General features: G+C 43.4%; 1 protein-coding gene across 1 annotated transcript; it reads left to right on the forward strand.

Moving 5' to 3' along the window:
• The first annotated feature begins 1,655 nt into the window (after positions 1 to 1,655).
• On the forward strand, positions 1,656 to 39,289 carry LOC110486205 (G protein-activated inward rectifier potassium channel 1). Its single transcript, XM_021557632.3, has 3 exons — positions 1,656 to 2,680; positions 30,084 to 30,300; positions 38,157 to 39,289. The coding sequence occupies exons 1-3, from the start codon at positions 2,012 to 2,014 to the stop codon at positions 38,801 to 38,803; spliced, it is 1,533 nt and encodes a 510-aa protein (XP_021413307.1). The 5' UTR covers positions 1,656 to 2,011; the 3' UTR covers positions 38,804 to 39,289.
• Positions 39,290 to 72,089: the final 32,800 nt, after the last annotated feature.

The following is a 72,089-nucleotide window of genomic DNA, read 5'->3' on the forward strand; positions in this document are numbered from 1 at the left end:
CTGCCCATATCATTGCATAGTGCAGAAAATACACAATTCAGGGGCTTTGCCTTAACAAAGTTTTCACTGTAGTGTCCAAAACATATTTCAAGCTCTCAGGCATTCCCTTGGCAGCAAGAGCCTCTCGGTGGAGGCTGCAGTGTACCCAGGTGGCGTTGGGAGCAACTGCTTGCACACACGTTACCATTCCACTATGTCTCCCTTTCTTGGCCTTGCACCATCAGTACAGATACCAACACATCTTGACCACCAAAGTCCATTTGTTGTCACAAAGCTGTCCAGTACTTAAAAAATATCCTGTTGTCCTGGTTTCCAGCGGTTTGCAGAAGAGGATGTCTTCCTTCATTGACCCCCCCATAAACGTAACGGACATATACCAGGAGCTGTGCCAGGCCCGCCACGTCTGTTGACTCATCCAGCTGTAACGCATAGAATTCACTTGCTTGTACGCGAAGCAGTAATTGTTTTAAAACATCTCCTGCCATGTCACTGATGCGTCATGAAACAGTGTAGTTTGATGAAGACATTGTCTGTATAGTTTTTTGGGCCTTTTCTCCCAGCATTGTCCCAGCCACATCCGCGGCAGCAGGAAGAATTAAGTCCTCCACAATAGTATGGGGCTTGCCTGTCCTAGCCACTCGGTAGCTCACCATATAAGACTCCACTAGACCCTTCTTATTAATGGTATCTGTTGATCTTATTCATGTTTTACTACTTGCCAGTCGTCTTAATTGTTGCTCAAAAAACTCCTGCGGCATATTTTAAAAATTGGCATGTTTTTGTTTCTAAATGTCTGCGTTAAAAAAAAAACAAAAAAAACAAACAAACATGTGAATCACATTTTATTCTGATGTAGCCTGACGGCATTGCGTACCCCAGTTTGTGAATATCTGGTTTATGTCATGGGTGTTTTTTACACTCAGTGTAGATAAAATGACATAACCATAACCGACAGATGGTTATGAAGTTCAATCAATGCAGAATCGGACTAACGGGAATTAACATTATAGCATACCTATGCAGGGGATTCAGCCATCTTCTACAGCTACAATACACTCTTTTGTGCTGGGCTGATTAGCAGCAAGTGCCAAGGTTGAACCTACCCACCGTTTTGAAGATGTCCTCTGGGACAGATCTGAAAACGGCGTGGAGTATGTTTGAATCAATAACAGCCTCTCGACAGGAAACTGGAGGAGAGCTACTCCATTAGCAAGGGGGTTGGATTTGGAGCTGTGTAGAAATAGAATGCACGGGAAAGTTGCTGCAAAGAAAATTGGAGTAAATTAATAAACACTGTTTTTATTTGACTGTTTTAATAGAGGATATCAAAGAAAAGTATAGGCTCACTAAATCACTGACAGCTGCGCTACTCTCATACGACTGTACGTGCGTTTTCTGTCCGCAAGGTGGCATTGTCTGACGGTTGAGAGCGGTTAGCGGAGGGCTGCATGGGGTGCAACCGTCCCGAGTTTCATTAGGCGACAGTAGCCTTGTCAAGTGGTTCTTTTTTGTAATGATCCTATCCGCAGGCCTACCTCTCCTCAAGGAATACTGTTTTTGAATGACATATTTTGTATTTATTTTAATATTTTAAAAAAATCTGCTGATAAATTATATTGAATAACCCCACCTCTCTCTCTTGCACACACACACACACACACACACACAGTCTCTCAGTGTGGGCATGTCTCTTCAGGAAACTGTCTACTCGGAGCGCACTCTCACTTGAGCGGAGGGACAGCGAGTGAACAACCATCACCTCCTTATGGCACATCAACCCATCATATATACATTTTTTGTGTGGAAAATGTTCAACTAAAGCCGGTGAGAGTAGGATAACAGCTTTTGTAAAGAGTGCACTGTTTTGGGGAGTATACACAGATCCTTGCGCAGCGCGTTATTGGCCATGGAGTCCTTTACGCACTGCAGATAACAAGTCTTTGAAAACAAAGAAAACAAAGTAATGGATCAAAACTGCAAGTGATTTTATCTCACACACTCTGGTAAAGTTATGGCCGCGCTACGGAGGAAATTTGGGGAGGACTATCAGGTAGTGAATACAAACCGTGACAACACCGCCTTTTCAGCACCTGTTAAAAAGAAACGCCAGCGGTTCGTAGAGAAGAATGGTCGTTGCAACGTGCAGCACGGGAATCTCGGCGGGGAGACCAGCCGATACATCTCCGACCTCTTCACCACCTTGGTGGACCTCAAGTGGCGATGGAACTTACTTATCTTTGTTCTGACCTATACAGTAGCATGGCTGGTCATGGCTTCTATGTGGTGGATCATCGCCTACATCAGAGGGGACATAAATCATGGCCACGACTCGTCCTACACCCCCTGCGTTGCCAACGTTTACAACTTCCCCTCTGCTTTCCTATTCTTCATAGAGACCGAGGCCACCATCGGCTACGGCTACCGCTACATAACGGAGAAATGTCCAGAGGGCATTATTCTCTTCTTGTTCCAGTCGCTGCTGGGGTCAATCGTGGACGCCTTTCTGATCGGCTGCATGTTCATTAAAATGTCCCAGCCTAAGAAGCGCGCAGAGACGCTTATGTTTAGCCAGGACTCGGTGATCTCACAGCGCGACGGCAAACTGTGTCTCATGTTCCGCGTGGGCAACCTGCGAAACAGCCATATGGTGTCCGCACAGATCAGGTGCAAACTCATAAAGGTAAGGTAAACAAGCATTAGATGCGCTCTGCACCACAGGAGTATTTAGGCAACTAATCATAAAAGGACCCACGGTGATAATTCTCTACTAAAAGCCTTCAGGGATAGTGGAAAATGAAACTCTCGAGCATAAAATGCCAAGATGTTGTGTGCTAATGTCATATTTAATGTGCGTAACTAATTGTCATGTATTATATCCGCATTCATTATTTCACATAAAAAGTATGTGCTTCTCCGTCACCCTGTCTGCATTTGGGGTCCTAAAATGCTGTGGCAAACAATCAATTAAACTTGAAAGTGGCGAACAGACAACACAAGAAAATGTAATACATGTAATCAAATTGAATAGAATTAACCTATATGAGTCTAGCTGCACTATGATAGCAGTTGCATATCAGATAGAAAATATATATATTTTCTAAGCTTAATTATAAGCAGGTCTTAGTCCACAGTGTGTGCCTTGTTAAACAAAAAAGGCTTAAAATTATATTAGCATAATCCTTAGTAGTGAGATTGTATTTTGGCTGAGTGGCAGATGTTTCCAAGACAGGGTCTGATAAGAGAGAGAGAGGGAGAGAGAGAGACAGAGGGGCTGAGAGAGAAAGACAGAGGGGGGCTGAGATAGAGGGCAGCTGGGAGGAGCAGAGAGCAACAGAGAGGAGTTGAGAGAGAGCGAGAGAGACCGAGAGGGGTTGAGAGAGAGAGAGAGCGAGAGAGCGAGACAGAGGGGCCCGAGAAAGAGAGAGAAAGAGAGGTGGAGCTGAGAGAGAGAGTTCTTTGGTGGCGCAGCCACGGCGTGTCCAAAATCAGTCACCCTTCAACCACTGACATTTAGAAGGTGGTGGTTTAACTGCGGGGCACGGTAGTGTATCAGTGAGCTGCTCTGACAGAGACCTGGGATCTCAGGCTGGGGTTTGACAGTTACAACTCCAGCCATGAAACACACAGAATCAAATCATCATCAGCCATGGAGCAGTATACATGCTGCTCACCCCGATCAAGCATGACGTCAGGTCAGAAGTGGCCCTGGACTTAAGACCCTGGAGTAATGGAATAAATCATATTTATAGTGCACGTGGATACATTTTTCATCTTCACTCTCATGTTGTAAGGTCTGGTTCACATCACAATGTGATGTTTGAGTAGGACTTTTGTCAGAGACACTCCGATATGAAACCAAAGAGAGGCAAAAACATTGGTTTCTGAGAATACACACACACACACACACACTCACACATACACACACACACACACCCAGTGAGGCGCTTTGAGCTTGTTTAAGTATGTGTTCCACCACCGTGAACACATCGGCACAGCACATTGAACATAGTGTGGGTCAACTTAACAACACATACTGTACATCCAGTGTGGCTGAGAGAGAGAGAGAGGAAGGGAGAACCCCACCCCTCAGTCATAGCCAGGCAGTCCCCAAAGAGAACAGCCTCCTAGGCACACAGTCAGAACAGCCACAATCGATAGCCCCAAGCAGGGTGTTTCTCTCGCTCAGCCTCCCAGGCAGACCATTTACAGCAGCTTGAGGGTTGCATCACACCGTTGACAGGGTGCCCGGTGCTCTAAATGGCTGGTCATTTACTAGAGGGCTAGTCTGTTGATTGATTTATCCTGTGCAATAATTGAATAAGGCTCAAGCACAGTCCCAGGCGCCTTCACAATATAAAGCTCCCCTACAGTGGGTGTATTTTGAGAGGAAAAAGGAGGACGGGAGAGAAAGAAAGTACCCACTGGGCACAGACGTCCATTCAGCGTCTGTGCCCAGTGGAATGACGTGGAAACAACTTTGATTCAACCAGTGTGTGCCCAGTGGGTAGGCTATGAGTGGCACTCACAGAGATTGCATCATGAAATATGTGAAGCGCAGGTAGGCACTTTGAGCACAAGTAAGACACTCACACTCACCTTTTCTCTCTGACTACAAAAGGAGGGGAAAAAAAGAGAATAAATATCATCCCCCTCCTCCTCTCCTGCTCTCTCTTTCTCTCTTTGAGGTACCATCCATACAACCCACACTGTGCTCTGGGGTCTTTAGTAATTGTTGCTCTGCTGTCAGGCTTCACAGCACAGCCCTGTGCTACTTTCACTTCAAAGACCCTTTGGCCAGCACAGAAAATGTACAAATAAGCCTCCTAGTTTTGGGAAAACACATCTGAAATCAAATTACTGTTAAAACAGTTGTAAAAGTTAACATGAATTATAGTCATGCAAAATAAATCATTACTTCACAGGAATCATGCCATTTTGGAAATGAATGTTTGTATTTTGTCAGTGCAGTACTAGTAGAGGGATGATGGTGGTGCTGTTGAATCATGCCCCTCTTCCACCTGTTCCCCCCAATCCCCACTGCTACTCACAAATCTGTACAGTTTTTAAAATAGTCCTCTCCACCTCCCATGTAGGTATTGACTTGCCATATGTTCATAAATATACACTGTAACATGACCTGGCATGTGTTAGAACCACTTAACACCAATCAAACAAAAAGAGCACATATCGGTTGGAGAAGTATTGCAGTATTGGCAGTATTGGCATGACACCTGTTTGGGTTTACAACATGGTGTAGTTAAGGCATCTGCTCCTTGTGACCATGTCTGTCAGTCACAGTCCACATCTCATTCTAGCCAGGACGGCTCACTTCAATCAAACTCACCAATCGCACAGCCAACCACAGAACCCACATCCAAAAAGCAGCGGCGCCAATTCTGCAGGCAGTAACCGTGAATATAGGCCTATGCAAATATTTCTTTCATAAGACATTTGCTGGATGATTTGACTGGCACTGTGAGCTGGCTGAGCCGAGCGACAGTCCAGTCCTTGTCGAATTCCGGCCTGATTGCTGGTAGCTAGGCTGCTTGTTTGTTGTTTGGGGGGGAAGTGTTGTGTTGGCTAGCTGGGTATAGCCTAGCTGGGTATAGCCTCGCGTAATGCAGCACCGCTGATGTGACGTGGCTGATTACTAGAGGGGAGCAGACAGCAGAAGGGCCCAGCTCCATCTCACAGGGCACAGAAACAGACTAATCAGAGCCGACAGCCATCCAAACCCAGAGCTGGTGTTGGCAGGGCCAGGCAGACTCAGTAAGCCTCCGAGCGCATCTTGCTGGAACGCTCCTCACTCTCACACCAAAATGTGAGAGAGGCGCAGCTGAATGGAGAAAGAGAAGAGGCTGTAGTAGACAATACAGAGAGAGCGAGAGAGAGAGAGAGAAAGAGAGAGAGAGAATGGGTGACAGGTATACAGATGAAGGATCTTCATTTGTAGTGTATTTGAGGTTTAAATAGGCTTTTGAAATTTCCACTTTGATGTTTCAGAATTTATTTTCCCTTACAAAGAAACCATCAACCCATACAAAAATGTCCATGAATTATAATCCACATTTTTGTTGTTGCTGCAGCATAATGTTTCTGTTGTAGCAAACTGTTTCAAGGTGGGATATGTGGTATAGGCTAGACAGGCAGGCAGCTACTAGCACTGGGATTGATTCCCATTTGACTTACGAGCCCCTAACCAACAACGCAGTAAAATACAAAAATTAAAAACCCAAATCAGAATAAGAAACAAAGTAACAAGTAATTAAAGAGCAGCAGTAAAATAACAATAGCGAGACTACATACAATGGGGTACTGGTACAGAGGTAACATGCTGGGGCACCGGTTAGTCGAGGTAATTGAGGTAATATGTATATGTAGGCAGAGTTATTAAAGTGACAATGCCCAGATGATAACAACAGAGAGTAAAAGTGGTGAAAAAGAGGGGGGAGGGGGGTGCAATGCAAATAGCCTGGGTAGCCATTTGATTAGATGTTCAGGAGTTTTATGGCTTGGGGGTAGAAGCTGTTCAGAAGCCTCTTGGACCAAGACTTGGCGCTCCGGTACCACTTGCCGCAGTAGCAGAGAGAACAGTCTATGATTAGGGTGGGTGGAGTCTTTGACAATTTTTAAGGCCTTCCTCTGGCACCGCCTAGTATAGAGGTCCTGGATAGCAGGAAGCTTTGCCCCAGTGGTGTACTGGGCCGTACGCACTACTCACTGTAGTGCCTTGTGGTCGGAGGCTGAGAAATTGCCATACCAGGCAGTGATGCAACCAGTCAGGATGCGCTCGATGGTGCAGCTGTAGAACCTTTTGAGGATCTGAGGGCCCATGCCAAATGTTTTCTCCTATTTTCTCCTGTCTCCTGAGGGGGAATAGGTTTCGTCGCGCCCTCTTCACAACTGTCTTGGTGTGCTTGGACCATGTTAGTTTGTTGGTGATGAGGAACTTGAAGCTCTGAACCTGCTCCACTACAGGCCCGTCGATGAGAATGGGGACGTGCTCAGTCTTCTTTTTCCTGTAGTCCGCAATCATCTCTTTTGTCTTGATCACGTTGAGGGAAAGGTTATTGTCCTGGCACAACACGGCCAGGTCTCTGACCTCCTCCCTATAGGCTGCCTCGTCGTTGTAGGTGATCAGGCCTACCACTGTTGTTTCATCGGCAAATGTAATGATGGTGTTGGAGTCGTGCCTGGCCGTGCAGTCATGAGTGAACAGGGGGTACAGGAGGGGACTGAGCACGCACCCCTGAGGGGTCCCTGTGTTCAGGATCAGGTGGCGGATGTGTTGTTACCTACCCTTACCACCTGGGGGCGGCCGTCAGGAAGTCCAGGATCCAGTTGCAGAGGCATGTATTTAGTCCCAGGGTCCTTAGCCTAGTGATGAGCTTTGAGGGCACTATGGTGTTGAACGCTGAGCTGTAGTCAATGTATAACATTCTCACATAGGTGTTACTTTTGTCCAGGTGGGAAAGGGCATTGTGGAGTGCAATAGAGCTTGCATCATCTGTGGATCTGTTGGTGCGGTTTCCAAATTTGAGTTGGTCTAGGGTTTCTGGGATAATGGTGAGCCATAAACAGCCTTTCAAAGCACTGCATGGCTACAGACGTGTTGGTGCTACAGGTCGGTAGTCATTTAGGCAGGTTACCTTAGTGTTCTTGGGCACAGTGACTATGGTGGTCTGCTTGAAACATGTTGGTATTACAGACTCAGACAAGGAGAGGTTGAAAATGTCAGTGAAGACTCTTGCCAGGACACTTGCCAGTACACGTTCTGGTAAACCGTCTGGCCCTGTGGCTTTGTGAATGTTGACCTGTTTAAAGGTCTTACTCACATCGGCTGTGGAGAGCGTGATCAGACAGTCTTCTGGAACAGCTGATGCTCTCATGCATGTTTCAGTGTTATTTACCTCAAAGCGAGCATAGAAGTAGTTTAGATCGACTGGTAGGCTTGTGTCACTGGGCAGCTCTCAGCTGTGATTCCCTTTGTAGTCTGTAATGGTTTGCAAGCCCTGCCACATCTGACGAGCGTCAGAGCCGGTGTAGTATGATTCGATCTTAGTCCTGTATTGGCACTTTGCCTGTTTGACGGTTCGTCGGAAAGCATAGCGGGATTTCTTATAAGCGTCCGGGTTAGAGTCCCGCTCCTTGAAAGCGGCAGCTCTAGCCTTTAGCTAAGTGCGGATGTTGCCTGTAATCCATAGCTTTTGGTTAGGGTATGTATGTACATGTATGTACAGTCACTGTGGGGACGACGTCATCGATGCACTTGTTGATGAAGCCAGTGACTGATATGGTGTACTCCTCAATGTCATCAGAGGAATCCCAGAACATATTCCAGTCTGTGCTAGCAAAACAGTCCTGTAGCTTAGCATCTGTTTCATCTGACCACTTTTTTATAAATCGAGTCACTGGTGCTTCCTGCTTTAATTTGTGCTTTTAAGTAGGAATCAGGAGGATAGAATTATGGTCAGGATTGCCAAATGAAGGGCGAGGGCTTTGTATGCGTCTCTGTGTGTGAAGTAAAGGTGGTTCAGAGTTTTTTCCCCCTATGGTTGTACATTTAACATGCTGATAGAAGTTTGGTAAGACCGATTTATGTTTCCCTGCATTAAAGTCTCCAGCCACTAGGAGCGCCGCCTTTGTTGAGCGTTTTCCTGTTTGCTTATGGCGAAATACAGCCCATTGAGTGCGGTCTTAATGCCAGCATCAGTCTGTGGTGGTATGTAGACAGCTACAAAAAATACAGATGAAAACTCTCTAGGTAGATAGTGTGGTCTACAGCTTATCATGAGATACTCTACCTCAGGCGAGCGAAACCTTGAGACTTCCTTAGATATCGTGCACCAGCTGTTATTTACAAAAATACATAGTCCGCCTCCCCTTGTCTTACCAGACGCCGCTGTTCTATCCTGGCGATAAAGCGTATAACCAGCCAGCTGTATGTTGGTAGGTAATGTTATCGTTCAGCCACGACTCCTTGAAGCATAAGATATTACAGTTTTGAATGCCCCGTTGGTAATTTTATTTTCCAAAGATTGTATGTTTGCTAGCAGAATGGAAGGCAGTGGGGGTTTATTTGATCGCCTACTAATTCTCAGAAGGCAGCCCACCCTCCAGACCCTTTTTCTCTGCCTTCTCTTCATGCAGTTTGTCTTTCACGTTGGGCTCGTCGGACTCGTTAAAGCAAAAAAAGGATTCTGCCAGTTCGTGGTGAGTAATCGCAGTTCTGATGTCCAGAAGTTATTTTTGGTCAGAAGAGACGGTAGCAGCAACATATGTACAAAATAAGTTACAAATAACGCAAAGAAATGAACAAAAAAACACAATTGGATAGGAACACTAAAAAGTCAGCCTTCTTCTCCAGCACCATCTAATAATACTTGTTAGCTTCTTCAGGGTTGCTGGGGCTCTGAAGAGTACATATTTATGTGGGTGCGCGCACACACACACACAGATACATACAACTATATCATCCGATCCAAGGTAGTGGAAGGGTTAACACTATCACCTGGCCTCTCATCCCACATTGTTATCCGAGGCAATAAAGGAAGCCACGCGTGAAGTGTATGTTTGAGGTGTGTGGCGGAGTGTGTTTTATTCCTTATATCACTGCCAGAGACCATGTGACCCGTGAGTGATATAGAAGTGGAATGTGGAACACGGAACGCAGATGGACACGGTGTGTCGGCGGAGATACACCGGAGACAAAAATAAAGCAAGAGCATTTGACCGTAAACCATGATGTTACTCAACAACTGTCGGTTACAGTACAGTGTATTCACAGAGCCACATTAGACTAGGCTCTTATTCCTGCTGCTCCAATATGAATCCCTCAGGTTTTAAATTGAACTTGTGGGTGGGCACTGGCAGCACTGTCACATTAAGCCCTATTTTGGCCATGGCAGTTGGAACCGGAGTCGTTTTCAACCGCTCCTGTGACAGTCTATGAGCATTACACTGCACATTAAAACACGGTTCAAGACAAGAGACAGAGAGAGCTAACTAAACCTCCAGTTTAGCATGACAGAACAGCCTATTTGAATTTCAGAGTGGATTCTTTTATTTCCAAGAAAACAGTGATTTCCGTTTCCCCTGCGTCTCCTCCTCGTGTGAAGCGCTTCCAACCAGCCTCTTTCATTTCCTCAGCAGCCAGTGAACTAGAGACCACTCCAGTACCTAATCAACACATGCACCGTCGCCTGCCTGCCGCTCGGCCTGCCCCTGATTAATGAGAGCTTTGGAGAGACCCAGGCATGGAGTGTGGAGATGACTCGGATGACCAGGCCTCTTTAGGCCCAATAAATGTCATGTAGTGCCTGTCCTCAGCCACGAGTCACTCACTGCAGAGATACGACTCAGAAGACATGGCTCCAAAGAGGAAAATTCTCTGGGCGGACAAAAAAAGGACTGAAAGGCTGTTTGAAATATTTATAAACGGGTGATTGTTTAAGAGTAGTTACTGGAAAAACACACACACGCACACACACACACACACACACATTTGTTTTTACTATCCTTTTCGGAACCAAACAATTGATTCCCATTCAAAATCCTATTTTCCCGAACTCTTACTCTTAACCTGACACTAACCTTAACCCCTTAACCTAACCCTAACTCCTAACCCTAATGCTAAACCTAACCTCTAACCCTAATTGTAAGCCTAATTGTTACCCAAACCCTAAACCTAAACACTACGCCTAAAATAGCCTTGTTCCTTGTGCGGACCGGCAAAATCAAATCAAACTAAACTAAATTGTATTTGTCACATGTGCCGAATACAACAGGTACAGTGAAATGCTTACTTACCAGCCCTTAACCAACAATGCAGTTTTAAGAAAATACCTAAAAAAGTGAGAAATAAAAGTAACAAATAATGAAAGAGCAGCAGTAAAATAACAATAGCGAGGCTATGTACAGGGGGTGCCGGTACAGAGTCAATGTGCGGGGGCACTGGTTAGTCGAGGTAATTGAGGTAATATGTACATGTAGCTAGTATTATTAAAGTGAATATGCATAGATAATAACTGAGAAGATGGGGGCAAAGTAAATAGTCTGGGTAGCCATTTGAATAGATGTTCAGGAATCTTATGGCTTGGGGGTAGAAGCTGTTTATAAGCCTCTTGGTCCTAGACTTGGCGCTCTGGTATCGCTTGCTGCGGTAGCAGAGAGAACAGTCTATGACTAGGGTGGCTGGAGTCATTGACAATTTTCAGGGCCTTCCTCTGACACCGCCTGGTGCTTCCTGCTTTCATGTTTAGCTTGTAAGCAGGAATCAGGAGGATAGAATTATGGTCAGATTTTCCAAATGGAGGGCGAGGGGAGAGCTTTGTACACGTCTCTGTGTGTGGAGTAAAGGTGGTCTATAGATTTTTTTGCCTCTGGTTGCACGTTTATCATGCTGATAGAAATGAGTTATAACTGATTTAAGTTTCCCTGCATTGGAGTCCCCGACCACTAGCAGCATCGCCTCTGGATAAGCGTTTTCCTGTTTGCTTACGGCTTTATACAGCTCATCTTAGTGCCAGAATCGGTCTGTGGTGGTATGTAAGACAGCTACGAAAAATACAGATGAAAACTCTCTAAATCAAATCAAATTGTATTGGTCACATACACATGGTTAGCAGATGCTAATGCGAGTGTAGCGAAATGCTTGCGATTCTAGTTCCGACCGTGCAGTAATATCTAACAAGTAATCAAACAATTTCCCAAGAACTAGCTTATACACACAAGTGTAAAGGAATTAATAAGAATATGTACACATAAATATATGGATGAGCGATGGCCGTGCGGCATAGGCAAGATGCAGTAGATGGTATAGAGTACAGTATATACATGTGAGAAGAGTAATGTAGGGTATGTAAACATTATATAAAGTGGCATTGTTTAAAGTGACTAGTTATACATTTATCACCTCCATAATAATATATTTTTTAAATTATTAAAGTGGCTAGAAATTTGAGTCAATGTTAGTGGTGGCTGTTTAACAGTCTGATGGCCAAGAGATAGAAGCTGTTTTTCAGTCTCTCGGTCTCAGCTTTGATGTACCTGTACTGACCTCACCTTCTGGACGATAACAGGGTGAACAGGCAGTGGCTCAGGTGGTTGTTGTCCTTGATGATCAATTTGGCCTTCCTGTGACATTGGGTGTTGTAGCTGTCCTGGAGGGCAGGTAGTTTGCCCCCAGTGATGCATTGTGCAGACCTCACTATCCTCTGGAGAGCCTAACAGTTGTGGGCGGAGCAGTTGCAGTACCAGGCGGTGATACAGCCCGACAGGATGCTCTCGATTGTGTATCTGTAAAGGTTTGTGAGTGTTTCCGGTGAAATGCCAAATTTCTTCAGCCTCCTGAGGTTGAAGAGGCACTGTTGCGCATTCTTCACCACGCTGTCTGTCTGGGTGGACCATTTCAGTTTGTCCATGATGTGTACGCAGAGGAACTTAAAACTTTCCACGTTCTCCACTACTGTTTCGTTGATGTGGATAAGGGGGTGCTCCCTCTGCTGTTTCCTGAAGTCCACAATCATCTCCTTTGTTTTGTTGACGTTGAGTGTGAGGTTATTTTCCTGACACCACACTCCGAGGGCCCTCACCTCCTCCCTGTAGGCCATCTCATCATTGTTGGTAATCAAGCCTACCACTGTAGTGTCATCTGCAAACTTGACGATTGAGTTGGAGGCGTGCATGGCCACACAGTCATTGGTGAACAGGGAGTACAGGAGAGGGCTGAGAATGCACCCTTGTGGGGCTCCAGTGTTGAGAATCAGCGGGGTGGAGATGTAGTTTCCTACCCTCACCACCTGGGGCCGGCCCATCAGAAAGTCCAGGACCCAGTTGCACAGGGCGGGGTCGAGACCCATGGTCTTGAGCTTAATGACGAGTTTGGAGGGTACTATGGTGTTGAATGCTGAGCTCTAGTCAATGAACAGCCTTCTTATATAGGTATTCCCCTTGTCCAGATGGGTTAGGGCTGTGTGCAGTGTGATTGCGATTGCGTCGTCTGTGAACCTATTGTGGTGTTAAGCAAGTTGGAGTGGGTATAGGGTGTCAGGAAGGGTGGAGGTGATATGATCCTTGAATAGTCTCTCAAAGCACTTCATGATGACGGAAGTGAGTGCTACGGGGCTATGGCGATGGTAGTTTAGCTCAGTTACCTTAGCTTTCTTGGGAACAGGAACAATGGTGGCTCTCTTGAAGCATGTGGTAACAGCAGACTGGGATAGGGATGGATTGAATATGTCCCTAAACACACCAGCCAGCTGGTCTGCGCATGCTCTGAGGACGCGGCTAGGGATGCCGTCTGGGCTGGCAGCCTTGAGAGGGTTAACACGTTTAAATGTTTTCCTCACGTTGGCTGCGGTGAAGGAGTGCCCACAGGTTTTGGTAGAGGGCCGTGTCAGTGGCACTGTATTTTCCACAAAGTGAGCAAAGAAGTTGTTTAGTTTGTCTGGGAGCAAGACGTCAGTGTCCGCGACAGGGCTGGTTTTCTTTTTATAATCTGTGATTGACTGTAGACCCTGCCACATCTGAGCCGTTGAATTGGTACTCTACTTTGTTTCTATACTGACGCTTAGCCTGTTTGATTGCCTTGCGGAGGGAATAGCTACACTGTTTGTATTCGGTCATGTTTCCGGTCGCCTTGCCATGATTTAAAGCAGTGGATCACGCTTTCAGTTTTGCGCGAAGGCTGCCATCAATCCACAGTTTCTGGTTGGGGAAGGTTTTAATAGTCACCGTGGGTACAACATCACCTTGCTAATAAACTCGCTCACCGAGTCAGCGTATACATCAATGTTATTGTCTGATGCTACCCGGAACATATCCCAGTCCATGTGATCGAAGCAATCTTGAAGCGTGGAATCCGATTGGTCAGACCAGGGTTGGATAGACCTGAGCACGGGCGTTTCCTTTTTTAGTTTCTGTCTATAGGCTGGGAGCAACAAAATGGAGTCGTGGTGAGATTTGCCAAAAGGAAGGCAAGGGAGGGCTTTGTATGCGTCGCGGAAGTTAGAGTAGCAATGATCCAGAATGCTTCCAGCCCGGGTCGCGCATTTGATATGCTGATAAAATTTAGGGAGCCTTGTTTTCAGATTAGCTTCGTTTAAATCCCCAGCTACAATAAATGCAGCCTCAGGATATATGGTTTCCAGTTTACATAGAGTCCAATGAAGTTCTTTCATGGCTTTCGAGGTGTCTGCATTGGGGGTGTATAGACGGCTGTGATTATAATCGAAGAGAATTCTCTTGGTAGGTAATGCGGTCGGCATTTGATTGTAAGGAATTCTAGGTCAGGTAAACAAAAGGACTTGAGGAATTCTAGGTCAGGTGAACAAAAGGACTTGAGGACTCTAGGTAGATAGTGTGGTCTACAGCTTATCATGAGATACTCTACCTCAGGCAAGCAAAACCTCAAGACTTCCTTAGATATCGTGCACCAGCTGTTGTTTACAAATATACATAGACCACCACCCCTTATCTTATCTTATCTTATCTTATACTGCCGATAGAGTGTATAACCCGGCAGCTGTATGTTATTAATGTCGTTGTTCAGCCACGACTCAGTGAAACATAAGATATTCGTTTTTAATGTCCCGCTGGTAGGATATATGTGCTTTTAGTTCATCCCATTTATTTTTTGTACATTGTAAATTCTTTGTACATTGTACATTGGCAAACAGTACCACCTGATCCTCACAAGGCACTCCGATCACCTTCCTCGAAATCTCTGTATTTTTCTCCTACGAATGACGGGGATGAGGGCCTTTTCACGTGTCTGGAGTAAATCCCTCTCGTCTGTCTCATTAAAGAAAGATGATTTATTCAATTCAAGGTGAGTAATCGCTGTTCTGATGTCCAGAAGCTCTTTTCGGTCATAAGAGACAGTAGCAGCAACATTATGTACAAAACAAGTTACAAACTATGCGAAAAAACAAACAAAATAGCACGGTTGGTTAAGAGAGATAAAACGGCAGCCATCCTCTCCGGCACCATTACTACACAAATGTGCCCAATTTTCCTTGTTTTACTATCCTTAAGAGGACTTCTGGTCCCCACAAGGATAGTAAAACAAAAAACAGACACACACACAGAAAAAAAACAGACACAAAAAACACACAAGTTAGCGTCTTTTTCATCATGAATCTTGTTCTGGAGGCTAGTTGCCACAAGCACAAAGTCATAACATCATATTTTAAACCTAACCGTAAATCTAACATTAACCACATTGTTTACCCTTATTCCTAACCTTAAATTATGACCAAAAAGCAAATGTTTGTTTTCATTCATTTTTACAATATAGCCAATTTTGTCTTTGCAGCTGGCCTATCTAAGGGGAAATAGCTCTGTTCTGCCTCCAGGACAAGACTCAAGACAAATGTTAACCTGCCAGACACATACACATCCCAGTTAGCACATTTGGTTCCTCAGAAGTTGTAGGAACAAACATTTTTGGTTTCCCATTGGTTCTAGGAATAAAGCCATACGTTTCACATTTTTAAAAATTTTCTCAGCATGGGAGTGAAAATGTTGCCATTTATGGAAACAGCATTTTTTGGTTGCAGGGAGGTTCTGAGAATGGTTTACTATGGCTCCCTGAAGGTTTTCCTCTGAGGTTTTATAGCGCTGTTCATTACATAAATAATCTCAAAGTGCTTATTAATGCTCTGAGAATGGAAATTCTAGGTTATTGGGAGCTTTTTGAATAACTTCCTTAAAACTTTCACTGAATGTTTCAATAAGACTGCTAGTTTATTTTTGTTTAACTACGTTAAACTCAAAGCACAGATAGGACACATGTAAATGATTTTCCTTGGGCATTAATCATGCAAACATGTTTTTTATTGTGACTCAGAATGGGTGAGATTCAAACCTAGAATCTTATCTTTTCAATCCATGGAATTAGTCCACTGCACCACCAGGATGGCGCTAGCATGCCATGTTCTTTTTACTCATAAAAGCTGTTCGTTTTAGTCTCTTTAAACAGACCACATTTCAAAGGAAACAAGCACTCGTTGAGATCAGGTGTGGCCAATTGGCAGGCACGGCCAACACACCTGTAAACACTTAACAAGGTAGAGGACATAAGAGAGTTTTGTTGATGCTGAGAACGGAATGTATATGTTTTTAAATAACATTCTTAGAACATTCTCTGAATGTTACTCAAGTTTTCTTGTGGTTTTTATGAGAATTTCCCTTAACATTCTCGAAACAATTTGAGAACATGACTTTAAATAGAACCACGAGGAAACATGTAGGAAACTGAAGTACTGAAATTCCCACAAAAAAAAGTTTTTCTTTAACGTTATCTGAACTATTTGAGTACATTTCCCATGTTAAACCAGTTGAAGAACATTGCTATAACATTTAAAAATTGAAATGAAATGTAACCATGTTTGAACTTTTTAGGAAACGTTCTATTAAAGTCATGAAATGCCAAGAAAATAATGTTCTATAAATGTTCTATAAATGTTCCAAGCCAAACAACTATCGTGCACCATTCCCAGAAAGTTGTGGGAAAGTTGTATGCAAAATAACCATACACTGTAGGACAACCAGGCCCTCACCAATCTCTAAGAAACATCTGGTTCTCAGAACGTTATGTATCAGACCAGCAGTTTGGTGCTGCATTCCCAAAAGCATCTAGAATTGATAAGTTAAAACGTCCTGTCTGTCTGGTTATGTCAGTGGGAAGGTTAGCGTGTTTGTTTGAACAGAGACAGAGATGTAGAGCGAAAGACTGTGCACCAACAGCTATCTCTGATTCTTCCGCTTCACTAAGAGTGTGGAGGAGAGTGCCACAGGCACAGGAAGATTTGCTTGTCAGCGTTTGCGATACAGTCATCCGTCTTTTTAATCTTAACCGACACAGACAGTAAAAAGCAGTAGTGCCCAGAACCAATTTGGTGCTAAACCACACACAGAAGAACAATAGCCAACACATGTCCAGTATTCACTGGGCTGTAAACACCTGATAGTAGACATGAACAATATCCCCTCTGAACACAGAGAGAGATGAGTTTATCATAACACAAACCACACCGTGCCGCTCATTGAGATTCAGTGTGTGGTAAGACAGTGGTGATATTTCCTAGCATCCCAGAGGATGTTTACTGATGCATCATTCCCTGTTTGGCACCTCAGAGGACTAGACCACAGGCCAATGTCATGGGGAGGTCAGTATCAGACCAGACAGTCTTACACAGAGCAATTTTACAGGAGAAATTAGGGTTAAGTGCCTTGCTAAAGGGCACATCAACTGATTTTTTATCTAATCGGCTCTGGGTTTCGAGCCAACGACCTCTTGGTTACTGATCAAACGCCCTTAATCGCTAGGCTACCTTTACAAACAGGATTGAGAAGCCTCCTCTATCTATATGGATGTATGATCTTTGTGGATCCTTGTATCTGTACAGGGTGAACTCTGAATTGCTCTTATGCAAAGGGAATTTACTTACATTGGTCTCATCCCACACACAAGCTCTTTGATGCTGTGACATCCTGTGGAGATTGGGATTTAGTGGTCAGATTACATGGTTAACTTGGTATCGTTTCATTGGCCAATGGTGCTTGGTTTTGGGTTGAGAAGATTACATCTTCAGATGTTATAAATGGAATTAAATGCCTTTCTTCTCTCTCTTATCCTCTATCCCGTCCATGGAGGAAGGATTGTATGATCAATTCTCATTCCCTAGATTTTTAGGTATCTGGCCTAATGGGCATCTCTTTGTTCATGCAGTACCAGTCAAAAGTTTGTACACACGTACTCATTCAAGGGTTTTTCTTTATTTGTACTATTATTCTACACTGTAGAATAATAGTGAAGACATCAAAATAAAGAAATAACACATCATGTAATAACCAAAAAATGGTTAAACAAATCTAAAATATATTTCATATTTGAGATTCTTCAAAGTAGCCACCCTTTGCCTTGATGATAGCTTTGAACACTCTTGGCATTCTCTCAACCAGCTTCACCTGGAATGATTTTCTAACAGTCTTGCAGGAGTTCCCACATATGCTGAGGACTTGTTGGCTGCTTTTCCTTCACTCTGCGGTCCAACTCATTTCAAACCATTTCAATTCAGTTGAGGTCGGATGATGTGGGTGCCAGGTCATCTGATGCAGCACTCCATCACTCTCATTCTTGTTCAAATAGCCCTTACACAGTCTGGAGGTGTGTTGGGTCATTGTCCTGTTGAAAAACAAATTATAGTCCCACTAAGCTCAAATCAGATGGGATAGCGTATCGCTGCAGAATGCTGTGGTAGCCATGCTGGTTAAGTGTGCCTCTCACACATGCAGAGATCCGTTCACCTACTCGGCGTCTCACAAAGACACAGCGGTTGGAACCAAAAATCACAAATTTGCACTCATCAGATGAAGGGACAGATTTCCACCAGTCTAATTACCATTGCTCGTGTTTCTTGGCCCAAGCAAGTCTCTTCTTCTTATTGCTGTCCTTTAGTAGTGGTTTCTTTGCAGAAATTTGACCACGAAGGCCTGATTCACACAGTCTCTTCTGAACAGTTGATGTTGAGTTGTGTCTGTTACTTACTTGAACTCTGTGAAGCATTCATTTGGGCTGCAATTTCTGAGGATGGTAACTCTAATGAACTTATCATCTGCAGCAGATGTCACTCTGGGTCTTCCTTTCCTGTGGCGGTCCTCATGAGAGCCAGTTTCATCATAGCGCTTGATGATTTTTTGCGACAGCACTTGAAGAAACTTTCAAAGTTCTTGAAATTTTCCCGGATTGACTGAGCACTTGTCTTAAAGTGATGATGGACTGTAATGATAGAAAGTAATGATGGATTGTCATTACTCTTGATTTATTTGAGCTGTTCTTGCCATAAGATGGACTTGCTCTTTTTCCAAATAGGGCTATATTCTGTATACCACCCCTACCTTGTCACAACACAACTGATTATCTCAAACGCATTAAGAAGGAAAGAAATTCCACAAATGTACTTTTAACAAGGCACACCTGTTAATTCAAATGCATTCCAGGTGACTACGTCTTGAAGCTGGTTGAGATAATGGCTAGAGTGTGCAAAGTTGTATATATATTTTGATTTGTTTAATAGTTTTTTGGTTACAGCATGAGTCCATATGTGTTACTTTATAGTTCTGATGTTTTCAGTATTATGCTACAATGTAGAAAATAGTAAAAATAAAGAAAAACCCTTGAATGAGTAGGTTTGTCCCAACTTGTGGATTATATTCATAACTTTGGAACTTCGGTAAATGGCGACTGGATCATTTGGAGATATATTGATTACTTTGACGGTCTGGTTCGGGTGAGCCAGGCCCAGCAAATCGCAATTAGATTTCCCCCACAAAAGGGATTTATTACAGACAGAAATACTCCTCAGCACCCCTCATCCCCTTCCTCAGACAGTCCTGCAGGTGAAGAAGCCTGATGTGTAGGTCCTGGGCTGGCATGTTACGCCCGTCGTTAAACGAAGACCAAGGTGCAGCGTGGTAGGCATTCATTTTCTTAAAATTTTTTCATGTTCCACCAAAAACAATAAACAACTCAACGAACGTAAAGCTAGGAGTGCGACACATGCAACACAAAAGACAAGATCCCACAACTGAAGGTGGGAAAAAGGGCTGCCTAAGTATGATCCCTAATAAGAGACAACGATAGACAGCTGCCTCTGATTGGGAACCATACTCAGCCAACAAAGAAATATAAACATAGATTTCCCACCCTAGTTACACCCTGACCTACCAAATTGAGAATAAGTACCCCCCCAAAGGTGCGGACTCCCGGCCGCAAACCTGAACCTATAGGGGAGGGTCCGGGTGGGCATCTACCGTCGGTGGCGGCTCCGGTTTGGGGACGTAGCCCCCGCTCCCTACGCTGATCCCTCCGCTTCTGTGGAACCGGACTGTGGATCGTCGCTGGAGACTCCGGACCGTGAATCGTTGCCGGAGGAACCGGACCGTAGATCATCGCCGGAGGCTCTGAAATGTGAACCACCGCTGGAGGCTCCGGACTGCAGATCGTCGCTGGAGGCTCTGGACTGCAGATCGTCGCTGGAGGCTCTGGACTGCAGATTGTTGCTGGAGGCTCTGGACTGCGGATCGTTGCTGGAGACTCCGGACTGCGGTCTGAACCCTAACTCCGCCAATCTCCCTGTGTGCACCCCCCCTGCCTCTCGTGCTTGCTTCGTTGAGCTATCTCCTCGTATCGTTGCCGTTCCTCTTTCGCTGCCTCAATCTCCTCCTTCGGACGGCGATACTTCCCGGCCCTTATCCAGGGTCCTGCTCCCTCCAGGATTTCCTCCCAGGTCCAGTCCTCATGACCACGCTGCTTGGTCCGTTGGAGTTGGGATCTACTGTTACGCCCGTCGTTAAATGAAGACCAATGTGCAGCGTGGTAGGCGTACATTTTCTTTAATTTTTTTTATGTTCCACCATAAACAATAAACAACTCAACGAACGTAAAGCTAGGAGTGCGACACATGCAACACAAAAGACAAGATCCCACAACTGAAGGTGGGAAAAAGGGCTGCCTAAGTATGATCCCTAATAAGAGACAACGATAGACAGCTGCCTCTGATTGGGAACCATACTCAGCCAACAAAGAAATATAAACATAGATTTCCCACCCTAGTTACACCCTGACCTACCAAATTGAGAATAAGTACCCCCCCAAAGGTGCGGACTCCCGGCCGCAAACCTGAACCTATAGGGGAGGGTCCGGGTGGGCATCTACCGTCGGTGGCGGCTCCGGTTTGGGGACGTAGCCCCCGCTCCCTACGCTGATCCCTCCGCTTCTGTGGAACCGGACTGTGGATCGTCGCTGGAGACTCCGGACCGTGAATCGTTGCCGGAGGAACCGGACCGTAGATCATCGCCGGAGGCTCTGAAATGTGAACCACCGCTGGAGGCTCCGGACTGCAGATCGTCGCTGGAGGCTCTGGACTGCAGATCGTCGCTGGAGGCTCTGGACTGCAGATTGTTGCTGGAGGCTCTGGACTGCGGATCGTTGCTGGAGACTCCGGACTGCGGTCTGAACCCTAAATCCGCCAATCTCCCTGTGTGCACCCCCCTGCCTCTCGTGCTTGCTTCGTTGAGCTATCTCCTCGTATCGTTGCCGTTCCTCTTTCGCTGCCTCAATCTCCTCCTTCGGACGGCGATACTTCCCGGCCCTTATCCAGGGTCCTGCTCCCTCCAGGATTTCCTCCCAGGTCCAGTCCTCATGACCACGCTGCTTGGTCCGTTGGAGTTGGGATCTACTGTTACGCCCGTCGTTAAATGAAGACCAATGTGCAGCGTGGTAGGCGTACATTTTCTTTAATTTTTTTTATGTTCCACCATAAACAATAAACAACTCAACGAACGTAAAGCTAGGAGTGCAACACAAAAGACAAGATCCCACAACTGAAGGTGGGAAAAAGGGCTGCCTAAGTATGATCCCCAATCAGAGACAACGATACACAGCTGCCTCCTATTGGGAACCATACTCGGCCAACAAAGAAATATAAATATAGATTTCCCACCCTAGTCACACCCTGACCTACCAAATAGTGAAAATGATCTCTAAGGTCATGGCGTGACATGGCGTGGTTACATGTGGTTTTTGGTTGTGAGGCCGGTTGGATGTACTGCCAAATTCTCTAAAACGATGTTGCTTATAGTAGAGCAATTAACATTGAATTCTCTGACAACAGCTCTGTTGGACATTCCTGCAGTCAGCATGCCAATTGGAAGCTCCCTCAAAACATGAGACACCGGAACATTTTATTACATATTTTATTTCAGCATGGGACCAACCCTTTACATGTTGAGTTTCTATTTTTGTTCAGTATATTATGAAAACGTAGCCTACGCACTGGATAAGGTGCAAGCCATAGACCTTTTTGAGTTATGGGAATCTCGTGTTCATGAGTTGGCTCGAAAGCTGATCAAGAAAGATAAGAATCATCTTAATATTATTTTGACAAGCGACTAAATACTTGATTACTGGCAAGCAATTGGCATGCATAAAAAAGCAGCCTAATTCTAGAAGTTAGTGAGCATTTGCTTAGCAAACTCCAAAATAGGAAATTGAAGTGAAATATAGGCATTTTAGAATTATTTTTTGACATGCGTAAAAAACGACTTAGAGTGAGAGCTGACGCATTTGAAGCCGCAATGGAAAGTGCTAGAAAAAGAGTGTCAAGACACTGGAGCATTCAGGCACTTGTGACGTTTCAGATACCGATAGTGGTGTTGGCTTTATAGACGACTGCTAAGAGTGCAGCCACACTCCAAAACGCACGTTATACTGCCGGCATATTCAAACTCCTAGCTGATGTCGCACTCCTCATAGACGAGCGAGTCCATTTAAGGCAGTAGCAGCTCATATTTCAGTCATTGGGACATTTACAAATAATGCAGACGCATAGTCTCATTTTGCGCAGGTTAACATGCAGTGAGGCCATCTCTCACTTAAACGATATTCGACCATTCCCACCATGGCGAGAACGGGTGAAGACTCAGTAAAACACATTCTTGAAATGCGAGATGAATGGCAATTACTTTTGCTCTCAACTCCAAGTGAAAAGCCAACTTGCTCGCTCTTCGGGGTCCATCTCTTGCAAACTGGACTATGTTCATGGCTTGTAGGCAGGGCACAACATAACCTTTTGAACGGCATACAGCACGACTGTGGAAACTTTTCTATTCATATAGACACCATTCTGTGTACCTCTGGCCCTTCCTTGGACACTGTGTTAACTAACCTCCAGATGAGCTTCAATGCCATACAACTCTCCTTCCGTGGTCTCCAACTGCTCTTAAATGCAAGTAAAACTAAATGCATGCTCTTCAACCGATTGCTGCCCGCACCTGCCCACCCGTCCAGCATCACTACTCTGGACGGTTCTGACTTAGAATATGTGGACTACACTACAAATACCTAGGTGTCTGGTTAGACTGTAAACTCTCCTTCCAGACATCAAACATCTCCAATCCAAAGTTAAATCTAGAATCGGCTTCCTATTCCGAAACAAAGCATCCATTCACTCATGCTGCCAAACATACCCTCGTAAAACTGACTATCCTACCGATCCTCGACTTTGGCGATGTCATTGACAAAATAGCCTCCAACACTCTACTCAACAAATTGGATGCAGTCTACCACAGTGCCATCCGTTTTGTCACCAAAGCCCCATATACTACCCACCACTGCGACCTGTATGCTCTCGTTGGCTGGCCCTCGCGTCATTCTCGTCGCCAAACCCACTGGCACCAGATCATCTACAAGTCTCTGCTAGGTAAAGCCCCGCCTTATCTCAGCTCACAGGTCACCATAGCAGCACCCACCCATAGCACACGCTCCAGCAGGTATATCTCTCTGGTCACCCTCAAAGCCAATTCTTCCTTCGGCCGCCTCTCCTTACAGTTCTCTGCTGCCAATGACTGGAACAAACTGCAAAAATCACTAAAGCTGGAAACTCTTACCTCCCTCACTAGCTTTAAGCACCAGCTGTCAGAGCATCTCACAGATCACTGCACCTGTACATAGCTCATATGTAAATAGCCCATCCAATCTACCTCATCCCCATACTGTATTTATTTATTTATCTTGCTCCTTTGCACCCCAGTATCTCTACTTGCACATTCATCTTCTGCACATTCTTCCATTCCAGTGTTTAATTGCAATATTGTAATTACTTTGCCACCACGGCCTATTTATTGCCTTACCTCTCTTATCCTACCTCATTTGCACATGCTGTATATAGATTCTTCTACTGTATTGTTGATTGTATGTTTGTTTATTCCATGTGCAACTCTGTGTTGTTGTATGTGTCGAACTGCTTTGCTTTATCTTGGCCAGGTCGCAATTGCAAATGAAAACTTGTTCTCAACTAGCCTACCTGGTTAAATAAAGGTGAAATTAAAAAATGTAAAAAAATATTCTGGCCATGAAACCCCCTCATGTGAAATCGCACACTACGGACAATGCTAACATGCAACTCACCTGAGTAAAGCATTAGATTGGGGGTGGGGGGTCCTGTAGATTCCAAGGAATTATTACATGGGCCACTAATATTTAATCTAGGACAGCATGTCCTAACCAGGCATGTTCTGTTGCATCTAACTATGTTATATATAAACAGCATACTAAACAGTGTACTCACTGCAAACAAACAGGACATGTAGTGAACATTTGTTGGGATCTGGGGAGGGATCCCCCCCAGGCATTTCAACCAAAGTATAGGATGGGTCATCTAGCATCGAAGTGTTGAAACCTTGGAATTGGGAATCCCCCTTTCTTTATGCGTCTTAAACTAGACACAGAGCAAATGTTTCAGACTTGAATAGCACTTCTCTGTAGCCTCCCTGGTGTTGCCCAAATCCCGTCCTCTCCTCATCAACCAGACAGGTCAAGCTACAGAGCTCAGACATTTTTCCTATTCATTGAAACTCTAATTTGTTAAGCGTTCCTTGTTTTAGAACATGAATAGTGCGTTTTAACCAACAACGTGATCATTGGACAGACCGCAGTGTCCGCAGTGTTTTTTTGTAATACGTGGGAGTTTATTATGGTGCGTTTGTCTTGGTTGCGCATAGGACAGGATTCAACTTTAGTCAATTACAAGGTATAGACATTCTCTCAATGTATGGTGTGAGCATGTAATTATAGAGCAAGTTATTCAGCAAACCCTCTTTTATAAATATCCTGACTTGTTTGTGAAACGGCTGCTGACTCTACCCCGACGCTTTAAACTCAAAATGCAGTTGCCTGGAGCTCAGATGCTCAGACTAACTGTCATTCTAACATAGCCGGGAGACTGCTACAATGTAGTCTCAAACATATGTTTAGAATATTTAACCCTTATAATCTGGTATGGTAGTCAGTTGTGTTAGATTTCTGAGGGGGATTTCTATTCATATGCGTATTGTGCATCTGGCCAAGTCCATCTGATATGTGACAATGGTGTGAGAGTTATGAGTTTGTCCCACCCCTCCGATAGCCAGTGGTTGGCTGGGTGGCTGTTTGTTAATAGGCTACACAGGATGGTCTAAGGTATTGATAGGAGTTTCCTGTGTTTACATTTGTCTGCGTGTTACAATGATGATTGACTCTTTCCCCTTACACAGTAAATATGACATGTCCGACTGATTAGATTTCAGATTTTAACTTTTTATGATTCAACCTGTTGATTCTTTTTCTATCATTTTAGCTAATCACTGACACAATAGAAAGCTGATTACTTGGATACATTTCTCAGCTTCGGCTCGACATCCCTTTTATGTGCACGATAAAAGGGAATCGCGTTCGGCTGGTTGGTTTTCCATAACATACTCAGCTCTCAATGTGAAACAGTGGATTTTATTGCATTTTTAATGGCAGATTATGATTATCCCACTTTTGAACAGACTCTGATAGAAGACCTTGGCTCAGGCAACTCTTTCACTTTGTTCCATATAGGCATACGTTTGTCTACATTATACAGTTGAAGTCAGAAGTTTTTCACAATTCCTGACATTTAATCCTAGTAAAAAATTCCCTGTTTTAGGTCAGTTAGGATCATCACTTTATTTTAAGAATGTTAAATGTCAGAATAATAGTAGAGAGAATGATTTATTTCAGCTTTTATTTATTTCATCATATTCCCAGTAGGTCAGAAATTTACATACACTCAATTAGTATTTGGTAGCATTGCCTTTAAATTGTTTAACTTGGGTCAAACGTTTCGGGTAGCCTTCCACAAGCTTCCCACAATAAGTTGGGTGAATTTTGGCCCATTACTCCTGACAGAGCTGATGTAACTGAGTCAGGTTTGTAGGCCTCCTTGCTCGCACACACTTTTTCAGTTCTGCCCACAAATGTTCTATAGGATTGAGGTCAGGGCTTTGTGATGGCCACTCCAATACCTTGACTTTGTTGTCCTTAAGCCATTTTGCCACAGCTTTGGAAGTATGCTTGGGGTCATTGTCCATTTGGAAAATCTATTTGCGACCAAGCTTTAACTTCCTGCCTGACTGATATCTTGAGATTTTGCTTCAATATATCCACTTAATTTTCCTTCCTCATGATGCCATATATTTTGTGAAGTGCATCAGTCACTCCTGCAGCAAAGCACCCTCACAACATGATGCTGCCACCCTTGTGCTTCACGGTTGGGATGGTGTTCTTCAGCTTGCAGTCCTCCCCCTTTTTCCTCCAAACATAAAGATGGTCATTATGGCCAAACAGTTCTATTTTTGTTTCATCAGACCAGAGGACATTTCTCCAAAAAGTATGATCTTTGTCCCCATGTGCAAACCGTAGTCTGGCTTTTTTATGGTTGTTTTGGAGCAGTGGCTTCTTCCTTGCTGAGCGGCCTTCCAGGTTATGTCGATATAGGACTCGTTTTACTGTGGATATAGATACTTTGTACATGTTTCCTCCATCATCTTCACAAGGTCTTTGCTTCTGTTCTGGGATTGATTTGCACTTTTCTCACCAAAGTACGTTCATCTCTAGGAGACATAATGCATCTCCGTCCTGAGCGGTATGATGGCTACGTGATGATGGCTTTCTATTTGCGTACTATTGTTTGTACAGATGAACGTAGTACCTTCTGGAGTTTGGATATTTCTCCCAAGGATGAACCAGACTTGTGGAGGCCTAAACATTTTTTTTATGAGGTCTTGGCTGAATTCTTTTGATTTTCCCAGTATGTCAAGTGAAGAGGCACTGAGTTTGAAGGTAGGCCTTGAAATACATCAACAGGTACACCTCCAATTGACTCAAATGATGTCAATTAGCCTTTCAGAATCTTCTAAAGCCATGACATAATTTTCTGGAATTTTCTAAGCTGTTGAAAGGCACAGTCAACTTAGTATATGTAAACTTCTGACCCACTGGAATTGTGATACAGTGAATTATAAGTGAAATAATCTGTCTGTAAACAATTGTTTGAAAATGACTTGTTGTCATGCACACAGTAGATGTCCTAACCGACTTGCCAAAACTATAATTTGTTCACAAGAAATCTGTGGAGTGGTTGAACAACGAGTTTTAATGACTCCAACCTCAGTGTATGTAAACTTCCGACTTCAACTGTATGTTCTATGTCTTACTGTTTCTGTCCTGTCTGGAGAATAACCCAATGTTTTGCTCAACAATTATACTGACAGGCTTACTAACACACAGCTAACTTGTCTTGTTTTAGGTTATCCCGAAACAATTTGAACCTTGTGTGGTGACCACATTACATGTAACTGTTCTCCCTTTGTTGTCACACACAATGCAAGACAAAATGGCTTATGTTGGTTTGCAAGGGATCAGATGAATGTTAATGTGGGCGCATGGTCAAATCTTCCTGTTGACCACACCCACCTCTATGGATGTGTGTGTTTTCAAGAGGGGGCTCAGATTGGGTTTACAAATCAAATTATTCATATTTGATTTGCACAAGCAGTGGGTGAGCTTTGGATCTCACTCCCAAGTTGTATTTTGAATTTTGATAGGTTTCTTGCTAAAGATAGCATAGGTTTTAAAATTAATATTTGAATGTGATTTTGTCAGGTTGTCATTTTGTTACATACGACAGCTCTGTCTCCAGAGACAGAACACAGAGATAGTCACATACCAATTATTAAATGTTTAAAGATGCAGGTAAATCTCTACTTCCTGACTGGGAGAAAAAAACATTTCAACACATTTACTTTGAAGACCCTCTGGTGGTTAGGAAACCAGTTGCTTTTATGACCTGTCGGCAGAGAACATTGAGATAATTCAGCAACCAAATACATTTGTTTTTTAAATTTGAATATTGATTGATGCTAAATCTTACTAGACATAGGCTTGTGTTAATTCCTTTGCTGTTATCCAACTGTTTTACAGATCATTTTATTGCTTTTTTTTTTGACATGCTTCTTTATTGATCTTGGGGTGATTTGTTTTCATGAATTTGGTTTTCATATTTTTAAGGCAAACTTCCTCCCAGAGGGGAGAGTTTTTCATTTATTTTAAAACCCCTTTTTCTCCCCAATTTCATGATATCCAATTGCGATCCAATTACTTGTCTCATCGCTGCAATTCCCCAACGGGCTCGGGAGAGGCAAAGGTCGAGTCATGCGTCCTCCGAAACATGACCCACCAAACTCCGCTTCTTAACACCCGCCCACTTAACCCACAAGCCAGCTTCACCAATATGTTGGAGGAAACATCATTCAACTGACAACTGAAGTCAGTCTGCAGGCGCCCAGCCCACCACAAGGAGTCGCTAGAGCGCGATGAGCCAAGTAAAGCCCCCCCTGCCAAACCCTCCGCTAACCCGGACGACACTGGGCCAATTACGCGCCGCCCTATGGGACTCCCAGTTACGGACGTTTTGTGTCACAGCATGGGATAGAACCCGGGTCGGTAGTGACGCCTCAAGACTGCAGCGCCACTCGGGAGGCCTGGGGGAGAGGCTTTTTCAATTGATTGTTCTGTCTTTCTCAAAGAAAAGTACAATTTGACACTTGTAATAGTGTAACTTATTCCCCTTGATTCTTGAAGAATACAATTTATGAGCTTAGTTTAACTGCCTTACCACATCAGAACCTAAAATATAAGCTTGTTTTACTCCAATGTTTGCCAACCAAATAAATGTAAACGAACACTGTATAGCCTCTAAAATGGGTTAAAACTATAATTTTAATATCATGGATGGCCAGTTCCTGCATCAATTGCTCTGTCTATGAATTTGAGAGTGAATCCAGCCCAATCCCTCAGTTTTTACAGAAACAGTGGTGGGGAGCCGGCTTTGTTATTGTTTCTGCTGATTGACCCATTCACGTTCATTAACCCTCTTATTTGCCTCACGGAAAATCCCAGCAGGTGCATTGAGCACAGACTTACAGCGAGATACAGAGAGGGGTGTAAGGAAAAGAGAGGGGAGCGGAGGGAGACACAGAGAGAGAACTATTAGAGAGGGCTTCAGAACGAGTGAGAGAGAACGAAAGAGACAGAGAGAGTTAAAGAGAAGAGCCCAGTTCAGCTTAGCTTAGACAGCTGAGAGCCCAGCTGGGCAATGAAATGCTTCCGCACCAGTTAACAAGCCATAGGTTGGGTCTGTCTAAACAGGGTTTTCTTACCACCTCCTCATCTAATCCTCGACAGGCCCACTGCAAATGAATATGAAGGGTTACTACCGGCTTGCTACCGACCCGGGTTCTATCTCAGGCTGTGTCACAACCAGCCATGACTGGGAGTCCCATAGGACGGTGCACAACTGGCCAAGCGTCGTCCGGGTTAGGTGAGGGTTTGGCCGGGGGGTTTTACTTGTCTCATCGTGCTCTAGCGACTCCTTGTGGCGGGCTGGGTGCCTGCAGGCGAAGGATGGTTGTCAGTTGAACAGTGTTTCCTCTGACACATTGGTGCAGCTGGCCTGCGGGTTAAGTGGGCGTGTGTTAAGAAGCGGAGTTTGGCGGGTCATGTTTCGGAGGATGCATGGCTCGACCTTTAGCCTTGAATATTCAGACAAAGGAATGCCGTCTGGCGCTCCCACATGGTACGGGGCAGGAGAGAAAGGCAGAGTGTGCATTTATGTGTGTGTGTGTGTGTGTGTGTGTCTCACCTTGGAGAGCGGTGAAACTAGCAGAGTTTGGTGGTTGTTTCCTTGCACAGATGTGTAGTGCTTCCCTGGTTGTAGATAAGGCGAGGGGGATGGGATGGTGTGCTGGGCGATAAGAGAAAATAGGTACATTGTGCTGAAGGCCATGGCACCTGAAACATGTATGGACCCCCATGTCCTGAAATGTTCCTATATTACTTTTGCCTGCCTACTTTGTTCTGGTTTATGTGCTGTCCACTCACCCACCTCCGGAAGGGAAGAAAATAGGAAATTAACAACAAGACAAACAGCATGTGGTGGTGTAGAGAAGATTGATAAGCTCCAGGCTTCTCTGCTCCAGTCACACTGTTATCTACAATCATCTTGGTAGCACTGCAAAGTGACTCCAACAGAAGCCATGGTAGAGTGGAAAAATGCAAGTCTACAGTTTAAAGTAATTTTAAAAAATATATTTCTCTCTCTCTCTCTCCCTCCCCCCTATTTCTCCTTTCTCTCCTCCCCCTCCCTCCCTCTCTCGCCCTCCCTCTCTCCCAGTCTCGTCAGACCCCGGAGGGAGAGTTCCTACCCCTGGACCAGTGTGAGCTGGATGTGGGTTTTGGGACGGGTGCGGACCAGCTCTTCCTAGTGTCACCTCTCACCATCTGCCACGAGATCAATCCTAAGAGTCCTTTCTTTGACCTGTCCCAGCGCTCCCTCATGAACGAGCAGTTTGAGATTGTTGTCATCCTGGAGGGCATTGTTGAGACCACAGGTGAAGATCCACAACCCTCTCTCCTCCTGTTAACCCTTTACTCTCTTCTTCCTACCATTCTCTCCTCATTATTAATTGATTATTCTTTCACTACCCTTTCTCCTCCTTTTAACCCCTTACTCTCTTCTTCCTAAAGAAGCTGCTCCTTTTCAAAGGCCCAATGCAGCCATTTTATTTCTGGGTAACAATTAAGTACCTTACTGTAATAGATTTCCATTCAAATTGGCATAAATATTTTTGGGGCAAAAAACTGTTTCACAAGCAAGTTTCACAATGGAAAGCCAAAACTCCCACCCATTCAAACCTGCTGATTAGAAGGTCCTGTGTAAATTGTATTTTAACCCTCCTGCTGTGTTCCGGTCGAATTGGACCGATTTACAAGTTTTCTCTCTGAAAAATGTAGTTCATTTAATCAGATTGTCATAAGGTTCCATGACTTTGTCCACACAGGGCATCTGAACACACTAAATACTCTTGGATGATTTCCATAAAATGCTATTTAACTTATGTGGTGTTCCTGGTCAAAAATGAGCAGTCATTAGAAATGAATGGGTGAGACTACAATTAGTGTATAATATTGAGTTCAGACACATGCCCATTCATCAGATGGACACACTTCCTCTCCCAGACCCCCACATGCGTGTGGGTTTGAGCACACACACACACGCACACCTCACTTCCTTTCTTGGCTTCCATGGCAACCCCCACGGGAACCTTTACGGGAACCACACCTGTTGGCCTTCTCACAAACAATCGCAACATTGTTTCAATAATATATACCTCTGGTATATTAATCTTTTTTGAGGCCTTGCTCACAATTCGTGCTGTGGCAGCACAATGACCAAACGATATACTACTGTATGTGAGGCTCTTGATCATATCTTTGATCATGACACTGGTGAGGAGGAGAGAGTCTGTTAAACTTTGACACAAAGTAGTCTGTGATAAATAGCACAATATATTTAATCTGAGTATTTGTTATAGTCAAAATAATTGATACATTACGCTTTTTTTAAACTCAAAAACAAGTTGTACGAGCTCAGGTTAATGAGGCCTACAGGCCATAAATAGCAAATAGAAGTTCCAAACTTGTAATGTTCACAAGAACTTAAGTTGATAAAAAGATCTAACACAACATTAGGTGATAATATATGTATTATTATGGATTTATAATCAGCTATAATGGTGGTCATTTTGGACCGGGAACACAGAATTAATTAACATGAAACGAACACAACAGGAGGGTTAACCAGCAACTGTCAGGAAATAACACTGATAGAAAAAATGTCACGTATTTACAGTGGTAGTTTCATCAGCTGTTGTACAATATGATACAAAACACAGGGAAAAGAGAATTTTGACAACACTGGGCCTTTAATTAGTCCCTTTCCTTCACCCCGACTGTAATCTCTTTCCATTCGGTGGGTTGCTCTTTCCCTAACTCCACCCTTTAGCTTGCAATTCTGTTATTCCTCTCTCTCTCCTCCATTTATCTGAACTCGAATTAAACTGTATTCTTATATGCTCATCAGTCTTACCTCTTCATGTCAACCTGCCACATATCCGTATGCAATATCTCCATCCAGATTCTGGAGATAGAGTCAGACTGACACATCTCTCTGAATCTCCAAAGCCCTGTAAGAATGTAGCAGATATCAGGAGGTGTTCAGTGGTAAACAGAGCGAGCAGTGGAGAGGTGGACGTTGGGTATTGAGGACAGCACCAGGGAATGGCTTCCTTGATTTAATTATGAAGGACGTTTTTTTTTACATGCGGGATGGTTTTCATCCCTACCCCATGTATAATAGATAGGGTCATAGATGCCAATGTCACTTAGATAAATAAGATGGGGGTTCAGCTGAAGCTTTACTATATTTCTCACTGGGCAGAATGCAGGGTTAATTCCGGGATCATTCTGAAACAGTAAGAGACGTTGAACACAACAGCTGTACTGAACTACAGGCAGGCTGCAGGTGTGCTGGGTCGCCTACGGCAACAAAAGTGTTTTTCTGTCTTCTACATCGAACAATACGATGCCTCATCCTAATACTCATACATAAATAACAAAGTCTGTCTTCTCTGGCATCATTTATTTATTTCTCTGCTCCCTTTTCTTTCTCCTTTCATCTCTCCTCTGTTCTTCTCCCCTCCCTTCTCATTGTCCTGGGCAGAAGCATGAAGCTGAATAGGCTTAGAGGAGGAGGGTGGGATGAGCAGGCAGGGAGCACGGTCTGTGCTCTGTTGATAATGTCATTAAGGCAGGCTGCAGCCAACCGTTTAGCCCCTTTTAGCCCCTTCTCTCTCGCTCTCTCTCTCTCTCTCTCTCTCTCTCATTCTCTCTCTCTCTCATTCTCTCTCTCTCTCTCATTCTCTCTCTCTCTCTCTCTCATTCTCTCTCTCATTCTCTCTCTCTCTCTCTCTCATTCTCTCTCTCTCTCTCTCATTCTCTCTCTCTCTCTCTCATTCTCTCTCTCTCTCTCATTCTCTCTCTCTCTCTCTCTCTCTCTCATTCTCTCTCTCTCTCATTCTCTCTCTAATTCTCTCTCATTCTCTCTCTCATTCTCTCTCTCTCTCGCTCTCATTCTCTCTCTCTCCCTCTCTCTCTCTCTCTCATTCTCTCATTCTCTCTCTCATTCTCTCTCTCTTCATTCTCTCTCTCTCATTCTCTCTCATTCTCTCTCTCTCATTCTCTCTCTCTCTCTCCCTTCCTCCCTCTCTCCCTCGCTGTCTCTCAGCAGGACTGTGGTTCTCTGAGCTGAGGAGCAAAGCAGGGGGCAGATGAGTGGGGGGTCTGCTCTGTATGAATGAGTTGGCCTTGGAGTCACCTGTGTGGTTCCGTGCACAGTGTACATCCCTTACTCCCCAGAGAAATAAATCCATAACATCCACTGAGAGACAGACAGAGCATTGTCCTGCCATTTGAGAAACCTTCTGTCAACAACGGACAGCCTTTGCAACTTTCTGGTGTTTGACTGGATGGTTATGAGGTCTCTCTACTACCACTACGATTGTGCATCAGCTCCTGTTTCAATAGAGATGTATGTTACGTAGGCCTAGTTGTCACAGCTTTCTGACAGGTTGTGTGTGTGTGTGTGTGTGTGTGTGTGTGTGTGTGTGTGTGTGTGTGTGTGTGTGTGTGTGTGTGTGTGTGTGTGTGTGTGTGTGTGTGTGTGTGTGTGTTAGATGAAGAGAGCCAGTAGTAGGATTAAAAAGAGGCTAGGAGAAGAAGAGGCATTGTATTATGGAAATGCTCCACTTGAGGAGTGCCAGTGGAGGCTTTACATAAAGCTCTCTCCAGGGACACGTCTCTCTCTCTGTCCACCAGCTGTTTGCTCACTTGCTCAGCCTCTTTGATTTTCATTCAAGACCCACAAAACTGACTGTCAGTGTAAATCAGGACACTTCGATGATGATGGGGCGAACTGGCAGGAACGCTGGGCCCTGACGCCACATCATTTCCTGTTGCACCGCCATCAAAGGGCAAATTAGAGCGAATTATCACCAAATTCTATATGCAGGAATATATAAAAAACTTTAATTCATTTCAGCTTTGGGTTGAGGATAGTCAAGGGTTTGGGTATAAGCTTAGGCTTAGGTTGTGATAACCCCTTGGTAGTGATATTACTGTGTCTGTCACGATCTTGGAAATGAGTGGACCAAGGCGCAGCGGATGTTGAGTTCCACATATTTAATTCAAAGAGAAACTTAAACAAAACAAAATATATCAATAAACAAACAACTAAACGCGACTACGTGGTGCGCATGCACAAACACAAAACAATATCCCACAAATGCAGGTAGGGAAAAAGCCTACCTAAATATGATCCCCAATTAGAGGCAACGATTACCAGCTGCTTCTAATTGGGAACCACACAAACCACCGACCTAGAAACCTATAAACTAGATAACCCCCCTAGTCACGCTCTGACCTAAACTCCATAGAGAACCAAGGGCTCTCTATGGTCAGGGCGTGACAGTGTCAGTCAAATGTCAGGGAAAGGATCAGTTTCTCTTTCTGCAGTCAGCCAGCTCTGTTTAATAGAGTAATACAGGGCTCATAAGTGCTTATTGATAAGTGAGGGCCCTCGATACATATATAATTGTCAAGGAAATCATTTTACAATTGTAAATCAAATAAAAAAATTGACTACAATTGTATTTGTCACATGCTTCGTAGATAACAGGTGTAGACTAACAGTGAAATGTTTACTTATGGGTCCTTTTCCAACAATTAAAGTTAAGATCAAAATAATACACAGTGGATAACGGGGAAAAAAGAGTAGAAATGACATGGCAATATATAGGGAGTAGAAAATAACATGGCTATATACAGGGAGAAATGTTTTCTAATTTATTAATATCACATTTACATAAGTATTCAGACACTTTACTCAGCACTTTGTTGAAGCAAGCTTGGCACACCTGAATTTGGGGAGTTTCTCCTATTTCTTTCTTTCATCACATTCCCAGTGGGTCAGAAGTTTACATACACTCAATTAGTATTTGGTAGCATTGCCTTTCAATTGTTTAACTTGGGCCAAACGTTTCTGGTAGCCCTCCACAAGCTTCCCACATTAAGTTGGGTGAATTTTGGCCCATTCCTCCTGACAGAGCTAGTGTAACTGAGTCAGGTTTGTAGGCCTCCTACACAGGTTTGTAGGCTCGCACACGCTTTTTCAGTTATGCCCACACATTTTCTATAGGATTGAGGTCAGGGCTTTGTGATGGCCACTCCAATATCACAACTTTAGAAGTATGCTTGGGGTCATTGTCCAATTGGAAGACCCATTTGTGACCAAGCTTTAACTTCCTGACTGATGTGTTGAGATTTTGCTTCAATATATCCACATAATTTTCCTCCCTTATGATGCCATCTATTTTGTGAAGTGCACCAGCCCCTCCTGCAGCAAAGCACCCCCACAACATGATGCTGCCTGTGCTTCACAGTTGGGATGGTGTTCTTTGGCTTGCAGGCCTCCCCCGTTTTCCTCCAAACATAACGATTGTCATTATGGCCAAACAGTTCTATTTTTATTTCATCAGACCAGAGGACATTTCTCCAAAAAGTACGATCTTTGTCCCCATGTGCAGTTGCAAATCGTGGTCTGGCTTTTTTATGGCGGTTTTGGAGCAGTGGCATATACCTTGCTGAGCGGCCTTTCAGGTTATGTTGATATAGGACTCGTTTTACTGTGGATATAGATAGTGTTTGTACCTGTTTCCTCAAGCATCTTCACAAGGTCCTTTGCTGTTGTTCTGTGATTGATTTGCACTTTTCGCACCAAAGTACATTCATCTATAGGAGACAGAACACATCTCATTCCTGAGCGGTATGAAGGCTGCTTGGTCCCATGGTGTTTATACTTGCGTACTATTGTTTGTACAGATGAACATGGTACCTTCAGGTGTTTGGAAATTGCTCCCAAGAATGAACCAGACTTGTGGAGGTCTACAATTTAATTTCTGAGGTCTTGGCTGATTTTTTAATTTTCACATGATGTCAAGCAAAGAGGCACTTTTGAAGGTAGGCCTTGAAATACATCCACAGGTACACCTTCAATTGACTCAAATAATGTCAATTAGCCTATCAGAAGCTTCTAAAGCCATGACATCATTTTCTGGAATTTGCCAAGCTGTTTAAATGCACAGTCAACTTAGTGTAATAATCTGTCTGTAAACAATTGTAGGAAAATTACTTGTGTCATGCACACAGTAGATGTCCTAACCGACTTGCCACAACTATAGTTTGTTTACAAGAAATTTGTGGAGTGGTTGAAAAATGAGTTTTAATAACTCCAACCTTAATGTATGTAAACTTTCGACTTCAACTGTAGGTGTTCCTTTTGTCCAAGTGGGAAAGGGCAGTGTGGAGATGAATAGAGATTGGGATTTAATAGGGATCTGTTGGGACAGTATGTGAATTGGAGTGGGTTCAGGGTGTCTGGGATGATGACCAGCCTTTCAAAGCATTTCATGGCTACAGATGTGAGTGCTACGGGGCGATAGTCATTTCTAAAGTTTACCTGGGTATTTTTGGGCACAGGGACTATGGTTATCTACTTGAAACATTCCAGACTGAGTCAGGGAGAGGTTGAAAATGTCAGTGAAGACACTTGCCAGCTGGTCAGCGCATTCTCGGAGTATGCCTCCTGGTAATCCATCTGGCCCTGTGAATGTTAACCTCTTTAAAGGTCTTTCTTACATCGGCTAAGGAGAGATTGATCACACAGTCCTCCAGAACAGCTGGTTCTCTCACGCATGGTTCAGTGTTGCTTGCCTCGAAGCGAGCATAGAAGACATTTAGCGCGTCTGGTAGGCTCGTGTCACTGGGCAGCTCGTGGCTGAGTTTCCCTTCATAATCTGTGATAGTTTGCAAGCCCTGTCACATCCGACAAGCGTCAGAGCCGATGTAATAGGATGCGATTTTAGTCTTGTATTGACCATTTGCCTGTTGAATGGTTCGTCGGAGGGCGTAATGGGATTTTGTTATTAGAGTCTGGGTTAATGTCCTGCTCCTTGAATGCGGAAGCTCTATAGCTCAGTGCGGATGTTGCCTGTAATCCATGGGATATGTACGTACGGTCACTTTTGGGACGACGTCGCCAATACAATTATTAATGAGGCACCCAGAGAAGGCTGTGCTCAGGATGATGCTCCGGTCATTATCTGACTCCTAGAGACCTTTTTAAATAGGACTAGGATGTAATGTAACCAACCACTGGTATAGGGACCTTTTCATATAGGACATCATGCAAACAGAAATACCAGACTAACCTTTCCTCGGCTACAGGTGCTACATGTTTTATTTTTATTGTTGCATGGATGCTGCAATTTCTGCTCCAATGTTACTGCTCTTTACTTAGGATTATCATGTTTTGTTTATGGTAGATTAGATTCAACTAATTTATATGTGGTAAGGCTATTAGTACCATTGATAGGAGTGATGTTAGGCGAGGACCCAAGGCTCCTGCAGCATCAAGGTATGGATCTGGTAAAGGTGATGTTAGGAGATTCCTTATTAGCCTGAGCAGAAATAAACAACAGGTAATTATCATGAAATGCATTACAACACTGATCAAAGGGATGAGTCGCCTTTGGCCTCTAGTGATTGCCATGGATACAAAAGAACAGCTGTAGAATCTGGTAGGATGAGATTTCATTGAGACAGAGCTAGATATAAAAATAGAAAAGAAAAGTATCTAGCTATGACTCTAAGCCTAGAAAGACTTGCAGCCAATATGTCCTTTAGTCAGCTGTTTCCACCAAGCTTATTTGAGCCAATGGCCCCACAACCTGCAGAGGCAGAGGGAGGTAAACAGTGAATGAAATATCTCTGCTGTTTTGTCTCATGGACAGCCTCAGCCAAACCTATTAGTGGAAATGGTTCGATGAGTAACAGTGCCGTGGCCATTTCTACACGCTGTCAGAGGAACGGCAAAGGTCTTCCGGCTAGATTTACGGGCGCATCAGTATTTAAATCTCCCCTTTATGGCTGGAGTGAGGGAGGTCTGTGCCAAAGCAGGTCTGTGTCGGGAAAATTGCTCTTTTCTCATGCTGTCAGACAACAATTCAAAGACTGAATTGTTTCCACACATGATGAGAGCGGAAGAGAAAGAACAAGTGGGATGGAAGCAGAGGATTAGATAAGCAGGGGCGATTGTTTGCTGCTTCATTTTCTCCTTTCTTTTACGTCTTATTGTTTGATGGTAACTGAACTCCACGGTATTTTCAGCACATCTATCAAAAATGACAGTTATTAGAGGGCTATTTAACACGTGTGTTTGTGCTACCTAGTCAATGCTAGAGGCTGAGTTTGACTTTTTAATTCTCTCTCTCTCTTTCTACCACTCTCTCAGGTATGACGTGTCAGGCGCGGACGTCGTACACGGAGGATGAGGTGTTGTGGGGCCACCGCTTCCTGCCCGTCATGTCTCTGGAGGAGGGATTCTTCAGGGTGGACTACTCCCAGTTCCACAGCACTTTCGAGGTCAACACCCCACCATACAGTGTCAAGGAGCACGATGAGAAGTCCTCCCTGCCTTCACCCCTCTCCACCCCCACGCTGGGCGAGAGCCACGGTGCCGCCCGACGTGCCCGGGTCTTCTCTGTGGACTGCATTAACACTACGGACCGGGAAGAGCGGGCGGGGCAGTCCAGGCTGCCCAGTAAGCTTCAGAGGATGAGCTCGTCTGGGAAGGAGGACCTACAGAGGAAGGTTCTGATGCTGAGCTCCCAGCACTCTGAGAAGGCCTGCAGTACTGGAGACCTGCCTCTCAAGTTGCAGCGTCTCAGCTCCTCCCCCGACCCAGAGGCTGCAGATCGGCTGCAGCTCAAGGCCTTGAAGGTGGGCTTTGAACCCATGACCCAGTCCACTGGAGACCTGCAGCTGCCCCCCACCCCAGCCCCCGTCCCCGCACGCATCCACACCCCTCTGCCCTCAGGAGGGGGCCGACCAGAGGACAACCTGCCGGCCAAATTACGCAGGATGAATGCTGACCGCTGAGGTCATCATGACCAGACTTTGCATGCATCCCAATGGAACCCTATTCCCTATATAGTGCACCACAATAGACCAGGGCCCAGGAGGCTCTGGTCAAAAGTAATGCACTATGTAGGGAAGAGGGTGTCATTTGGGACGCATCCCCAGAGTCTAACTTCTTTTTGACCACACATCAAACTATGGAGACAGAAAATGAAATGTGACTGAATATACTGGAAGACAATGATATGGAAGGGGAAAAAAACTATGATGGATGGTGTGTCACTATCTCTGTTTTTTCAAACACAATCTTTACTGGAATTACTGTGATTTTTGGGTGTTTTATAGCAACAGTGTTCATACTGGTCAAACACATACACGTTCTTCATCTTTCCCTCATCACACACACACTCTAAAGAATTGTGCATGTATACAATCGATCCATCTGAATGCACTACATACCCCCTCTCTTAGTTTTAAACAAATAAAATATATTTAAGATGAAAATATGTGGTGTACCTGCAACTTCCTTTGTCTATATTCTAGTTTCCATCAAAGGGATCATCTACTTAGCTAAGAATACAGTTCAAATGCAATCACACTATTTTGTTATTATTCATAATTGGGGCAGTATGTTATTCATTCTGTTACTCATTAGTTTACATAATACCTTTGGTTTTTACATTCAACGGGCTGTTGATGGCCTAATCTTAGCTCCTGGCGAGGAACACTTTCCATAACAGTTCCATTACTCCTTTGAACAGAATGAGTGGATAATGGACTCTGCTGATACCAGAGAGAAAACACAGAGTTCGTCCCAAATGGCACCCTATTCCCTCGATAGTGGAGTGCACTATTCTCTTACCAGGGCCCGTAAGGGACAGGCTCTCATTTGAGACCCCGAGAGAGGCTTGTCCTTGGTGGTGATTGGCTGGTGTTTGGGAGTGGAGGATGGGGAGTGAATGAAACAATGGAGGAAGTGTCCACCCCCTTCAGACGGGCAGAGACAAGCAGCATGGCTAAACAGACAAACAGACATACAGACACACAAACACACACACTCTTTCAATTGACTTGTAGCCCATTGTAGCTGAAATGGATTATGATTATTATAAAGAATAGGACACACATTAGTCACAAGACTTTTCTCTCACAATGAAGTCTCCATGATAAGGTCCAACGGCAGACTTTAAGGACAGAAGCTTTGAAATGGACACAACCTTTTACTCACCCGAACAAATGGAGAGGAAAATGTGGAGAGGGAGAGAGCAATGGAGGACTGAGAGAAAAGAAAGAGTGGAGAGGGTCACCTGAGCTCAGGGACAGAGAGCGAAGTAGGCTTTGGGATGATTTGTCCATGGTTGCATCCCAAATGGACCATAGGGCTCTGTTTAAAAACATTGCACTATAAAGTGGAATGGGGTGCTATTTGGCACGCAGCCAACACAGGCCTCAGTGGGATTTAGCACTCCTATGAGTAGAGGGTTCCGAACCAACGGATGTATGATAGTTACACCCACCCACCCACCAAGCTCTAATTTCTCCACCAATGCCACAAAGGGAGGAGAATCGATCTGGGGAATTGGATTTTCCCTACTTGAGGTGCACGCCGACCTGCGTAGAGCGATCTCTAGCCTCTGGTAATGAATTCCTCACTGCGTTCGCCCACTAAGAGTTTAGGATAGAGCCTAACCTGATCCAAACAGTCCAACCTTTTCATTTAGCAGCATAAAGAGTCCGTAAGTGTGTGTGTGTGTGTGTGTGTATTAAACACTACACTCCTTCCACTGGCTCAGCAGAGGATAAGTCACCCAATCACACTACAACAATGAATATAAATAGCCTCATTACAATAAGAGGAAAGGGACGAGTGACCGGGACTGAGCTCAATCTACACCTCTTCAGAAGATGATTACAATACACCCTAATATCATGGTCACAGACCGGATGCTCTTAACAAAGATGTCATACTGTGTGAACGAATAGATGCACCACATAAGAGCGCATTACTGTATATACAGATGTAGTCTCTTCATTTGTTGCAGGAGAACTTTCCTGCAATGAAGAAAACATTTAACTTGTAGTGTATTTGAGATTTAAAAGGATTCTGAAATAATTCTCACTTTGAAGTTTCAGACTTAATTTTCCATTATGAAAAAATGATCAACCCCTACAAAAATGTTGATTAATTATAATCCACATAATACTGTGATTCACATTTCCTGTTGATGTAGACAACTGGCTCAAATTAAGATCCTTCATCTGTACATCACTTAGTCAATGTCACTATTAGAGACTGATGTAAACGCTCTGGCTGAAGATACATGGTTGGCATGACAATGAGTGACATGGAGTTGGCAGCGATAGCGTGAGCAGACTGGAAATCAGGCTAGAAGATACGCTGGACCTATGGACATTACTCCTTCTTATCAGTTCTCAAAAGACCGATTTAAAGGTCTGTCGGGAACTCGCTACATGCTAAAAATAAGGATATTGAAGACCTTTCCTGTGCTCCATCATTTCCTGCTCCATACTTTGATGTCTTATTCAGGAGTGTCAGAGGTTATTTAGGTAAAGATCTGTCTCAGAGATAACATCTCCACTGGGTAAAAATACCAGGAGCATGAATAATTGGTTTGCGTACCAAATGGCACCCTATTCTCTATGAGCCCTGGTCAAAAGTAGTGTACTACACTACTTTTGACCAGGGCCCATAGGGAATAGGGTGCCATTTGGGACACTTATTTGGCATGGTGAAGTACAGCACAGTGAGATTAAAGAACAGTCTCCCTTTAGATTGTCTGTTCTGTTCTGCCCCCGAGTCTGTTTGTCTGGCTCACTGTCGATATCACCGTCTTCCTCCCACAGCTTCAGTCCTTGGCTTTGATCATGGAGAGAATACAGTGCCTACACACCCCTTGAACAGTCTTCACATTTTGCTGCCTTAAAATGTATTCTAAAAAGAGATGACATTTGATTTATTTCCTACTGATTTCCACAACCTACTCCACATTTTCAGGGAAAGAAAAATTCTAGAAAATGTTCCAAAATACTAAGAAATATAAAATGATGATGTATTGGATGCGAATATCTTCACACCCCAGAGTTAATCCTGGGTGGAAGCAAGAATCTCAAATATAGAATATTTTGTTCAACACTTTCTGGTTACTGCATTATTATAACACGTGTTATTTCATAGTTTTGATGTCTTCACTATTATTCTAGAATGTAGGAAATAGTAAAAACTTGAATGAATAGGTGTGTCCAAACTTCTGACTGGTATTAATTCATTGATGGTCATTAATTAGCCACATAGAGATATCCAACATCGAACTACCTTTACCACGGTCAGTGTGCGTTCCGAGAGAGAATTTACGAACTAACACCCACGTGTTAGTGGGAATTACTTGAAATCAAACCCAACCCTCAAATATGCCATGGAAAGCAGAGACATCATCGATCCCCTAAATCTCAGACATTCTCATATTGTAAAATACTGACTTTATGACCAAAGTTATCCTATTTACACTTTTCAGTAAATGTTGGGACTAGAATAGAATTGACTTCTACCAATGCCACAAAGGCTGTTTTCATCCAGGTTTTTGGATTTCCGGTTTAGTTCCTTTTTAAACAATTGCTTGCTGAAGTGTACAGCCTGGCTGTGTGAGTCTGAATGAATCACGAGTGTAAAGAAGTGGGAGGAAGAGAGAGATGTCACTCATAAACATGCACTTCACACTAGTGGAGGCTCCTCAGAGGAGGAAGGGGAGGACCATCCTCCTCGGTGTAAAAAAAGTTCAGATAAAACTATACTAAGATACAACTATACCAAATATATTAATATCACCAAATCATTGATTAAAAACACACTGTTTTGCTATGAAGGTCTGCAGTAGCCTCAGCTTGAGTAGGGTAGTACCACGGTGTAGCCAGAGTACAGCTAGCTTCTGTCTTCCTCTGGGTACATTGACTTCAATACAAAACCTAGGAGGCTCATGGTTCTCCCCCTTTCATAGAATTCCAGAGGACATACTCCAAATTATCAGAGTTCACCCATTCAGAGAATGAATCTAGTACTGAAAGCATAAGCTACAGCTAGCACTGCAGTGCATAACATGTGGTGAGTAGTTGACTCAAAGAGAGAGAAAGACAATAGTTGAAACTTTTTTAACAAATTCATTTAATCCAAAATTAAGGAGAAGGATAATTTTTTTAAACTTTCATTTTCACTTAGCTAATGAATGTAGCTCGCTAGTTTCGCCTACTCAAACACTCGGCTCAAACTGAGAGGGATGCAATGTTAGTTAGATGGCTATGACTATCCAACACTGTAACTCTCCCATGTCAAGGCTTTATTAATTTATTGCCACCTGGGCCAACTGCTAAACTGCTTGCTGATTGTACACTGTACTACATGATTGTGGCGGGTTTACTAACGCATTAGCTCTACTAGCTATGTTGGCATGACAACGATATAGGCTGTGTGTAGCGGTTAGTGGTCATGATATGAAGGTTTGGTCACAGACAGCTGATGTGTTGTGCACTGAAGTCCACCAGCGAAGGGAAAATGTGAGGGGAGGAGAGCGTGTAGATAGTTGCATGAAGGAATTATATATACAATGATGAAAGTGATCCTGCTGTTTTTATGTGGCTGCTTTGAAAGAGAACCGTGTTTGTGTTTTATGAGGGGTGTATTAATTCCTCCGATTCTGTTGAAAACGTTTCTTAAACTGAAGCAAACATAAAGGAACAGGGATAAAGATACCTGAATTTGTCCAATAGAAACTCACATTTGCAACTGTTGGACTAATGATTACACGCTAGATCAGCCAGATGCAGGCAAGATTGTGCAAGGCGGCATTGAATGTGTCAGTCTGTCACCTTGATTACTCAAAATTCTCTCACCCCGTTCACATACGTTGTAAACTCTCATTCATAGGCTAGGTTGTAGTAACCTCATGATGGATACACAAACATTTGAGTATCATGTAGTAGCCTAAACCTATCAACGTTACATTGAGCTGGGTCAATGGAATATGAATGGCAGTCATCCAATATGCTGTAATAGAAATAAGATGTATCATCCTCCCACATAAATGGCACCGACCTCCAGTACTTCACACACACCATATGGGGGGAGGAAGGAAAAGAGCTCTCTCTTTGAGTCTCTCTCTCTCTAACACACAAACACACAAACAGGCACACATAGGGCCAATTATGTCAACCTTCACCACAACAATTCAAGCTGCAACATTCCTCCAGCGGACACAAACGAAACGACAGCTTCCCTCCAACAACATGACAGTCATCAAGGCAATCTGGGAGCCTGTCTGCCCTGCAGTGATGGAGGCTTATCCCTAAATTTGCAGTCAGTTTTAGAATGGGTGGCCAGTAATAAACTGGTCCTGAACATCTCTAAAACTAAGAGCATCATATCTGGTACAAATAATTCCTTAAGTTCTAGACCTCAGCTGAATCCGGTAATGAATGTGTGGCTGTTGAACAAGTTGAGGTGACTAAATTACTTGGTATTACCTTCGATTGCAAACTGTCATGGTCAAACATATTGACTGAATGGTTGTAAAGACACACTTTCTTTCCCTTGCTCCTCTAAATTGGAGCTTGAACTTGACTGAACCTCCCATACATCTCTGATTAGTGCTAGATGAAGAACCTAAAGCTAAAACAAACCCAATGGAAACAGCCAAGAAATGATCAGTAAAAAACCCATATAAAGCAGATCAATGCAAATCTACTCTTACAGAGAAAGTAGTACTGCATTACTGGTCTCATTGATTAGACGTAACATAGTCAATGAAAATCTGGGAGACTCTAATTAGTATGATATGTTACGTTTGGTATGGTTACATAAGACAGAAGGTTACTTAAGGCAAAAATGAAAGGAGGGAGGTTGATCGAGGTGAATGGGTAGCTGTTTAACGCTAACATCTAGAAACGCTAACGTCTAGAAACTCAAAGGTTGCGTGTTTGAGTCTTACCACGGACAACTTTGGCATTTTAGCTAATTAGCAACTTTGCAACTGCTCTACTTATTACTTTTAGCTACTTTGCAACTACTTAGCATGTTGGCTATCCCTCCCCCTAACCCTAACTTTAACCCTTTAAACTGACTTCTAACCCTAACCTTAACCCCTAGCCTAGCTAATGCTAGCCACTTAGCTAACGTTAGTGTTTGCCATCTAGCCAACGTTAGCCACAACAGATCGTAGTTCGTAACATATAATTCATATTGCAAAATCGTAACAAAATTGTACTTATTACAATTTGTAACATAACATGTGAATTGTAATTCGTAACATATCATACGAAATGGATGATGGACATCCACAAATTATACAATACAATACATACCATACCAAACATGACATATGTCACTAACGTGAGTGTCCCGGATTTACTCCTGAGTCCAGACTGATATATCTGGTCAAAAGTAGTGCACTATATAGGGAATAGGGTGCCATTTGGGATGCAATCTGTGTATATCACACAGGTCTCCGGGGATGTACAGATCCACTCAGTGTAACCAGACCACAGATCGAACTGGCCAATCAATACCTGTCTTACTGACGCACCTCAAACCCTGACCGGCACGAAACACCACCGGAGAAGGGTAGGGGTGTATGTGATTCTGGCAGAATTTTTATGTGAGTCAGGTAGAGTTGACCATGGCCTCAGATCACCTCACATCAATTGCAGGACACACTGTCTTTGATTATTACACATGCATAAGCACACGCATGCACACACACACAACCACACAACACACACACACACAGATAAACACAACACATAAACACATCACAACAGACTCCCAGCAAGACAAATGTTACATTTGACTTTTGACATCAAATTGAACTCTAGTCCCATTACGGTACAAATCAGTCTCATAATCCTACAGACCAATAAAACTACTATCTCAAAACACAGCAGCTTTATACCTGTTATCTATTGGAGAGATCTCTGGGCATATTCTTTTCTTTTTCTGAGTTACATAACATCCTGCAGAGCATCCTCGACCAATGCTGTGGACGGACTCTGTGGCCAATGAAATGACAGGAAATTCAACAAGCCTGCAGGTAGCCCCACTTGAAATTTCCACACGGACGTATGGCTGACTGGGGATGTGTTAAGGAAAAGGAAAACAACACCAGGGATAGAACAGAGATGACATGACTCACACTCACGCACACAATCCTTCCTGCCTCACACACACTCACGCACAATCCTTCCTGCATCACACACAATCACGCACACAATCCTTCATGCCTCACACACACTCACGCACACAATCCTTCCTGCCTCACACACTCTCACGCACGCAATCCTTCATGCCTCACACACACTCACGCACACAATCCTTCCTGCCTCACACACACTCACAATCCTTCCTGCCTCACACACTCTCACGCACGCAATCCTTCCTGCCTCACACACTCTCACGCACGCAATCCTTCCTGCCTCACACACACTCACGCACACAATCCTTCCTGCCTCACACACACTCACAATCCTTCCTGCCTCACACACACACATGCACACATGCACACACACATTTGTTTTACTATCCTTGTTGGGACCAAACAATTGATTCCCATTCAAAATCCCATTTTCCGTAACCTTTAACTCTAAGCCTAACTCTAACCCTTAACCTAACCCCAAAACTATACCTGAACCTAACCCTACCTCCTAACCCTAACCCCTAACCCTTAACCTTAACCCTAATTCTAACCTAACCCTAATTGTCTCCCTAACCCTAAACCTAACCACTAAGTCTAAAATTGTGTTTTTCCTTGTGGGAACAGTGACATTTTCCTTGACAACTTGAAAGGGAATTGTTTGGTCCCAACAATGATAGTAAAACCAAAAACACACTATCCTTGTGGGGACCAAACAATTCCCATTCAAGTTGTCATAATTACTGTGTAAGTCTATGGAAGCGGATGAGAGCCACAAGCCTCCTAGGTTTGGTTTTCAAGTCAATGTACCCAGAGGTGGAGAGAAAGTAGATTTTTAACGCTTGAAATTCACTGAGGAGGATAGTCCTACTTTCCTGCTCTGAGGAGCCTTCACTGCCCTAAACATAACCCTTAAGCATAAAATTGCCTTTTTCCTTGTGGCGAAATGACAATCCGGTGTGATTTAGTTTTAGGCCTAGATTCAATCAGATGAGGCGTTAACTGGCGATAGCATCAAGCAGCATAGCAGATGTTTTGCAGGTGTTGGACGTGGAACTGTGTTGGAGCCTTCATATCAGTGAGCAGCTTCTCTTGCCATCGTTGTCACGAAGCCACATCCACCGCACTCGCGTTAGAAGTTCAGAACGAGAAAGTGTGGGCTGTGTAGAAATAGTTATGCTCAAATTGAAAAATCATTCAACAAAACTTGTAGACAAGGCTGCATAGAATTTCTGTTAGTGACAATGTCCGCTTCAGGTATAATGCCGGGAGCCACTCCCGGATTTGACAGCTATAACGCAGTTCCACCTCCGACACCGTCAAAACAACTGCTATGTAGATGTCGGCTAAAGCGGATCTCATTGAATAGAGCCCTTAACATGTGAACTCGATACCATTCTCACATATGAACCTTTTTTTAACATGTGAAGCCGCAAATTTCACATGTGAAACTGCAATTCACATGTGAGGTGGAAACATGTTATTCTCCTCACAGGTGAAAAGGTGGTGTTAAGATGTTAACTCAAAATGTAATACACGTGAAAATATGGTTTCAAATGTGAAATTTCAGCTTAACATGTGAAAACAGCCATTTCTCATGTAAAAAAGCAATTTTGCATGTGAAAATATCATTTTCACATTTGAAATTGCAAATCTTACATGTTTTTTTGTTGTTGTAAGGGAATACCATTTGAAAATCCTCTAACTCTTCCTGCCATTGGGATATTGCCTGGGTATAAGCTATGCAACACAACAACAAGCACCCTCTGCACGTACATGGGCTTATCCAGGCCCCAGTAATTAGGCACAGTGAGACAACTGCATTGATTTGATGTGAGCTTTGCTATTCAGTCTCTGGAACAGGTGAAAGGAGTAAAGCTAGGGAAGAGAAGAGAAAGGTAGAGGATTTGAGTGGGAGCATCTCCATAAGGGTAACATAATAACGCCGAAACCATGTTGTTTTAGAGAGAAGATCAGTGGTGCAAAGTACTTCAGTAAAAATACTTGAAAGTTGTTTTTTTGCACTTTACTTTACTATTTTTGACAACTTTTATTTTTACTTCACTACATTCCTTTAAGAGAACTATGTATTTTTTTACTCCATACATTTTCACTGACACCCAAAAGTACTCTTTACGTGTTGGCTGCTTAGCAGGACAGGAAAATTGCCTAATTCATACACTCAAGATCAAGATAACCTCCCTGGTCATCCCTACTGCCTCTGATCTGGCAGACTCACTAAACACATGCTTTGTTTGTAAATTATGTCTGAGTGTTGGAGCATGCCCCTGGCTATCCGTAAAATAAAAAACAAGCAAGAAAATGATTTGCTTTATATAAGGAATTTGAAATGCCTTTTACTTTTGATACTTAAGTATATTTTAGCAATTACATTCACTTTTGATACTTAAATATATTTGAAACCAAATACTTTTAGACTTTTACTCAAGTAGTATTTTACTGGATGACTCTCTTTTACTTTAGTCAATTTCTATTAAGGTATCTTTGCTTTTACTCAAGTATGACAAATGGGTACTTTTTCCACCACTGGAGAAGATGGAGTTAAGTCAGGGCCATACTGTTACAGTAATTGCGCAGATACTAGCAGATACTGTTTGATGACCAATGATAACAATCTGCAGATATATATATTTGCCCAGGCTACTACAAGTGGATTGTGGTTAAGGCACTGTGAGACATACTGTGCAGGCTAACAAAGCCCTCGTCATGGACTTTGGAGCCACTAAAAGGGAGAAATCTGTATTTATAGGTCTATATTTATGGGTGTCAAATTTGAATATCCAGAGGATTAGAGAAACCATGCTAATAAATTAAGCTGCGGGCGCTAGCTGCATAAGTCTGCCATGAAACACAATTAGGCTAAACACAATGAAAGCAAAAACAGAGCAGTTAAGAACTCCCCCATTTATTTACACACATTAACACATGCAGGTGCAAGCACATTCATTTTCAGAACAGACATGCAAGCACACGCAAACACACACAATTTAACGTTGATCTTGTTTAACCCTGCCCCACTAGACTGAGTGAGACAATGATTCATGTTAGTGTGCGTGCATGTATGTGTGTGCACGCACTGGTGTGTGTGTTCTTTGTGTTGGTGTGTGTGTGTGTGTGTGTGTGTGTGTGTGTGTGTGTGTGTGTGTGTGTGTGTGTGTGTGTGTGTGTGTGTGTGTGTGTGTGTGTGTGTGTGTGTGTGTGTGTGTGTGTGTGTCTGAAATGTTACATTTGTATGATGTGTAGGTGTGTGTGTAAGTACACTGTACATGTGCGTGTGCATTTGTGTGTAAGTGTGTGTTAAAAGGCCTTACAGTGCCAGCCAAGTCTAATTCGATTCACTAACACACCATTACCATTGAGCCCTTCCCTGTGGTTAAGAGATAAATAAAACCCTGGTGCCACCAACCTGTAAACATGAGTAATGGCTACTCTCCATGGTCCATTTATCTATTTACTCCCACTCTCTTCGTTCCTCCTTATTTATTTCTGTTACATAGCCCTCCCTTGCTTTGTGGCCTCCTGCTCCAGTGCTATATTGTGCCTGATAAGCGCTTTTTCCCCGGCCACATCATTTGTCTGACAGTACCTCTTCGGTGAAATTATACTTTTCACACACCCAAAGACATACACGTGGCAGGCAAAGTACACACACACACACACACAAATACATGCACACACACATCTAATAGAGTGAGAATGTATGGATTACCATCGCTCTTTCACATCACAACTGGCCTTTAGCAGCAAACTTTTTGAAGCTTTATCTCAAATGTATTTGTTAGTCTGTGAGAGATACATAGAGAGAGAGACAAAGGGAGAACAAAGGATGAGGGGTGTTCAGGAGATCAAGACAGGGAAAAGGAGGGAGGGCCCTCTTCATTGCAGAGTGCCATAAGGTCAAACAGAACAAAATGACCTTTAATCATCCTGTCTTCTCTTCAAAAGCTTAATTGGGTTTCCAGGGGAACCTGTAAACTACATCCCCCCCCCCCTTCACTGCCCTGCTCTGCCCATCCAAATGCTCAATCAGGTTCCTCTGTTTAACATGAAGGGCATCATGGGAATTAATCACTATTCACGTCACACACTAATAGCCATGCCAGCTCAGTTACTGTATGTACTGTATTATTCTACCACTTGCTTATGTGATGTCGTGTGCTGTGGTGAGAGCTCATTTCACGTGTGGTCAATTAACAGGATCGTATTCTCTCCTAGAGGATATGAGGATATATGGGGCTCCCGAGTGACGCAGAGGTCTAAGTCACTGCATCTCAGTGCTAGAGGCGTCACCACATACCCTGGTTCAATTCCAGGGTGTATCACAACCGGCCGTGATTGGGAGTCCCGTAGGGCGGCACACAATTGGCCCAGCATCGTCCGGGTTAGGGTTTGGCCGGGGTAGGCCATCATTGTAAATAAGAATTTGTTCTTAACTGACTTGCCTAAATAAATGTTAAATAAAATAAATATATTACTCAGAGGGGAAGAGTATTATTGTATTGTTTTTGACAATCAATGTCTGTTAATCTTCTTCCCCTCAGACCACACAGTGCTCCAAACAGATTGTGTATAAGGGGATATGCAACTTTACCTCACATACAGTAGATATGGACACCATTAAGGTGACATGCTCTCCCTTCTTCATTTTGTAATATCTTAAGAGTGGGATAACAAAGTCATCAAAATGCAGCCCAATCCACACCAAACAGTGGAGGCTCCTCATGGTTCTCACCCCCTTCCATAGACTTACACAGTAATTATGACAACTTCCAGAGGACGTCCTCCAACCTATAAGAGCCCTTGCAGCATGTTGTCCATTTTTTGCCTGGTCACATACAGCTGATGTGTTTTGCATTGAAGTACACAAGTGAAGGGAAAAGGTGAGAGGAGGAGAGCACCTAGATGAGAGAAGGAATACAACGTAGCTGCTATGAAAGTGAACTGTGTTTATGCTTGATCGGGGGTGTATTCATTCCGTCGATTCTGTTGAAAAACGTTTCTTAAACGAAAGCAAGCGGAACAAAACAGGGATGAACATACCTGAATTTGTCCAATATAAACTTTTGTTTGCAACTGTTGGACTAATGATTACACCCTATATCAGCTAGATGCAAGCAAGAGTGTGCAATGCTGTATTGAATGTGTCACTGTCTGTCTATGTGTCTATCTGTAACCTCAAATTTGTCTCTCGATCTGTGTGCACCTACATTGTAAACTTTCAATCATTGGCTAGGTTGTAGCAACCTCATGATGGGTATAGGGAAAATGTTTGTATCATGTAGTAGCCTAAACCTATCACTGTTACATTGCACTGGGTGAATGGAATATGAATAACTGTCATCCAATATCCTGTAATTGAAATAAGGCCATGCTCATGAAAAATAATAATCGTCCTACCTCACGGCACTGACTGCCACTGACACCAACCACACCCAGTTACAGTAGCATCTTGTCTGTTAGCCCTACAGCAGTCTCTCTGTTTAGCCCTACTGGTAACACAGAGATAAACCTGTATCAATCAGCATAGCAAGGCTTTATGAGAGGATGTGATAACTAACACCAGCCAGCAGGCCATGGTGCTGATAACAGCACTCTTCTCACTCTCACCACCACTCTGTTCCTAACACTCAATCAATCTGTCCTCCTCAAACATCCCCCGTCATCTCACTCTCCTCCCTGCTTGAGCCATATGTCATCCCTTTCATTTTACCCAAATATTCATCTTACTTAAGGGAGAACTGTTCCCATCCTCTTCCTTCTGTTCTCTCTCTCTTGTCATGCAGCAAGGAGCAGAGTATATAACACACACACACACACAGCTCCTAATCTCCAACGCAGCTTTTGTTTTTAAAAACGTCCAAACACTCCAGCCACTCTCACAGGGGAGAGGAGCCTCAGTCTCTGGTCGACTGTTTAAACATCTGCCAATACTGTCTGGCTGCCAGCTCACGTCTTTAAACAGACCCATCCCATTCAGACATTTACCAAAAGTGGATGAAATCACAGACACCTCGGTTGCATTCCAAATGGTACCCTATTCCCTATATAGTGCACTACTTTTGAAACTGGTCAAAAGTAGTGCACTACAAATGGACAAGGGTGTCATTTGGGATGGAGCCGTGTGAAAAGGACTGCTTAGCAGGTGGGTTTCAGGGTTTGCTAAAGGGGATGCTGGGTAAACATACTACCCAGCACGCACATGTGGTCCTTGAAAGTGTTCTGGGAACAAAGCCATAAGTTTCCTAATCGGTAAAACTTAACTTTAAACGTTCTGATAATGGAAGTGAAAATGTAGCCTGTCCTTGGAAAGTACATTTTTAAGTTGCAGGGTGGTTCTGAAAACCTTTTACTATGGTTCCCTGAAGGTTTTCCTGGGAGGTTTATTTAATGTTCCGAGAACAGAAATTATAGGTTATTTGAAGGTAGTAAAATAGAGGACAACATGTTTCAATAAAACTTTTATTAACACTGCTAGCAATAGTTTGGGTTAACTGTTTTGAACTCCAAGCACAGATAGGACACATGCAAATTAATTTGCTTGGGCATTAATTATGCAAACATATAATTTGTTTTATTGTGGCATGGCATCAGTGAGATTTGAATTTATAATCTACTGTTTTCTATCCATGGAACTAGTCCACTGCGGCACCACGATGGAGCTAACATGCCATGTTTTTTAAACTCATACAAAGCTGTTCATTATAGTCTATTCAAAAAGACCCCATTTCATTGATATCAGGTGTGGCCAGTTAGTGGGCGTAACTCACCTGAACACACTTAACAAGATAGAGGATAGAGAGTTTTGTTTATGCTGAGAACGAAACATATGTGTTTTTAAATAACATTCTTATAAAGTTCTTTGAACGTTGCTAATGTTTTCTTGTGGTTTTTATGGAAAGTTCTCTTAATGGCCTGAGAACATGACTTTAAATAGAATCTCAAGGAAACCTGTAGGAAACGTTATGCTGAAGTACTGAAATTCCCACAGATAGAATGTATTTTCCTTAACGTTCTCTGAACAATTTGATAACAATACTTTGCACCATTCCCAGAACATTGGGGGAAGGTTTTATGCAAAAGAAGGATAGGACAACCACACTCTCAGCAAGCTCTAAGAAACACGTTCGCAGAACATTATGTGCTAGCTGGGTAGTGTGTCTCAGCAGGGAACAATTGGAGAGCTTGGCTTGCCATTGAACAACCGGTATTGATTGGCTTTATGTTCAATAGCTGAGTCATACAGGAGAGTGTTGCTGCTCAAACACCACAGCTAGGTCTGTGTTTACTCCTAACAGATAAGATATGAAACATACAGCAGACCAGGTCTGACCCATTGTGTGATGTGGGTCTATGTGATCTGAGATGGTAGTGCCAGACTGGTAGATCAGGCTTTGAATCCCTACAGCCAGATCACACAAGTAGAAAGAGAGCGAGAGAGTGAGCGAGAAAGAGAGAGAAACGTGTCTTAACTTTTCTTCTACACAAATCTGCCCACCCAGAACAAACAGAAGCTGTAGTTGTCTCTGGTAATACTGGGATATACTCTCTCTCTCTCTCTCTCTCTCTCTCTCTCTCTCTCTCTCTCTCTCTCTCTCTCTCTCTCTCTCTCTCTCTCTCTCTCTCTCTCTCTCTCTAATCAAAGGGATTTATTGGCAATGGAAATAGATAATAAACAACAGGAAATCCACTAAATGAGCAGCAAATGTTTGTAACTAAATAGTTAAGATGTATCTATGTGACCTCTACGGTGATACAACTAAAACAGTCATTAACAAACCTCTATGTATGTGCCCTTTTTGTCTTACATTCTCACTTTTACATCTCATACTTTTTATCCATGTGTCTTCCGTGTCCCTCACTCCCTATCACAATTACTATACTCCATCGGTGTATCTCCATTTCTATCTCTCTTTTTCTCACGTAGGTTATGGATGAGAAACTGAATATTCTCAGAGAGTGCAGCATGGGGTCCACAGATGCTATCACCCTGATATGTTTTCTCATATTTCCAGAAAACCATGAAAGATGCTGTGAATGAGACTGGGAATTGGAAAACTACACTGGAAGCCAATAATCTGACATTATATTAATTATATGACACTCATAATCAATGGCCAATGGCCAATGGTCAAGGGTCAATCCCTATTCATATATTATCCACTCCTATGTTCTATTTAAAATAGTGTCATCCATTTTCACCTCACAAAGAAACTCTCTAATCTCAAATCAAATCAAATGTATTTACAGTGCCTTGCGAAAGTATTCGGCCCCCTTGAACTTTGCGACCTTTTGCCACATTTCAGGCTTCAAACATAAAGATATAAAACTGTATTTTTTTGTGAAGAATCAACAACAAGTGGGACACAATCATGAAGTGGAACGACATTTATTGGATATTTCAAACTTTTTTAACAAATCAAAAACTGAAAAATTGGGCGTGCAAAATTATTCAGCCCCCTTAAGTTAATACTTTGTAGCGCCACCTTTTGCTGCGATTACAGCTGTAAGTTGCTTGGGGTATGTCTCTATCAGTTTTGCACATCGAGAGACTGAAATGTTTTCCCATTCCTCCTTGCAAAACAGCTCGAGCTCAGTGAGGTTGGATGGAGAGCATTTGTGAACAGCAGTTTTCAGTTCTTTCCACAGATTCTCGATTGGATTCAGGTCTGGACTTTGACTTGGCCATTCTAACACCTGGATATGTTTATTTTTGAACCATTCCATTGTAGATTTTGCTTTGTGTTTTGGATCATTGTCTTGTTGGAAGACAAATCTCCATCCCAGTCTCAGGTCTTTTGCAGACTCCATCAGGTTTTCTTCCAGAATGGTCCTGTATTTGGCTCCATCCATCTTCCCATCAATTTTAACCATCTTCCCTGTCCCTGCTGAAGAAAAGCAGGCCCAAACCATGATGCTGCCACCACCATGTTTGACAGTGGGGATGGTGTGTTCAGCTGTGTTGCTTTTACGCCAAACATAACGTTTTGCATTGTTGCCAAAAAGTTCAATTTTGGTTTCATCTGACCAGAGCACCTTCTTCCACATGTTTGGTGTGTATCCCAGGTGGCTTGTGGCAAACTTTAAACTACACTTTTTATGGATATCTTTAAGAAATGTCTTTCTTCTTGCCACTCTTCCATAAAGGCCAGATTTGTGCAATATACGACTGATTGTTGTCCTATGGACAGAGTCTCCCACCTCAGCTGTAGATCTCTGCAGTTCATCCAGAGTGATCATGGGCCTCTTGGCTGCATCTCTGATCAGTCTTCTCCTTGTATGAGCTGAAAGTTTAGAGGGACGGCCAGGTCTTGGTAGATTTGCAGTGGTCTGATACTCCTTCCATTTCAATATTATCGCTTGCACAGTGCTCCTTGGGATGTTTAAAGCTTGGGAAATCTTTTTGTATCCAAATCCGGCTTTAAACTTCTTCACAACAGTATCTCGGACCTGCCTGGTGTGTTCCTTGTTCTTCATGATGCTCTCTGCGCTTTTAACGGACTTCTGAGACTATCACAGTGCAGATGCATTTATACGGAGACTTGATTACACACAGGTGGATTGTATTTATCATCATTAGTCATTTAGGTCAACATTGGATCATTCAGAGATCCTCACTGAACTTCTGGAGAGAGTTTGCTGCACTGAAAGTAAAGGGGCTGAATAATTTTGCACGCCCAATTTTTCAGTTTTTGAATTGTTCAAAAAGTTTGAAATATCCAATAAATGTCGTTCCACTTCATGACTGTGTCCCACTTGTTGTTGATTCTTCACAAAAAAATACAGTTTTATATCTTTATGTTTGAAGCCTGAAATGTGGCAAAAGGTCGCAAAGTTCAAGGGGGCCGAATACTTTCGCAAGGCACTGTATATAGCCCTTCGCACATCAGTTGATATCTCAAAGTGCTGTACAGAAACCCAGCCTAAAACCCCAAACAGCTAGCAATGCAGGTGAAGAAGCACGGTGGCTAGGAAAAACTCCCTAGAAAGGCCAAAACCTAGGAAGAAACCTAGAGAGGAACCAGGATATGTGGGGTGGCCAGTCCTCTTCTGGCTGTGCCGGGTGGAGATTATAACAGAACATGGCCAAGAATACTGGAGGCTGAGAGACTAATAGTTGACACTAATAGCAAATGCCTGACCCTTAAGTATTTGAATATCCCCTGCTCAATTCATGAGGCATACAAAGGTACATCTTATCACATCACAACCACCGTCCGGAAGCTGAAGTGCTGTTTTACAGTGTTCCGGAACAGAGAATTAAAGATTCACCTTAACTTTCACTTTCAAGATCAGACAAGCAAAATAGTACCTCTGTGCTGTCTACAGAAAATATGGGAGAATACAAAAGTGAACCAGAATCACCTTTCATCTGTCAAGATGTGTATTTATACATCCTCCCTCTTTACTTTTTTTTTATTTTTGTTTTGAATTTTACCCTGTTTTCTCCCCAATTTTGTGGTATCCAATTGTTGTAGTAGCTACTATCTTGTCTCATCGCTACAACTCCCGTACGGGCTCGGGAGAGATGAAGGTTGAAAGTCATGCGTCCTCCGATACACAACCCAACCAAGCCGCACTGCTTATTAACACAGTGCGCATCCAACCCGGAAGCCAGCCGCACCAACGTGTCGGAGCAAACACTGTGCACCTGGCAACCTTGGCTAGCGCGCACTGCGCCCGGCCCGCCACAGGAGTCGCTGGTGCGCGATGAGACAAGTATATCCCTACCGGCCAAACCGGATAATTCTGTTGTAAAACACGCTGAGACAACATCCACACGTCAGACAGGCACAGTCTCTTGATTATTCATTTCTCTCCCTCTGATGTGGCGGCCTGCGTTCTTTTACCCGTGGAGGGGGGGGGGGGGGGGGGGGGGGGGAGAAAGACACCTGTCCTGGGTTACAATGAGCCCAGAGAGGATGCACTGAGATAAACTCAGTTTAGACTGCCATTCACGTCTATAATACCCCACAGACTGAAGAAAAAAAAAAGCCTTATCAAAGCACATCACATCCCTCAAGCTGTTCACTGTGAGGTTTCCTCTAGAGAAATCTCATTATTTTAGCTAGGAAAAATGACACTTCTCAGGCCATATAGAAGTTAGTACAAGTTGTTCTGCATACTGCAGTGACGTCCTTTTTCCCTTCTGAGCGGACAGGAAGTGATACTGCAATAGGATTATTCTACCTCGTAACAATTTTTTTTTCTAAAGGTTTGGAATTTCTCATACTAATACTCTATACCATCAGAGGGAAGTATACTATAGCACTCCCTAATGCCAAATTGTGTTTTGTCTGCCTAATCCCAAAAGGGAAAAAAGTATGTTTTAGAACATGTGCAAAAGAGCTGAGATGTACTGATCTATTCACCCACCACATGGCACAACACCAAAGAATAGAATTGGACTTTGATTTTGCAATAAACAGACTTTCAAACAAGCGTGCAATGGGCCAGTTGAAATTCTCCTTGAGGGATGATAAAAGCTGTATCTGAAACCGAAGGTTACCAACAAGACTTTTAACTTCCGAGGGAAAGGTGTTGTAACAGAATATGGGAGAACCACGGTGTCTTTTTTTGAACTAAAGAACTTGACAAGATGCTTTGTTCGGATGCCGAGGTAGCACAGTGCCACACTCATTTCTTCTAGACTCTCTCCTTTTTGAAGAGGCTTGAAAAAAAGATTGTGGGCTCATTGTCCCTTCAGGCAGTCAGACTTCAATATTACAGTACAGAGATTTCAGGGGAAATGGGTCTTTCGGGAATAGGGGATAGGAGTTGCATCCCAAATGACACCCTACAACCCATATAGTGCACTACTTCTGACCAGGGCCCATAGGAAATCGGGAGCCATTTAGGACACAGCCAGGGTCCTAATGCACTGAGAGCTCAGGTTGTCACGACTCAACCACAGACTGTTTCCTTTACACTCGCCTGCTGAACAAAGAAAAAACAGCTATTACAGTGATAGACCCATCACTTATACGTCAAATACATGTAAGTGCTCTAAATATTGAAGATGCATTAGCAAATAAAGCATTTGTTGTTTTCATTCAGCTTCATATTTGTTGGATGCTAATTCGTGTTCTGAAAGGGAGTTAAACAGGAATTCATTTAGATACGTTATGTGCCTAGAGGGTGCCCAAATGGCACCCTATTCTCTATGTAGTGCATTACTTTTGACGAGGGCCCCTTAGGGAATAAGGTGCCATCTGGGACACGGCAGAGGGGGGGACAGGTTTAGTCAGATCCATTTAACACGGTGAGGGCAACACCGACTCCAATAACAAGCTCTGTCTCCCTCTCTATGCATAAACACACTCGAAATTCACCACACTGGCAAGGAACAGATTATGGTAAACAACATTTATTTATTTATCTCTTTTACAGAGGAATGCAATTTAGCGATCCCGAAGCCCTCCTTTTGGGAATATTAGTCAAATGCAGCTGCTGTATTACTGACAGCACCTCTCGTCAGAGGCAAGAGAGAGAGAGAGGCTCTTATAAAATGGTGGTGGCAGGTCTGTGCAGACAGAGACAGAGACAGAGTCCCAGCACCATTAGGGATGTCAAACACAATCTAACTCTACTCTGTGGTGACTCTACAGACGCATACACCCACTGGTGTCTTTGAGTTTGTCTCCCAACCAGGGAGCATTGTATCAGGGCTGACAGGAATCAGAATATTTGCTGCTACTGCAGCAGTGAGTGCAGTGAAGGGTAAAATACTATCAAGTTCCAAAAGTATTACTAGTTTCTCTGTTTATGGATGTTTAGAGATGGCCCAAGCATGAATTGTTATTAAAAGTTTATGCAGGAGTTGGACAATTACGGTATGGATCGTCATATTTTAGTAAACAAACCTAGGTATGGTATTTTAAGGTCATACCTGAGCATGTCGTAAATAGTCAATAACTCACATTTACACGGCATGTGTAAGAGATGCGTGACTGGCTGCAGGGAGGTTAGGCGCAGGAGAGCAGAACTGGGTAATAACCGGAGCAGTTTAATATACAAAAACCAACGGCACCCAGAAACATCAAAATATGGGTACAAAATAACCCGTAGAGAACCAGTCAGAGTGCACAAACACTTTACAACAAACAATTTCACACACAGACATAGGCTGAACAGAGGGTTAAAAACACGACAAGTGATGAGGGAATGTAAACCAGGTGTGTGGGAAAACAAGACAAAACAAATGGAAAATGAAAGGTGGATCGGCAATGGCTAGAAGACCGGTGACGTCGACCGCCGCCCGAACAAGGAGAGGAACCGACTTCGGCGGAAGTCGTGACAACACGTCAACAGCAGTGGAGGCTCCTCGGCAGAGGAAGGGGAGGACCATCCTCCTCAGTGAATATCATAAAAAAATAGTGATAAAACTATACAAAATATATTCACATGTTACCATATAATTGATTAAAACACACTGTTTGGTAATGTATGTGGACACCCTTTCGAATTAGTGGATTTGGCTATTTCAGACACACCTGTTGCTGACACACAGACATGCAATCTCCATAGACAAGCATTGGCAGTAGAATGGCCTTACTGAAGAGCTCAACTGTAAGTTCTGTTATTGTGAAGTGGAAACGTCTCGGAGCAACAGTGGCTTAGCCGCGAAGTGGTAGGCCACAGAAGCCCACAGAACGGGACCGCCGAGTGCTGAAGTGCGTAGCATGTAAAAACCGTCTGTCCTCGGTTGCAGCACTCACTACTGATTTCCAATCTGCCTCGAGAAGCAAAGTCAGCACAAAAACTGTTTGTCGGGAGCGTCATGAAATGGGTTTCCATGGCCGAGAAGCTGCACACAAGCCTAAGATCACCATGCGCAATGCCAAGCATTGGCTGGAGTGGTGTAAAGCTCGCTGCCATTAGACTCTGGAGTAGTGGAAACGTGTTCTCTGGATTCACCATCTGGCAGTCCAACGGATATGGGGGTAGCGGCTGCCAAGCGAACGCTACCTGCCCCAATGCATAGTGCCAACTGTAAAGTTTGGTGGAGGAGGAATAATGTTCTGGGGCTGTTTTTCATGGTTTGGGCTAGGCTCCTTAGTTCCAGTTCCATTCTAGACAATTCTGTGCTTCCAACTGTGTGTCAACAGTTTGGGGAAGGCCCTTTCCTGTTTCAGCATGACAATGCCCCCGTGCACAAAGCAAGGTCTATATAGAAATGGTTTGTGGAGATTGGTGTGGAACGAACTTGATTGGCCTGCACAGAGCCCTGACCTCAACCCCATCGAACACCTTTGGGATGAATTGGAACACTGACTAGTAGCCAGGCATAATCGCCAAACATCTGTGCCCGAACTCACTAATGCTCTTGTGGCTGAATGGAAGCAAATTCCTGCAGCATTGCTTCAACATCTAGTGGAAAGCCTTCCCAGAAGAGTGGAGGCTGTTATAGCCGCAAAGGGGGGACCAACTCCATATTAATATCCATGTTTTTGGAATGAGATGTTCGACTAGCAGGTGTCCACATACTTTTGGTCATGTAGTGTAGCTAGCACTACAGTGCATAAAATGTGGTGAGTAGTTCACTCAAAGAGAGAGAAAGACAATAACTGAACAGTTTTGAACAAATTAATTTCTTCAAAAATGAAGGAGCAAGAGAGTGAGAGAGAAAGAGAGAGAGATATTTTTTTTTTTACACTTACTTACCTAGCAAATGTAGCTAGCTAGTTGGGCCTACTCCAACACCCGGCTCAAACAGAGGGATGCTATGTTAGCTAGCTGGATATGACTATCCAACACTGGAAATCTTAATCTTATTTTTTTGCCCCCGGGGCCGCCAGTGTAACTGGTTAACTGCTAATTGACTGTAACGTTACACTGTACTGCATGATTGTAGCGGCTTTCCCAATGCGTAAGGTTTATTAGCTATGTTGACTATGATTTCACTTTAGCTAATATGGTGACAACGATGTAGGCTGTGGGTAGTGGTTATAATAGGAAGGTGAGAGGAGGAGAGTGCGTACATGCGAGAAGGAATGCAACAAACTGTTTGTCGGGAGCTTCATGAAATGGGGAACTGTTTGCGTGTGACCAGGGGTGTATTGATTGCTCCAATTCTGTTGAAAAATGTTTCTTAAACCGAACCAAATGGATCACAACAAGGATAAACATACCCGAATGTGTCCTTGTTTGAAACTGTTGGACTAATGATTACACCATAGATCAACTAGATGCAGACAAGAGTGTGCAAGGCTATACTGTCCATGTGCCACTGTCTGTCACCTCAAATCTCTCTCTTGACATGTGTGCACTTACGTTGTAAACAATCAATCATAGGCTAGGTTGTAGCAACCTCATGATGGGTATAGAGAAAATTTGAGTATCATGTAGTAGCCTAAACCTATTGATGTTACATTGAGCTGGGTGAATGGAATATGAATGACAGTCATCCAATACGCTGTAATAGAAATAAGGCCATGCTCATGAAAAATAATCATCCTCCCTTTTCTTAAACGACACCGACCACCACTGGTCAACAGAGTATTCACTATTTCTCTGTTGTCCCATTGTATCATGCATTAGGGAAGCACTGCAACTAACTCAAACAAGGTGACATGCGGCTATGGAGCCCCCCCCCCTTGAACAAGATGGACATCCCACAGTGTGGCAAGCCAGTGGAATATTTGGGCTAAGGGCCAGCAGCCTCAGTGCTAAGTCAAGCCTGATCTGTGTCTCTCTCACCCTCCCTTTATGATTAAATCAGACGCCCTTCCATGTCTGGCCAGTAATGCCACATTAACAAACCCCAACATGGAGCAATACCAGCCCGGAAGATTCGGACACAAAGCAGAGTGTGTCTCACGGATCTGCCAATTAGAACAACTCCACTGGCCTGCTCTCAAAGTGGGCGGCATATTCAAATAACACTTCACCCAACAGATACATATTCACACAACCTAACCGTCTCAGTCCCTGTTTGCCACTGATTTGAACGCCACTTTTAAAGATACTTTCAAAATGGCGTCAAGGGCCGGTTCTAGCTTTTTGGGGGCCCTTAGCGATTTGCCCACCACGTGGCAAATTTTGTTAGTGACCCCCCCTCTTGACGGCAGAGAGGAGAAATGTACATTTTGCAGTTAATTTCCTGCAATTCTACACATTTTGCCATGGGGTGGAGAGAATTCTTTGCAGTTTTAAAGCTAATTTCCTGCAATTCTACATAACTTGCAATGACGTAAGCCATGCTAATGATATCTGAGTGAAAGTGACTAACAAAATCAATGGGGGCCCCCTGGAGATCAGGACCCCTGGGCACAAAATAACCGGCTAGACTAACTTACAATCTAAAATCTTGTTAACTGACATGGCTAAAGGTTAAGTAAAATAAAATAAAAGCAAGTTGAGACTGAGTAAAAAAAAAAAAAAAAGTGACCGCTTATGCCTGGAGCCAGTTACGTTGAACAATGAGAGTGTGGATGTAAATAAAGCAGCTGGTTCATCTATCATGACCAGCCATTTCCTAACTGACTAGATGCTAATAGACCTGGTCATTGGTGCTGTCTGCTTCTGATGTCCCTTTGAGGGAGACAGACAGACAGACAGTGATGCTGAACTCTCTCTCCTCTCCGCTAATTTACTGTCCGTATCCTCCAATCAACCCAATAGACAGACAGACAGACACACACACACAGACTCATACTCACTGACACATATATATACACACACACACACACACACACACACACACAACCTGACCCCAGTGCTAATCTCAGCCATGCAGGGCACCTCTGTCCTCTGTCATCTCCAACTTCCCTTCCAGTGCATAGAGAGATCATATCATAAGGCGAAGAGAGAGGGCGGGTGAGCACAGTGAGTCAGACTTGCAGAAGAATGTGCCCTGAGTCATAGCCTACAGCCCCAGGCACTCCAGATCCCCACAGTCACCACGGCCACATGGCTCTCTGTGCCTGTGTGTGTAGATATCTGCAGGGCTGTGGGTGTCTGATAACATGTGAACTTGAGTGTGCATGTGCAGCATGTGTGAGTTTATTGTGCGGTTAGTTCTCCAGGACACCTACTCAGCTCCTTGATAAGTGCTAGCTAGCACACCATCCTCTGCTTGGCTGAACCACACACTCTCACAGATTGATCAAGCGTCAACACTCCCCTAGTGATGGCAGGGAGATATACGCCAGGGCACATAAATGCAGTCACTTTCCTCTCACTCTTTGAGGAGCAGTGAGATAGCGGAGCACATGGCGAGCAGGCCTGCTCTAGCGTGAGATTGGTGCCTTCGCTGTGTTCTGGATATGGGTGACCAGCTGTTGGTATGCTTGTGACCACCATCAAAGTGCTTGATTATTTCATACAGGGCATTACATATATTATGAGGCCTTACTTTGAGGGCGTAGTTTTTCCCTAATACAATGGCCACATCAGGCCTGCAAGTCACATGATGTTGGCTTGCAAAAGTGATGTTTAATTCCTACTGGAATCCAGTCAGAGCGGGGATATCGAACAATTGGACATTTTATACACCCACAATCTGCATTCTGTATGGCTTCCAGAGTAAGAAAGATGAATTAACAAGATGAATGTAACCTTCTAAACTGGAACAAACACTTCAGCAATGGGTGAAATAAGTCTAACTAACAGATTGGATTCGTTTAGAAAAACATATGTAATTTATCTGTGTGTAGGAAAGCTTGTTGCACTTTATTTAGATAGCCTGTAGAGCATCTACAAATGTACCATCAGTAACATGTCAACTGCATGTCTGTTGACTTTAACAAGAACACGTGTGTCGTCCATCAACAGATGTTCAACAAACGGTCTGTAGACTATCAGCAGCATCTCAACAGCATATTAGGAACACATTATCAGCATATTTGTTGTCATTCTAGTAACGATCTATAGACATGCTTTGGGACTAACCAAATAAAGTGAAACACAAGTTGAGCTTTGATGGACAGTTGACAGGCTATGTACTTCACATTCAAATATGTATCAACTGATGAGCATGTTCAGCGCATTCACTCACACTCTAGTAATCCTCCATAGATTATCTAAATAAAGTTAAAGACGGTTTCATTAAGTGAATGTGCAATAATCACTCAACAAATCAAAATGTGAAACTGTTGTTGAGATGACTGTAATGACATTTTGACACTGGAGCAAATGGAGAAATAATGAATCTAATAATGACTCTAATAAGGGGCGGCAGGTAGCCTAGTGGTTAGAGCATTGGGCCAGTAACCGAACGGTTGCTAGATCGAATCCCTGAGCTGACAAGGTAAACATATGTTGTTCTGCCCCTGAACAAGGCAGTTGACCCACTGTTCCTAGGCTGTCATTGTAAATAATAATTTGTTCTTGACTGACTTGCCTAGTTAAATAAAATAAAAATCAGTGTACATGCAAAAAAACTAAATATTGAAACAGACAATTGAAAAAATCTAACTGCAGCAGAGCATGCTGGGAAATATATGTGTGTGTATATATAAGGAACATGATGGTGCTGGAGGGTAGGGCTGCCGTCTCATCGGCTCTCAATCAATCATGCTATTTTGTTTGTTTTTTCACAATGTTCATAACTTGTATTGCACATAATGTTGCTGCTACAGTCTCTTATGACCGAAAAGAGCTTCTGGACATCAGAACTGGGATTACTAACCTCAAATTAGACGAGGAGTGCTTCTTCAATAAGTCGGACGCGAGGGATATATTGCAGACACACGACCAGGCCCCGATCCCCGTGATTCGCTGGAGAAGGAAACTGAGATTTCGAGGCAAAAGATGCGAGAATCAGGCCACAAGTGGCTAATCTGTCCTTGCCTTCCATTCTGCTAGCTATCGTTAAATCGCTGGAAAATAAATGGGACGAACTGAATGCAAGTATATCCAAAGGGTATATAACAAAGTATTGAGATAAACTTTTGTTATTGACCAAATACTTATTTTCCACCATAATTTGCAAATAAATTCATAAAAAATCCTACAATGTGATTTTCTGGATTTTTTTTCTCGTTTTGTCTGTCATAGTTGAAGTGTACCTATGATGAAAATTACAGGCCTCTCTCATATTTTTAAGTGGGAGAACTTGCACAATTGGTGGCTGACTTTTTTGCCCCACTGTATAATGAAGGCTGTGGTTTTGCTAGACCAGCTTGACCAACTAGACCATGCTGGACCAGAATAGACTAGCATGGACCAGCTTGGTCACCAGCAAACCTGCATAATCTGGCCCCCAGCATACCAGCATCATCAACATACCAGCATAAGCTTGTCCCCAGCATACCATCATCAACAACATACTGTACCAACATAAGCTGCTCACCAGCATACCAGCTCACCAGCATCACCAGCATAAACTGGTCACCAGCATAAACTGGTCACCAGCATAGTATAGCAGCATCACCAGCATACCAGCAGTATCTTGTCACCAGCATCACCAGCTTGAATAGCCTAACCAGCAAGACCTTGCACGAGAGGAGACAGCTGAGCATTGGTGCTAGTCAAAACATTGCAGAAAAACCACAGCGTAGACCAGCCTAAATTTCAAGCTGGTCCATGCTGGTCTATGCTGGTCCATGCTGGTCTATGCTGCATGGACCAGCTTGAAATTTAGGCTGGTTTATGCTGTTCTTTTCAGCACCTTCGCCCAGCTGTCTCCTTTCCTGCAAAGACAATAGGCCTATAGCTGTAGCCAGGCAGAAACTTCCATAACTCTGGGGGAAAAAAGAAGATATATCTCTTCTCCCATTTTATGTTAATCCCATCCTTCTTCCGTTTTCATCTGTATGATTCGCTGGCACAAGAGCTCTCAATAACATTTCATTGGATCTCCAAACTGATTTGATTTGCGGACACAAATGGACAGTTTGCAGATCCAATGAAAAGGTATTGAGAGCTCGTGTCAGCGAATAATATCGCTGAAATCGGAAGAAGTGTAGGACTTACCAACATAATAACTTCACAAACTCGAGATCATCAGCACATGGCAAACAAAACAGCAAAGAACATAGATATAACGTTAGTTAGATTGAGTTAATCACTAATCACATGGAATAAATAATAATCATCAGATATGACTTTGTCAAAGCAAGAACATAAGAGGTGATAAGAGAATTATGTTCTCCAGGTACCTCACCCAATTTAATTATATTACTCAGTCTGCAAACCAAAATGTGTAATATCCTGGTCGAATGAAACAGACGGAGGCCCAGCTAAATAGTCAAAAAGGTTTATTCACGGAACGTTCTAAAGTCAAGAATACAAAACAATTCATTTTATACTGACTTCTCACGCCCACACAGCCACACGCACAGCCACACACACACACACACACACACACACACACACACACACACACACACACACACACACACACACACACACACACACACACACACACACACACACACACACACACACACACACACACACACACACACACACACACACACACACACACACACACACACACACGTCCTGCTACCCAGCCGCCAGAGCTTTGTGACCTTGTTCTTGACACGTACTCGCTGTTCTCTCCCAATCTCTAGTCAGGTCGGCACCAAGCTCAGACAGGCTGTGTTTAGAAATACCAGAAAGACATATTGTTTTACCCTGACTTCTGACTAGGACTACATATTTATTGATTATGATTTTATACATTCTAATCAATTCCATACAATTATATGTTTCAGGGCGGAATATTTGAATCATTCAATTAACAGACAATTCTCACCTATCACTAGGGCTTTACATTGATGGTGAAAACTTGGGGTTAAGTTGGTTAAAATCTTCCTATGAATCAGAAAAACATGACGAGGGACATTTCAAAATGCAGATTGTGGGCAATTTAGCAAGTTTATAATAAAAATTAAAAAAAAGATTTATTGAGTTTTCCATGTGGTCTACATTAAATGAGATTAATATAACAGGCTTTTAAAATGTAATATTGGTGTACGATTCCTACTTAAAAGGGACACAAAATGTCCTCTAGAGTCTAGACACACACAACATGGCAGCCAACACATCTCAAGGCCAAAACAAGGACACAGGAAATGTGACAGTGTATATGAAAAATCATAGAAAAATACTTTCCATATCAGATAATTAACTTTTCACAACAGGAACATTTCCATAATGTTCTAAGGACTAAGTGTTGTCATTTGTAACACAGAATAAATTACTTTATATAATCCATGATCTTTTTATGTCTCATATTGATGAGTGTTTTGGACATTTGTCTGAAAATAATGAGCATATTAAACTGAAGGTAGTCTATTGACTTCCAAATCTCCACGCCTGTATATTACCTTGTACAAATTGTTCAATTGCAAAGAAATAACTAGAAAGATAATGTACTTTTGAGCTGACCATCTTACCCACAGAGAACTATTCTAAGAGCTAAATTTAAGCCCAGCTAAGGTTAGGGTTTTTAGCTTTCCAATTCACTCTTCAGACTGGTGAGACAGAAAGTTAATGGAAATACAAGCCAGCAGACTTCCACACGACAATCCCAGGTGTGTGGTGTGTGGGTGCATTCGTGTGTCCATCTGTGCCTGTGTGTGTGTGTGTCCAAGGTGCCATCATTGGGAGGATGAAGCGCACAAGGTGTTTGTCCACGCCAATGCAACACCAACATGCCCAGCACACCCTGGAACCTCAGGGGCTTCACTCGTCTGTGAAGGAGGTGACACTGTTCTGTAGGAGGTGACACTGAGCCGGAGGAACTGACACTGTCATTGTGCCTGGCTACAGAGGTGCCACAGTTTTGGGCTTTCAGTCCACAGGCTGGATTGGGCTGAGCTGAGCAGGACTGGAATGGATTGGACTCAGCTGAGCTGGGCTGGGTTTGGATGGGCTAGACTGGCCTGGGCTGGGCTGGATTGGGCTGGTTAGGGCCGGATTGGGCTGGACTGGGCTGAATTGGACTGAGCTGGGCTGGGCTGGTTTGGGCTAGATTGGCCTGGGCTGGTCAGGGTTGGGCCGGATTGGGCTGGATTGGGCCTGGCTAGGCTGGCCTGGGCTGGGAAGGCCCGAGTTAGACTACTTAGGCTGGTTAAGGATGGTCTGGCTGCAGCTGGCTACAAAGTCTGCACTGTCCTTAATTAGCAGTTAAAGGTCACTTTCGCACATTTCAGTCAGGCAAGCTGTGGGTCACCCTGAGAGACCATGGTCCATGATATTAAGACAGTGCCAAGTTGGCTTGGGAACACTAAGGAGCTGCTCATTAGAACAATAACAGTTAATATTCAAAGCCATGCATGGCAATATTCAACCCATCTGACCAGTGGAAAACTCCACGTCTCCAAGGGATTATGGGGAAGAGATAATGCAAAGCGTGTAAAATGTCACCATGTTTTCTTCCTCCTATTTTTTCTTTTTTGGGGGGCTTGCCTGTTTTGCATGTTATTTTGGCATTAATACGTGTCACATATCAGTTTGCAAACCATGTAAAAAATCTATATATCATTGAGTGTAATAAAGCCGCATACAAACATGGTCTCTTTTTTGTTTTCTTGAGTAAGGCAGCTCTAAAATGCAGGTGTTTCAGCCTAGTTCCGTGCTTTCTGTGGTGGTGGGGCAAGCCAGCAGAAAATACGGAGCATTGCACCGTGATTGGCTTCTTGGATGGGCACCGTGAATGCCCATCCAAGAAGGCTCAAGGTCATTGGCCACAGATAAAAGTACGTGATATCACGTTATATGTACAGTAGCTTTGATTGAACTGATCATGTTAACATCATACTTTCAAAATCTTAGCTAGCAAGCTAGCAGTCATCATCATGAATCAAGTCAACAATCTACTGGCAAATCCTTTTTAATCCTTGTCATAAGAAGATCAATTATAGATAAAACGTATCGGTGCTCATCAGCCATTGGACATAAACATTACACATCAAGTTGTAAATCGCAAATTCAACAAATTCAAAGCAATCACTGGACTGCTATTAAGTGGTGTGGCTGTGTGGTCCCAAATCTGGGATTAAGGAGCTCTTTTCCAAGTTTAAAATTATAAACATTCAACATTGGCCATGCTGTCAATGAAGCATGATTTGTGCCGCGCTCAAAACAACTGTTAACTCGGGAACTGTGAAAACCTGACTTCAGTGAGTTTAAGGCAACTGGGAAATCGGGAATAAACAAGTTCCGACTGGGAAAATACGTTTTGAACGGTCATCCAACTCGGAATTGTAAATCCGGCCTCTTTCTAGAGCTACGGCCTGAAGATAAATGACGTCATCATGATTCAACCGTGTCCCCGCTGTTTTGAAAGCACCATAAATCTAGAGAATGCCAGACATTGATGACAAAATTTGCCCAGAAAGGACTGCAACGCCACCTTCCTATTCAAGTGAGCACAGCACGACAATAATGTATTGTACTTTACTTTGTAGCTAAGAAAGTAATACTAAGTGTAAACTTCTGTTCAAAAGTTTGGGGTCATTTAGAAATGTCCCTGTTTTTGAAAGAAAACCAAATTTTTTGGTCCATGAAATAACATAAAATTGATCCGAAATACAGTGTAGACATTGTTAATGTTGTAAATTGTGGCTGGAAATGGCAGATTTTTTTATGGAATATCTCCATAGGCGTGCAGAAGCCCATTATCAGCAACCATCACTCCTGTGTTCCAATGGCACGTTCTGTTATCTAATCAAAGTTTTTCATTTAAAAGGCTTATTGATCAGTAGAAAACCCTTTTGCAATTATTTTAGCATTGCTGAAAACTGTTATCCTGGTTAAGAAGCAATAAAACTGGCCTTCTTTAGACTATTTGTGTATCTGGAGCATCAACATTTGTGGATTCAATTACAGACTCAAAATGCGCAGAAACAAGTAAATCTCTTCTGAAACTCGTCAGTCTATTCTTGTTCTGAGAAATGAAGGCTATTCCATGCGAGAAATTGCCAAGAAACTGAAGATCTCGTACAAGGCTGTGTACTACTCCCTTCACAGAACAGCGCAAACTGGCTCTAACCAGAATAGAAAGAGGAGAGGGAAGCCCCGGTGCACAACTGAGCATGAGGACTAGTCATTAGAGTGTCTAGTTTAAGAAACAGATGCCTCACAAGTCCTCATCCGACAGCTTCATTAAATAGTACCCGCAAAACACCAGTCACAACGTCAACAGTGAAAAGGCGACTCCGAGATGCTGGCCTTCTAGGCAGAGTTCCTCTGTGCAGTGTCTGTTTTCTTTTGCCCATCTTAATCTTTTTTTTTTTTATTGGCCAGTCTGAGACATGGCTTTTTCTTTGTAACTCTGCCTAGAAGGTCAGCATCCCGATGTCGCCACTTCACTGTTGACGTTGAGACTGGTGTTTTGCGGGTACTATTTCATGACAGTACCAGTCAAATGTTTGGACACACCTACTCATTCAAATAAGCAAAGATAAATAACAGTCCATCATTACTTTAAGACATGAAGGTCAGTCAATGCGGAACATTTCAAGAACTTTCAAAGTTTCTTCAAGTACAGTATCAAAACCCATAAAGAACTATGATGAAACTGTCTCCCATGAGGACCGCCACAGGAAATAAAGATCCAGAGTTACTTCTGCTACAGAGGATAAGTTCATTAGAGTTACCAGCCTCAGAAATTACAGCACAAATAAATGATTCACAGAGTTCAAGTAACAGACACAGCTCAACATCAACTGTTTAGAGGAGATTGCGTGAATCAGGCTTTCGTGGTCGAATTGCTGCAAAGAAACCACTACTAAAGGACACCAATAAAAAGAGGAGAGTTGCTTTGGCCAAGAAACACGAGCAATGGACATTAGACCGGTGGAAATGTGTCCTTTTGTCTGATGAGTCCAAATTTGAACATTTTGGTTCCAGCCGCCTGGTCTTTGTGAGACGCTGAGTATGTGAACAGATGATCTCTGCATGTGTGGTTCCCACTGTGAAGCATGGTGACACTGTTTGCGATTTATTTCGAATTCATGGCAGGGTCCGTGGTTTGTGGGGCCATTTAAAGTTCTGAGGAGGGTGAACGAGGTATGTTACAGATTACAACTTCCCTCTTATTATCGTATTAACCCCTCGTTCCATGTGTCACGAACCGGCTCAAAGCCCGTAACAAAAGGGAGACAACATGGAGATAAGGAGTAACAAAATATATATTTATTAACTAAAGCATCTAAGGAAAATATACAATGGTGTGTGTAATCAGTAATCAGTAGTGTAAGTGAGTGTTTTGCATGCATGAATGTGATAATGCAGGGTTTTGAAAGGTGCTAAGGCAAACAACCAAAAACCACCAAGAAACACAACAAAAACTATCAAAGTGTCTGCATGGAGAGAGTCTCCTCCATGAATGGGGAAGTGGTGTATTTATCTTGGGAGACACCGGGCCCAGGAGTTTCCCATGTAGCTGACGACCCTCCCAACTCCGCCCACCAGCATCCTAATAAGGAAACAAAAAAGAGAGAATACGGCAGACAGAGTGGGAGGGTCGTCACATTCCCCCCCATAAAACCGGGGACCAACAAGGACCCTGGAACAAAATACCACCCTCTTGAGTTCCAAATTGACACAGCTTCTGCGCCACAAATCGATGAGGGGTTACGTGTTCACACAATTTGCCCAGCCATCCTCCTCCACAGACCTCAGCAACCTTCGCACAGGAAGCAACATTTAAGAGAAAAGAAGAAAACAAGATTTTACAAAAACTACGGTAATAACCAATCATGCCCAAGAAACGCATCAGTTCCTTTTTAGTAGTTGGTGGTGGAAAAGCATCAATAGCCACCACTTTAGCCCGAACAGGACGCACTTCACCCTGCCCAACCACTTTTCCAAGGTATGTAACGGTCGCCTGAGCAAACTCACATTTAGCCAGATTGATTGTGAGGCGACCCGCAGCCAGACGTTCGAACAAGGCTTGAATACGGGACAGATGTTCTTCCCAAGTATCTGCATATATCACTACATCGTCCAGATAAACAGCGCACCCGGTCAGACCGACGACAACCCTGTTCATAAGTCGCTGAAAAGTGGCAGGTGCATTACGCAGACCGAAACTCATAACCGAATACGAGTACAGACCAAAGGGTGTAATAAAGGCAGAGATTTCACGTGCCCTAGTCGTCAGTGGCACCTGCCAATAGCCTTTTAACAGGTCAAAT

Source organism: Oncorhynchus mykiss, chromosome 13 (assembly GCF_057628025.1).
Source record: "Oncorhynchus mykiss isolate SJ-2025 chromosome 13, ASM5762802v1, whole genome shotgun sequence".
Lineage (NCBI taxonomy): Eukaryota > Metazoa > Chordata > Actinopteri > Salmoniformes > Salmonidae > Oncorhynchus > Oncorhynchus mykiss.

What these genes read in the sequence shown, in the direction of transcription:
- LOC110486205 (XM_021557632.3), top strand. Translation starts at nt 2,012, where the DNA reads ATGGCCGCGCTACGGAGGAAATTTGGGGAGGACTATCAGGTAGTGAAT. An exon ending in TCAGGTGCAAACTCATAAAG is followed by an intron (nt 2,681 to 30,083) that starts GTAAGGTAAACA and finishes CCTCTCTCCCAG; the next exon opens with TCTCGTCAGACCCCGGAGGG. An exon ending in GGGCATTGTTGAGACCACAG is followed by an intron (nt 30,301 to 38,156) that starts GTGAAGATCCAC and finishes CCACTCTCTCAG; the next exon opens with GTATGACGTGTCAGGCGCGG.